Source organism: Callithrix jacchus, chromosome 1 (genome assembly GCF_049354715.1).
Source record: "Callithrix jacchus isolate 240 chromosome 1, calJac240_pri, whole genome shotgun sequence".
NCBI classification, from domain to species: Eukaryota; Metazoa; Chordata; class Mammalia; order Primates; family Cebidae; genus Callithrix; species Callithrix jacchus.
In genome coordinates, this window is record NC_133502.1 from 163,449,848 (window position 1) to 163,521,936 (window position 72,089).

General features: G+C 40.0%; 1 long non-coding RNA gene across 1 annotated transcript; it reads left to right on the top strand.

Annotated features, from left to right (window-relative positions):
• Positions 1–12,071: 12,071 nt before the first annotated feature.
• Positions 12,072–53,795, top strand: LOC144578887 (uncharacterized). The gene is made up of 3 exons (XR_013525352.1): positions 12,072–12,197; positions 14,774–14,897; positions 53,326–53,795. It is a non-coding gene; the product is annotated as an uncharacterized LOC144578887 (long non-coding RNA).
• Positions 53,796–72,089: the final 18,294 nt, after the last annotated feature.

Genomic DNA, 72,089 nt, shown 5'->3' on the forward strand with positions numbered 1-72,089 from the left:
GAAGTTAAGCTTTTTATTGAGCTCACACACTTGTAAATACGTGTATTAAAGTATGTCCTCATGCAGAACAAAGGACATGGATTTTTCCAGCACCCTCTGTCCTGCAACTCACAGCCTCAACATCTGCAAATAATTAATGCATAGAGGAAGTTTACGGGTGCCCACCCAAATGCATCTCAAACATTAAATTTAAAAAACTAAAAGGATGAACCCAGAAAACTGCTATAAACTTCAAAGAATCTATTAAGGGCTTAGACATATGGTGTTAAGAGATAGGTCCAAGATTTACGGCACTGGGCCTACAAAAGAAAAATTGTGGATGGGCTACTGCTATGTGGAATGTCAGGAAAGGGAGAGCAGAGATGAACCCTGTGTCCCCTGTTGCCTGGACTGACCTTGAGAGGTGAAACAGTTAGCAGTAGACTTAGCTCAATTCTTGGCTCCTTCAGAGGCAAGCAAAACTTCAATGCTCAGGGCAGTGAGAATGTATTGGACAGAGAACCGCTAAAGATAGGAGAAGCTAGCTCAGATCTGTTTTGCATTTAGGTCTCTTTTACCTGGAACACAAGCAATGATAATTGTGGCAACTAACCTTATTGAGCAATTGCAATGTGTTAGATGGCTTTACGTTGAATTTGCTTTACACCTCATAACAAACTGTAAAGAATGGACTACCATTTTCTTCTTTTACAGGGGAAGAAACTGAGGCTCAACAAGTTGAAGAAACTTGCTGGGAGACATACAGCACACCAATGTAAACCTAGAATTTAAATACAGATCCATTTCATGCTGGACTACTTTTGTGGAACTGTTAAAGGGAACAGGTAATGTCTGAAATGAGTGGTTTAGCCATTGATCTGCTTGAGAGCTGAGCAGTAGATCAAATGGCCTCTTGGACACCCAAGATTTTGGGAGTTTGAGACTCTGCTTTTCTGAATTGAATACCTTATGTATCTACATGAGTCCTTCTAAATAAGTTGCTCAGCATCCCTGGTCTATGGATCCTTTATAACTATTGCCTTCTCTCAAAAGCACAACATTGATTTTATCCACTTGGAGGTTATTGTCTGCCTGCTTTTAGATAGAGAGCAAATTTCTTCTTTGAACAAATTCATATGAAACTCTCAGTATAGTCAAGACCCAGGATATGTTTTAAAATTGATTAGAAGTGTTCCTTCAGCTTTTATTCTTCTGTTTGTGGAGGAAGGAACAGAAATATTTCCAACTTACCTTACACATTAATGACTGCTACAGGTGTGATCTCAGACCCAAGTTTGGAGATGGAATATTCTGCCTTTGATCTTGGTTTGTACTGGTCTCTAAGATGTGGCATCCTCTTCTACACTCCTGCCACCCAGCATCCATCTGTCATGTTTCAAACCGCCAATGTGTGTCACCAAAAATATTGGTAGACCTAGTTGTTCTCCCTGCCTAGAGCCTTGTCTTCTCTAATTCACTTCATTTAAAAAGACATATTTTTATGTCATAAAAGAATTCAAGCATATGGAAAAGTACCTAATAATATAATAAATAACTGTATTTCTTACTGTTAGCAACTTTTAAATTACATATAGATGCATCCATAAAGGCAATATTTAATATTGTCTTAAACACATTTCAACCTGGTTTAAATTTTATCACATTACACAAACCATTATGTAAGGTGCTCTTTAAAAATTCAACATCATGTTTTAAGAATTAGCTCTGTTGATATATGTAGATGATTTTGTTCATTTGTAACTGCTGTATGGAGTGCCTTTGTATGAATATTCCACAATTTAATTAATCCACTCTCCTACTGGTATACATTTAGGTTGGTTTCAATTATTGGTTGTTATAAATGACACTGCAGTAAGCATCCTTGTATACATTTCTTTGTGCATAGTGGCATAAGTAACTGTGGAGTACATACCTAGGTATGGTATTTCCAGACACATAATACTGTCATATTTATATTTACTAAGTCATATCAAATTTACTTTCTCAACAGCATTGTGTAAGTTTCCATTGACCTACATTCTTACCAATAATGGGTATTGTCTGATATTTGACAACCGTACGGGTTTGAGGAAGTGTTTCATTTCCTGAATTTGTGTTTGTTAGTAAGGAAAATTAATTTACATTTATTAGATTTTAATTTGCATTTATTAGTAAGAATAATTATCTTTTATATGCATATTGGCTGCTGGGATTTTCTCTCTCATGATTTGCCTGCTTGTGTCTTTGTGATTTTATGTCTTGAATTTTTAATATTTAATTTGTTGGTTTGTAGATATGTTTATCCCTGCACGGTATGCAAACTAATTTTGACACAAAACTTGCAAATGACTTCTTAATAAGTTTGTGGCTTATTGTTTACATCTCGTTGTGGTATATTTATCATTTATAAGATTTTTAGTTTTACCATAATCAAGTTTATCAAACTTTTAACATTTTTATGGTTTGAGCTTTGATGTCTGATTCAACAAATATTTGCATCTGAAATCAAAAAGTTATTTTTCATTTATTTTATCTATTCTTTTATAAAAGTTTTAAAGTTTTACTTTTTGTATTGCGATCCTCAATGCATCTGTAATTTATTTTGATCTAAGGCAGTCTTCTAATTTTGTTTTGTTTCCATATGGAAAGCCAATTGCCCTTTACCAACTATGGAATAGTCTATCATTTCTCTATTTATTTATAGCAGCATCTCTGATAATGCCAACTTTCCGTGGATCTGTTTCAAGGTGCTTGATTTTATTATATTGATCTGTTTGTCTCTTTTTTATATAAATAACATATTGTGTTACATACTACTATTAGCATAAGGCTTATATATGGTTTTGCATGCTTTATTCCCTTCCTTCAATGCTTTCTTATTTCTTTATTCTTTCTTATGAAGAGTATAAATATTGACTGGTCCATTTTGATGAAAACCTTATTGATAATTAACTAAAATCACAACAAATATGTAGATTATTTTGGTGACAGAACAGGAAAATCTTACAGGTTTAAGGAAGTGTTTCATTTCCTAAATTTGTGTTTGTTAGTGAGGAAAATTAATTCACATTTATTTAATAATAAGCCTTCTGTTCCATAAATATTTATTCAGGCTTCTTTTATGTCTTTAAAGAAATTCTTAAATTTTTTTTCTAAAAGTTTATTTACATTTTTGCTAGAATTATTCATAAGAACCTGAAGTTTTTCTTGCTATTGTGAAAGTATCCTCAATTTCCATTACATTTTATAATTGTTATGGCTGATTTCTAGAATAAAAATAAATTCGTGTTGATCTAATAACTTGCTAAATTCCATTATCTTTTGTAATATTTTATCTGTATTTTTTTGATTTTCTAGTCATATTTTTTGCAAGTGAATGTCATTGTATCTCTTTTTATCTATTTAAAAAGTACTGTGTTTATTTTTCTTATTGCGTTGGCCAGGACTTATGTATAATTTTGAATAGTAGGAGTGATAGCAGGCATTATTGGCTTTTTCCAGATTTTAAAGAAAAATATTTCTAAAGTTCCATCATTACAGAGGCCACATAGCATAGTGGTTAAAAATGCAAGATAAAGTAGGTTTGGATTTAGGTTCTATCACTTAAAAATTGTGTAATTTGGGCCAGATAACCTCTCTGTGTCCATGTTTTTCCATTAGTAAAATGAAAATAAACAATAGTAACAACAATAATAATACTTATATCAAAAGACTGTTGTAAGGATTTATAAAATATATATATACACACACACATATATTAATATATGTATGTGAATATGCATATATATGTGTGTATGTGTGCAGAGCATTTAGAACAGTGCCTAGTACAAATTTAATGCTCAGTAAGTAATAATGATAAAAAGTGATGTTCACTGCATATTTTTTATAAAGATTCTTTATATGCTTGAAGAAATTTCTTTATATTCCTACTTTTCCTAAATTTTTCTTTATAGTTGAGGGTTAAATTGTATCAAGTGCTGCTGCTTCTTTTGTTAGTATTCTAAAATGATGGTTACTTTTAATAGGCTTTCTGCCTCTGAACTATCTTGGATTCTTGGGCTAGCATTTATTGTTACTGTTGATGTTATTGGTATGCTATATATTTGTAATTATTATTTTGCATTCCCACTTATAAGTGAGATTGGGCTTTTTTTGTTTATTCTTGAACTGCCTTTTTACATTTTGAGCAAGAAAAGAATTATTTGGTCTTTGCTGATTGGTAAAATGTGACTGTGTTAAGTCACCTGGATATTGTTCCTTTTTGGTATGAAAACTGCCTATCAATTAAACTTATCTAATATCTAATTTTGTATAAGATTTTTGTTTGTATTTATGTCAATATTGATAGTTTCTAAGGTTTTCAAAAGTATTTTATTTCTGCTACATTTTCAAATTTGCATATTTGGTGTCAGGACTCCATGTACAAGCTGGGACCCAGAAAGTCTGAAGTCCTACCTGTCTCAGCTGATTACCACGGCCCCCCTGCATTAGCCATCATCCCTGATCGCCCAGCGAGCTTCCCCCCTACTTAGGCCTCTCTTCCCACCCTGCCATCTTAACTACTCATACGCCTTACCTCACCCGCCATTGTAACTGAACTTATGGTATTGTATACTCCTTGCCCCTACCCCCACCACTGTAACTGATCTTACTCTGTAACTTTCCACTGCCCACCCCAAACCTATAAAACCAACTCCTATCCCACCGCCCTTTGCTGACGCCCTTTTTGGCCTCAGCCCACCTGGACCCAGGTGAAAAAACAACCACGTTGCTCACACAAATCCTGTTTGGCGGGGGCTGGGGGGGTCTCTTCATTCAAAGCACGAGTTTTAACATTTGGAAAAGCTATGAAATCTACAAATTGAAAAATCTACAAAAATATAGCATGAAACTTGGTTTTATTTATCATGACTTTAAAAATTCTCTACTGTAGCCCTAATTGTGTCCTCCTGACTTTGTTACTATATTTTAATTTGCGATCTTTTTTTTTTATTTTGTTTAATTTCTGTTTTGCTTCTTTGTTTTCTTTTTTATTAATACCAGTTGTTTATCTGTTTCTATCAGAGGCATTTGAACCAGAATGACTCCATCTAGAGTAGGGGCTGGTAAAAGAAGGCTGAGACCTGCTGGGCTGCATTCCCAGTAAATTAGGCATTCTGAGTTACAGAATGTGATAGGAGGTCAGCGCAAGATACAGGTCCTAAAGACCTTGCTGATAAAACAGGTTGCAGTAAAGAAGCTGGGCAAAACTGCCAAAACCGCCAAAACCAAGATGGTGTTTGGATGTTGGGCTTTCTTTTTCAGGATAGCTCTTCCACATGTTTCATAATTTTGTTTTGTAGAATTATTTTATATAGAAGGAATGTTGTTTTGTACTGATACATTTTCTCTTTCTTTAGAACATATGTGATGTTTTTGTCCAATGGCCCCTGGTTATGCTGCTATCCAGAATTGTGTTTTATGTCAACTGTTTGTGATTCCTGCTCCATAAACATAATGAGGCTATTTTGATACCGTTACTTAAGGGAGCATATAGCTTGGTGCAGCTTGACTCCCGACTGCAAGGCTGCCTTTGCATATACTGCCTTTTTAGTTAAGTGATTGTAGCCCTAGACAGCGGAAGATTAATTTTCAGTCTCTTTTTATTAACAGGGGATCTCAATATCCCTCTTAATCCTCAGCAGGGAGCCTGAGTCCAGTCTGTAGCTTCAGCTTCATGTTGGGTGAGCTTTTTCTCTGTTCTTCCCATAGAAGTAGAAAACCTGAATGCCTCGTCCTGAGTGGACTAGGAGCCCAGAAGGCTGTGGCTTCAGCCCATTTTACCTTTTTCTTATTCTATTTCTTATCCACAGAGATGTTGTATATTTAAAGCCAGCTATGCACTTGAATGTTCTCTTTGCAACTGTTATCCATTATCATTGTGAGTTTGGAGCAATGCCACTTGCCTGGATTTCTTCCTTCGTTTCCTACCTGGCAAGCCTAATGGTATTCCCTAAACTCCAAATCTCTGCACATCATTTCCCTGTTTATAACATTTCATTCTATCCCCATTGAACTTAGAACAAGTGTAAATGCATTACCAGACCTTTGAAGACCTTTAATCACAGGGCCTCTGCTCCTATTTACATAAAGCTGTTTTCCATTCCCCAATGCGAATGCATTGTTCTTCTTCCAACCACAAGGCCTTCACCCGGGCTCCTTCTCCATTTGATACACTCTCAGTTCTCTGTCTTGTTTGTACTTAATCTTCCTGATCTTTCTCATCTCCATTTAAAGTCACTTACTCTCCTATTCATCAATCCTGGACTTTCCTTCCTCCACTCCCACTTCCCACATAACACTTGTCCCATTTCCTTATAACTACATTTTAATCAATCTTGCCTCCTTGACTGAAGCTTTTTGTGAATAGAGAGCATGTTTTGCTCATTCAATCCTTAATCACTGCACCTAGCATACCTTAGACACCCAGTAAATATTAGAGAATAAATAAATGAATGAAGAGGCAATTTACTCCTTCATCTTATTTCTTCCTTGCTGTCCAGACATAGTCCTGACTTGCATGTGACATGGAAACAAACTGTTCTATCTGTATCATAGGTTAACTAAGTAGTCCTTCAGGCTCAGTTATGAATTCCATCAGGAAAATTCTGAGCTTTTTGGAGTAACGGAGGGAGAGGGGATGGGATTCTGTTGTGGAACAGAGAGTCCAATGGAAGTGAGTCAGAATGCCCAGTGTTCAGCAACAAAGATCCCTTCACCACCACTTTGTGCTGTGGACAAGCAGCACACAGACTCTCCAGGTCTGGGGGGGCTTGTGGCCCATGGTGGTTATTACATGCACCTCTACATACTGAATTTGTTGATCATTGCAGACTAGCAGTGCAAGAGCTGATCTGAACTCAGGGGCCCCAGGGAAGCAAAGCCACTCCCCTCCATTCTGAAGCAGCGGTGGTTCCTTGCATTTGGACACAGGCCTGAGACCTTGGCTACAGTGAGCTAGTGCTAGAGAATCTACTTATGGATCGCCAGAGCAGCTGCTTAGCCTGGCTTTCAGGAGCATTCCTCACGGGGAGCTCTCACTGTGCCAAAATCTCTCATTCCTTTACTTCCACCATTTTAATAAGCAATTTAGTTAAAATGCTTGCCTTTCATGTGTGGGCTAACATGGTGACTTCATAAAGGCCAGGAAATGGGGAAGCAAGAACTTCCTTGAAATATTCAAAATACATTATTTTAAGTAATAATAAATGACAAATTGGGAGATTTTAGACAAAGAGTCCTGGTAGTTGAATGGGCTGAAATCTGTGATATTTGGGGATTGTTAACAATCTTTTTCCAAGATTTGAACAGTTTTGTACTTGCATTTTCTCAATGTACTATTCTTTATTTGCGATCCTTACTTTAGAATGGAGAAACTTTTGTAAACTTTTAAGTTTTCTTTTCCCTTGAGGTAGTGATTTGGAGTTGAGCTATACATTTCCTCTTTCCTGATATCCCGTTTCTGCTATTTGATGTGTGATGGCTCTTGAGGTTAAAAGTGCAGTGAGGCAAAGAGAGTCACATTCGCTGAGCTATCCAGAATACCCTCTGGTTATTTTGAAGCTTATTTGTAAAATAAGCAGGGAAGTGTTTGGGGAAGAGTATTAACTTGGGTAGGAAATAAACTGTCTTTGGTGTTTGCCTTGCTGTTTACCAGCCACGCAGCCTTGGGCAAGTCATTCAAGAAATGTAAGCTTACCAACTGTCAAAGCATCAGTTCCTTTTACTCGTAATGGCTTGCAGAGAATAAGGGAATTTAAGAAAGTAGAGAAGTCGCAGGGACCATAGAGAACAAATCATGTGTAGCTAAACATAACTCCAGAGGATGATTACTGTACAGCAAAAGCAGATCAGGCATTGCCAGCACATCTGATTATTTCAAGGGAACCCCAGATCTGGATGTTTTTGTGAAATATTCTAATTTTATATATAATTAGCAACTCATTCAAAAAGACAAAAAAACAAGAAATGTCCTGCTTAGGGCAAAGGAGACATATCTGTGGCCTCAACACAGCCTGTGGACAATCTGTTTTCAACCTTGGGGGTAGATGACCTCTGACACCAGAGGTCAACCCTATGCCTTCAAAATGGACTAACTTCGCTGGACCCAGTCCCAGGTGGAGAGTATGAGAGCCTAGAAATTGGCTGCAGCAGCACCAACTTCCTTCCTTTTGGAAGCTGGCGAGGCAAAGTCTTGCCCTGAGAAAGGGCTAGATCTCTTAAAACTTTGAAAGGCCAAAGGCAGTGTCAGCATGTGCAATATGGCAGAATAACACTGTGCCATGCATAGGGCTCTCTGAATCTTCATCTTGGCTGCATGAAAAACCTAGCCTGGACTTGATTACATTACTTCCTTTCTCCAGTGCTCTCTTGGTAGATTTATAATTTTAGATGAAATCAGTATTTCTCGAACTTCAGTGATTGGTGTGCTACAGTGTGGTAGCCAGTCTCTGAGATGATCCTTATTTCCTTGTCTTTGCTTCCTTGTGAAATTCCCTCCCATATGGAACAGGAGTGATTTATGTGACTAATTAGAGATTGTGGAAGTGAGTGTGTGACTTCTCAGGACATGTGATAAGAGACATTGTCATTTTCACCTTGATCTCTCAGATCACTTGCTCTGGAAGTACTCGAGCTGGTATGTCATGAAGACACTTAAGCAGCACTGTGGAGAGGACAACATGGTAAGGAACAGCCGGCACCAACTCACTGGTGAATGAGCCACCTTGGAAGCAGAGCCACCAGCCCCAGTCAATCCTTTAGATGACTACTGTTCTAACTCACATTTTGACTGCAACCTCATGGGGACTTTGAGCCAGAATCACCCCCAATTCCTAACCTACAAAAACTGAAAGATAAAAACATTTATTACTGATTAAGCAACCAAGTTTTGCATTGTTTTATTATGCGACAATAGATAACGAATACGAAGTCATGATTATTGCTCTATTGGCCTACCATTGATACCATTACATATTAATACATGCCAACCATTTAAATGGTTTATTCTTTCAATTTAAATAAGTTTATTTTAAGAGGAAAATTATTATGTTGTAAATAAAAAATAGGCATCACTAGCCACAGATGAAATTAACTCAGAATTTAATTTTCTTTTCTTCTAACTCATTTTTTGTTTTCATCTTTAAATATAAATTTTATTGTGTTTATTTAAGGTATACAACACGACATTACGGAATACATATAGACAGCAAAAAGGTGACATAGTAAGGCAAATGAACATATCTATCATCTTACATAGTTATCTTTTTTGTTTTTGTGTCAAAAGCAGCTAAAGTCTACAAATTTAACATGAATTCCAAATATAGTATAATTTTATTACCTATAGTCCTCATGGTGTACATTAAATCTCTAAAGTCATTTATCCTACATATTTGCTACTTTTTCTACTTTGAACTACAGTTTCCTACTTCTTCCTTTTCTATCTTCTCCTTTGGCCCTGGTAACCACTGTTTTGTTCTCTCGCTCTGTATATTTGATTGTTTTTAAAAGATTCCACATATAGATGAGATCATGCAATAATTTTGTTTATTTCTCTTTCTATTTCGGGCTTATTTCACTAAGCTTAATGTCCTCCAGACACATTCATGTTGTGGTAAATGGTAAGATGTTGTTCTTTTTTAGGCTGAATAATATTCCCTTGTGTGTGTGTGTGTGTGTGTGTAAAGATTTTCTGTACAAATATCTTTATTTTCACACTTAAGAAGAATCACATACTCATTCTAACAGCTTTACCAGGCGTGGCCAACCCAATAAGTTACACACTCACTCAGGTATGTGGAAGGTATACACCACATGTTTGTATCCATGCATTTATCAATGAACACTTAGGTTGTTTCTATATCTTGGCAATTGTAAATAATGCTGCAATGAACATAGGAGTGCAGAGATCTTTATGAGGTGTTGATTTCATTTCCTTTGGTATATGCCCAGAAGAAAGATTGCTGGGTCATATGACAGTTCTATTTTTAATTCCTTTAGAAATACCCATACTGTTTTTCCTAATGGCTATCCCAATCTTTCCCATTCTAAATTCCATTTAGATAAAGTTGCCTGCAGAAGACTTTGAGCCTAAGGCATCTCATGCCTTTGGAACAAAACTGGGACTTTATCCTTGAATTAAACAAAGTGACTGATAAGCAACTGAGCAGGGAATAACTTTCTCACAGTGAAATTTGATGTGAAAATACCCACTCTCTCTATACCCCAAAACTGTCTTACGGTCTTCCAAAAAAAGTTGGTATTTTTTTCATTTCCCCCTTTTGGGAAAAGTAGCTAAGATTTATGTGTTTCGTCACATTCGAAAACATTCTAAGATAGCACATAATCTCTGTGTCAAGTAAGATTGCCTATAATAAAGTCCTGTGAAATAGCTCACCTCCCTTTTTTTCAGTATTGTACTAATATAATGCCTTGTGGTTATTTAAAGATGCACTATTTCTAAAACCTAGCAACGAAGACACTAGGTCTGCCTGGGGATTATCATCCTTAAAAGTATAGATTAGGAAGTTGAAGCCTGGAAAAGCAAAATAATGCACTTAAGATACTTCATCTAGTAATTAGTAGGGCTGGGATTAGAACCTGGGTCCTCTGGGCCCGCCATCACTCTGTGTGACCTGCACAGAATCTAGTCTATGGACTCTTTATATGTGGGACTCTAGCTGCACATATGGGGACTCCCAAGCAGGTATAGTATACCAGAGCTTGAAGGAAGGCTGGGATCGCAGGGTATGGGGCAGTTTAGGGGCCTGGTGCATGGTTATCAGAGGAGGATCTTTAAGGAATCTGAGAAGCTGAGAAGACAGCCATGTCAAGCTCAGCAAGCAGCTGTCATGGCAAGTGAGATTACAGAAGCAGTCTTCCCCGCATCCCAGAGGCTGTCACAGCTCAGAGTTTAAATTTACAGCATCAGAAAGGAAAACAGACACACACCTGTACACATGAACACACACACACACACACACTCTCTCTCTCTCTCATGTGCATGTGATATCAAATGTAGCCTTGACAATGCTTCAGCCCCCAGAGAGATGCTAGTTTCTCCAACTCCTCGTTCAGTTCCCTGAACCCCATCTCCCCACATGGCTGTAGGATGTTTTTCAGTTTCTACTGAAAAATATTTCTGAGTCTTTGTACATCTTAAATTTGTCCAGGACTAAAGAAAGAAAAGTATATTTTCATGTATAGGAATGCATGGAGCCTTGTGGTTCTTACTCAAATGGAGTGGTATTATTATGTATATTGGGTGACAAAACATTTAGATTACATGGAAACTAAATGTGTCAAAGCATTTTGGGGAAATAATTTGGTAGCTATTTCCAGATGCAAAAATACTTCTGTTTCTCCGTCATGTTCTTTGTCCTATTCAACACAGACCACTAGAGGTAGTAATTAATTGTCTTTTCTTCGGATATTTTATAGGTCCTGGAACACAAGACTGTAGCCCTGGAAAGTTCAGATTTTCTCATTTTACCAGAGGAGAGACTGAGGCACAAGAGGAGACCAAGGCATAGCTCCAGGGATGCCAGTGAGTCACCTGCAGACAAGATTATTCAACTGGATAAATGAAATCATCTTTTGCCTGCAACAAAAGAAAGCACAGATCACTAGTTTTGATTTCTTTCTCTTCTTTTATTAGTTTTAAACAGCTAAATGGATCACCTCCCTGCCATTCCCCCATTCTATCTCCTTTCAATTTGGAAACCAATTACATTCCACGGAGGTAGCGATCTGGTGATAGGACTCGTTTTGGGTTTCAGACTTGAATACATTTTTTACGACTTGCTTATAAAATTCTGAAAGCTGGTCTCCTAGTAGAAAGGCAGATGCTGTCAAGTGCTAAATGTTAGAGGCACATTCAGACCTCCTCTCTAGCCCTTCTTCTTTTTCTGGCACCCAAAGCACAGACCTTTCCTGTCAGCTGTGCAGCCTCCTTATTACTTTCTGGGATCAACACATGAATCTGCTCTGCTGGGTGTCAGACCCAGTGAGTCAGCAAAGCAAAGCAGCTGGGCTGAAACAGTGGACAGCCACCCAGAGCAGAGGCAGGGCCCATGCACCAGCCGCCGGGAGACGAGCTGTACAGAATCCACATCAGAGACAGAACCAGGGGCATCATTCTATAGAGGGCTTCCACTTTTGATATTCTTCTTTGTTGTCTGGTATGATATTTAATCAGTTGAAGGTTTAAAGGGAGGGTATAGGGGTGAGTCTATTTATTCCTTGTAGTATTTTTCCACCAATTTGAAATAGAAGAATTAGTTCAGACTATGACATTTTGGCTGATGCAACCTTATTTTATTACCTATTTTATTATAGATCAGAGTAAAGGGTCAAGTCATTAAATTCAGGTCAAATTCTAAAAGAAGGATATTACTCAACTCATAAACTATATTATCTTTATCAAGAAAAATGGCTTTTATCAACAGTAATCAAACTCCCTTATCCAAAAATAGTGAAACCTTGAGACTTCCAATCTGAATGTAATATTTTCCATTTCAAATATGAATAATTATTTGTGCTAAGTAGCTAAATATAACTGGAGACATTAATGGACCAATGATAATAACACAAATAATATGTTTATAACAGTTAGCATTTTTAAGCACATTATTTACCATATTATAGCCACATTACAGAGAAATTTATTTCTCCTGGCTGCTACCTCGGTAGCTCCACTAATTCTGAAAAGATTTTGTTTAATCTTTTTAGCAACTCTAATTAGTTATTATCATCTTCATATACATTTATGAATTCAGCAGATATTCATTGCAAATTATATGCCAGACATGATTTTAGGTCCTCGGGATTCAAAAAGGTTGGTTAAGATGTACGTTCCTCCAGCCCTAATACTTACAATACAGTGAGGTTGGAAACATTGACAGTTGTATGATTCTGTTAGAAATTAAAACAGTGATGAGAAAGACTAATCTCAGGGGAATGGAGATCTTCAGGCAGGATATGAAGGGAAGGCCTCTCTTTCTAGATGATAAATTTCCAGGTGTAAAGAGATGTGAAGACCATCACAGGTGGGCAAGGTGACCAGCTCTAGAAGGTGAAAGAAGGCCCATGTGACCGATGATGGTGGGGAGAAGGATGGGAAGGAGGTAGGTGAGGTCAGCAGGGGCCAGGTTATGTAAAGCCATGTGGGTTGCGGTAGGGAATTGAGTTGAGAAAACAGAGACATTGAACAGCATTAAGTCTTCTTTCCAAGGCCACAAAGCTAGCTGGGAATGATGGCGGGCCTCTGTAATAACAGCTACTCAGGAGGCTGAGGCAGGAGAACTGCTTGAACCTAGGAGGCGGAGGTTGCAATGAGTCAAGATCACGCCATTGCACTCCAGCCTGGGTGACAAGAGCAGAACTCCATCTCAAAACAAAACAAACAAAACAGAACTGAAGCACAGCTGAGCCGGGTGAGAATTTAACTCTCTCTCTATGTGTATCTCTCTGTCTTATGTATATTTCCTCTATCTCTATTTCTACATTTGTATATTATCTATCTATCATCTATCTATCTATCTATCTATCTATCTATCTATCTATCTATCTATCTATCTATATCTATCGTCTATCAGCTACTATCTATTATCTATCTATCTATCTATCTATCTATCTATCTATCATCTATCATCTATCATCTATCAGCTACTATGTGCCAGGAATTGTAGGCTGAGGAGAGGTGGCAATAAACACAATTGCTAGAGTTTCTACTCTCATGGATTTTTAGTAAGTGCAATAAAGCAAACTAAACTAGGGAAAAGGGATGTAGAGCAAAAGCGTGCTTTTGTGGATAAGGTACTTCAAAGAGAGAGTATCTTTGAGCGGAGGCAGGAATCAAGTGTGGAGGCAGACATCAGCTCTGTGTCTGCAGTTAAGACAGCTTTGTAATTAGCATTTTCTAAATACAGGAAAGTATGCTTTCTTTATTTGGTAGTGTGAAACGTGCCATGACTATCTTGAGTGTGTGTGTGTGTGTGTGAGTGTGTGTGTTGATCAAATCCTTTCCCAGACCAGAGACAGCAAGAAAAGGTCAACCTAACTTGTATGAACAAGGAGGATTTGGAGGCTTCAGGTTAATATAGTTTTGCCGGTTTTAGAGAGCCATAAAGTTGGTGTTCATGTAAATAGAGAATACAACCAGACAGAAGTTTGTGTGTGTTTGAGACACACCAAAAGTCAGTTATACCTGGAGAAACCATTATGACATTTTCAACAGAAAAGTATTTAGGTTTGGTTAAGATTTGACCCCCACAAAAGACTGAGGAAAAATGGGTGAGTTCAGCAGCAGCCAATAAAAAATCATGGGAAGATGGAATGCTGGAGTTTAGTTACCTTTGGGGCTGAGCAACTGCATTATATCCCCATAAAAGACTGAAGATTAAGCCATATTTCTCTCTCTCTGCATTGTATTCTTTCTTTTTCCTTCTTTTACCCAGCAGCATTTTTGTTGCTTGAAAAGAATTAACAGAGAGCAGAATTTTGAATATGGTTAGGATTAGCTGTTATAGAATAAGGTAAGTGAGAAAAAAACTCCTTGTCATGTTGAGTTTTTGGAATGTCTAGACATGAATGAAAAATAAAAGGTATCATTGATTGTTTTTGTTTTAATAAGTATAAAGTGAATTGGGCAATTCACAGGCCAATTCCAACCATTGTGGGCTTCCTGATGACTAGGTCCACGATATTTCAAAGAGTACAAGGTGATTTATTGGGTCTTATGCAATTATTATTCCAGGGAGCAAGATGTCGTGTCCTTGGCTTATGGGTCTGGAACCTACTCATGCATCTGTCTACTCAGGCTTCTGTCTACACCTCCAAGAGGATTTTATGGAACTCTGAATGACACAAAGATGAATCAGGTATGCTGTCTGTTCCCAAAAAGCTCACAGCACAGCCACAGATGAGAAAATCAAGAATTATTATTATTAATTATTATTATTATTATGAGACAGAGTCTAGCTCTGTCATCAGGCTCAAGTGCAGTGGTGCGATCTCGGCTCACTGCACCCTCTGCCACCCGAGTTTTAGCGATTCTCCTGCCTCAGCCTCACGAGTAGCTGGGATTACAGGCACATGCTGCCAAAAACGCATGAAAAAATAATTTTTGTATTTTTATTAGAGATAGGGTTTCACCATGTTGGTCAGGCTGGTCTTGATCTCCTGACCTCATGATCTGCTCACCGTGGCCTCCCAAAGTGCTGGGATTATAGGTATGAACCACTGTGCCTGGCTGAGAATTATTTTTTAAAAATAGGGTAAGTGAAGGATGGTGGCAAGGGTTAGATGTTTTGGGATTGGAGGAAATGATCCCAAATTGGATTAGAGTGCTTAGTAACAGTTTCTCAAAAATGCTAATGATTATGCCCATCGTAGAGAAGAAGAGTGTGTGGAAGTTATGCAGGCACAGAAGGAAGAGATTTTCTAAGAAGAGGGATTAGTACAAGTCTGGGAAGAGGCACAAAGGTTTGGAAGAGTAAGACTCACTCAGGGAATTGCAGAAAGTTGGCACAACTGGAGTCCAGACTGCATGTTAGATCAGGTGATGGGGTAGGAATGGAGAAAGAAAGAATGGCAAAGAGTGAGACTCAGAAGTATTTGGGACAAAGTTATAAGAGACCTGGGGGACACTATAATGAACTTGGATTTGATGCTAGTAGCTCTGAGGAACCACGTATGTAATTTAAATTGAAGGTGTCTCACTAAGATCATGGAAGTTGCATTGGGCTCCTGTGGGATGAGTGGAATTACATGGCAATTTTTTGCAATAATTATGGCAGGAGAATGAGGCCCACAGTAAATTATTTGGAGTGTGAAAAGCCACCTAATTCTTTGTATGTTGGTCTTTAAGGTATAAGCAGCCCTTTCATGGACCTTTTGTAGATCCAGTGAATGACCTCAACATGAAACCTTAGAGATAATTTTGAAAGAAAAGGAAAAAAAAACTTCTTCAAAGATGAAAAGATTTCCATTATATTTCCAAGCTATGTGTAATTTTTTATTATATATCAGTTACTCTGGAAACATGGCCATTGTGTGACATTGTTTCTCATTCATGAAGGGAACGCTTCTGTTTTGAATCCCCAACAGTGCCTGGTATGGTACCTGAGACAGAGGAGATGCTTAGTAAATGTGCAAGGCATTGGTTTGCTAATGGTCCAAACCAAGCTGTGTTTGAACCCATTGGAACATTTACTGAACCATGTTGTTAAATATAAGGAATGCCAGTAACAACAACAGAGTAAGTCAGTAAAGACAATAGAGCAGTGGCTTAATAGCTATCAACTACTGAAGACCTGCTCCACACTAGGCAGTCGCAGGCTCTTTATACATCACTTCACTAAATCCTTACCATCCCCTCGCTCTGTCTGTTTCATTATTCCCCTTTACAGTTAGGTTAACTGTATTTACTCAGTACTCTCAAGGTCACACAGATGCAGAGTAGAAAAGCAGGAAGTGAACCTAGGACTAAAGGCAGAGAAATTCTATGCCTTTTCTCTCCTATTGCTCTTTCCACATATCAGCAGGTACTTCCTGTGAAAGGAGAAGCACATTTGATCTCCTGGTTCCAGAGAAGAGAAAGTAAACTGGAGACTCTCCTCTGAGGGGAAGAGGAGAACTTTGGTAGGACTTTTTGACCATCAGGGAGAACAGAACTAACTTTTCTGTAAGGCTGTGGCCACCTATCCCTGAAAATGAGATGCTGGTGTAGAAAATGGACAGCCATCTCTTAGAGGATCTGCAACCTAATTTCTATTCTGGCTGGAAAACTTAAATACATTCGCTTAATCTTTATGATCTTGAGATATTCTTTGGATAGTAACAACAGCTCCTGACATCTGGATATTATTTCATTTCAGACAAAACACTTGCGTGGAGCATCTTATGTGATCCCAAGTGGCATTCTTTTTGGGATAAGGTAGCTGTTGCTCAGAGAAGCAGCGTGACTTGTCCAAAGATACACAGGGTGAATGAAAGACTTGGCAGTGGGACCTGGTCCAATAATTTCAAGACCAATGCATCTTGTCTACTGGAATGAAGCAAAAATATGGGTCTATAGGGCAGCATTACATAGAATGAGTAGTTTCTTTCCATTATTAGTGTGAACCATACACTGAAGCTATTTCTGAGGCAGGCATGGTTCTCTAAGTGGGTCAATGTTCCTGAGGCACGGACTTCCTTCTGGGAACAAAGTATCCTTTAGGATCTTCCTTAATCATCCTCATCAGTGTAATATGTTGCTTCCTGTCCAACTCTGCCCCATTTCCACAGGCGATTTATCTGTATCCAGAGACACCAGAGATCTGCTTCTTACTTCAAATATTTCATACGTAGGTCATTCTTCCTGACGTGTGAGCCAGGGCACAAGTCTAAGGCTCCCACTTACACAGCCCAGAGGGCCTGAGCCCTGCTTTCCATAGTCAGGTCAGGAGCACACTGACTCCTGACTGTGGAAAGTTTGCCTGTGTGCTAAGTGTAAGCAGATGTCCCCAGCTGCTGGATCCTGTGACCATATGAAACCAATCACCCACTCTACACAAATATGCATCATCAGGCTAAAAGCTGAAGGTGCAATGAACTCATCCTGCTTCCCATAGGACAGTGGGTGAGGAGAGGCTGTGGGGAGTCTGGTCAGAGCCGTCCATCTAAGGGCAAAATTTACGTGGTTTAAGGAGATGAAAGTGGTGAGGTGGGACCAAAGGAAGTGCAGCTCAGAGTTAGGATAGATACTGGTTCAACATCATCTGAGCACTTTCAACCCTGTACACGTGGGGGAACTAATTTTGGGGTGGAAGTGATTTCCTCATGATATCATAGCAATCTAGTGATCCCCTCCGGGTTTTATCAAAGATCAAAATGCCCAGGCCAGGACTCATTCATTCCATGATGTAAGGTTGCCCATGTCACTGGCTTTCTGTGGAGCCCTTGCATCTCTTGTGTTATAAATCCTGGCAGTTTTGGAGTGACTCTTCTAAGTCATGTAAACTTTTCTAGAGAATAAAAATGATAATGCCATTGATTGGGGGTTATTCTTAGGTTAGCCTAGATGCTCTATGTACTTAATTATATTAATAGCTCTAACATACCATGAAGTAGGTCTTCTATTTTAAAGAATAAGAAGCTGATACTCGGAAATGGAAAGAGGGTTACCTAAGGACACTGCTTTTAGATGGCACAGCCTAAGTTCACATCAACACAGGCTCCAAAGACATAGTTTAAAGAATCAGTGAAGTTATACTGAGGCACCTGATTAACAACACAAGATGACTGAGTGAATAATATTATTTGTTCACTTAAATGAATTTACTGAGCATTTATTATGTGTATGGCAGTATATGTGGTTTCAAAGTTGAGCATAACACTATTCAATTTTTTTTAAGAAAATAGCATATTGGTGGAGGCAGAAATACAAACAAGTCCCTTATTTATGTTGAAGCAATTGTTAAATGGATGATTGATCAGGTGTAATTGGAATAGAGTAAAAGGAGTATATCCGTTTCTCCAAAGGGTAAGAAAAGGTTTATCAGAAGAGGTATCCTTAGGGTAACCCTCTTTCCATTTCTGGTTGTCTGTTTTCTATCAAACGGGTGCGGGTGGAATTCAAAGCAGAAGCTGACAGTACTTTTAGCACCGTGAAAACAGAACAAATTATGGAATTGTGGAATACTTAGGGAAATACAGATAATTAGGTATTATTAATCTGTTAAAATATAAGCAGGGGAGGTGAAAAGATGATATTAAATAAAGTGGTTATGAGGACCTTAAAGGTTTTACTAAGGGAATTAGAATTGTTCTCTGAGGGCAATTGGGAACCATGCATGGGTTTTAAACAAAAAAATGTATGACTGACGTATTGTTTAGGATTGCGTTTGATTGCTAGTAATGTAAAACTCTGAATCAATACTGGCCTAACAACAGTAGGAGTTTGTTTTTCATGTAAAAGTCTAGTGTTACATGTTCGAAGATGAATATGGTGACTCTGTTTAGGAATTCAAGAATTGTTCAACCATCCCTGTATGTGACCTTCAAATTCACATTCATAATCATGGCAACTAGGTGGCAACAATGGTAAATAAGAAGACAGTCACATAGACACCAGTGTTCTTTTAAGGAAGGTCCTCAGAAGCTTGCACAAGATACTTCTGTTTTTATCTTATACATCAGAACTTAGTTACATGTCCATACTCAGCTGCATTAAAGGTTGGGAAATACAGTCTTTACTCTGTTATGATCAAGAACCCATATGAAAGTCGGGATTTGTGGTTTTCTGCTAGGACTGAAGAATGAATATTGAGGCAAGTTATCAGTAAATATTTTCATATCAAAGAGATCACTTTCATAGCTCTGTGGGAGACAGACAAAGATACAGGGAAGATTCTGAAGATATAAGACTGAGGCTGGTGATAACCATGAGGCTGGGGAATGCTTTCCCTTTCAAATTACCTAGGCTTTGCCCGATTAAGGAAATCGCTCTCTAAGAGTTATTTCTTTCCTACTGAGTCAGAGGTAGATATATGTCTCCTTCAGCAAATGAGTCATACCTAAGGTTGGGTAAACTTGTTTAGATATGCAGAATGAACCACAATATGAACCTGGTTTGGGCTGTATCCTTCACTGACTTAAAACTATGCTCATGAAATAGCCATATCAGATTTTTTATACTGATCGTCTGTAGAGCTAAGATATGTAAGAGTAAGTTTCTATCCATTTCATTCTGGTTAGCAGAGTTAACATGTTTTGCCTGTTAAATATTCTTGGAGTTAGGATAAGAACATGAGTTTTAGGACCAAGAGAAATGTGAATGAAAAAGTCAGCTACGGTACTAATCCCTGGTTGTCTGGTTTCTGAGTTAGCGCTGTTCATCACCATGTCATATGACATCCTCTGGCTCTTGGTTTACTTCTGACTCTTCCTTAAACTGCTCATTTTAAAAACATGGGGAAGGTTGCATCAGTATTATTGAATATCCCTAAGAAGTAGAGGGAGAAGAGTGGACTTGAAGATAGAAGAATTTATTCTTGCACACTAAGTGTGCTCAGCTGGCTATGTCTACCTCCATACCTCCTTTTTAAGATTCGTCTCCTGGCCCCACAAGTATGTCCAGGGCCCTGTAAAGGAAATAATCCAGCATATGTCCAATGTTGGCTTACACAGTCCTCATCAGCTTCGAGCCATCTGTGCTCACTTTAGATCTCACTTTTTCTTCCAATATCCCTGTATCCCCTCTTTTTCAGGGTCCTTACTCCTCTATTTTACCCAGTTTCTCTTGATTCTATTACATGGCTTCATTCTTGTCTACAGTGTTTATAGGAATATGAAAGAGCAGGGATTTTGTCTGAAAACTGCAAGACTCCAAGGTTGAGATATAACATACTGTTCAATAACAGAGATGCTGAAATCAAACTGCTATGAATTTACATCTTTCTCTCACTACTGTTCATTCTGGACCTTAAGTGAATCGTGTAACTTTTTCAGTTTCCTTATCTGTAAGAAGGGGGATAAAAATAATTCCTGTTTTGTATGTGACTGTCAGAATTTAATGCGTTAATACAGATGTATATAATATATATTATACATACATAAACATTTTGGTATAGTGTTTGGCATATAGTTAAATGCAAAATAAATATTAGCTATTGATACTAATTTTGGGGTTGGAGGTCAAGAAATAAGGTTGGAAAGTGGGGAGACTCCATTGTGAAGACTGACTTAATGATTAAGAAGCTGGATTTTGGGCAAAAAAAAAAAAAAGAGGGGCTTTGGACAGGAGAGTGAGTTCATTTTCTTTTCTTTTTTTTTATTTGAGACAGAGTCATGCTTTGTCACCCAGGTTGGAGTGCAATGGTACAATCTCGAACACACTGCAACCTCTGCCTCCTAGGTTCAAGCAATTCTCCTGCCTTGGCCTCCCAAGTAGCTGGGATTACAGGCGCATGCCACCATCCTTGGCCAATTTTTGTACGTTTTTAAATTAGAGTCCATGTTGGCCAGGTTGGTCTTGAACCCTTGACCTTGTGGTCCACCCACCTCTGCCTCCCAAAGTGTTGAGATTACAGGCATGAGCCACTGCATCCTGTTTGGGTTCATTTTCTGTTGCTGCCATACAACATGAAACTTAGTGGTTTGAAACAAAACAGACTCACAGGTCTGTAGATCAGAAGTGTAACATGGGTAGGCAGACTGCATTCTCTCGCTTTTGGGAAGCCAGGTAATCTTTCTCGGCTTTTAGAGGCTCTTCCTATTCCCTGGCCAGTGGCCAAGCATACTCCGAATTCTGCTTCCATTGCCACATCTTTGTGTCTGCCTCTGACTCTACTGCTTCTCTCTTGTAAGAACCTTTGTCCCAGATAGTCCAGGACAATCTCTCCATCTCAAGATCCTCAATTCAATTACATTGGCAAAGTCCCTTTTGCCATGTAAAGTAACGTATTTGCAGGTTCTGGGGATTAGAATTTGGACTTTGCGGGGTTGGGTGGGGGGGTTTGGAGTATTATTCAGCCTACCATAGGGAATAACATGGCTGTCTGGGGATTTTCCAGGACTGCTTGTGAGATTAGAGTTAGGAAGGCCAGTTAAGATGCTGCTGTGAGATTAGGGGTGGTGGCCAATGTGAATGTAAGCATTAGGGGGAATCAGGACACTGGGGAGGAATGGCTGCTGAGGAACTAAAATTACCATGATTTGGCTAATGAGAGTAGGATAAGGGCTTCTTTCCAGATTTCTAGCTGCAGGGACTTACAGGTGGGGGATGGTGGTGTCAGCAGGCGCTGGCAAATGCCGGGGGAGGTGACCGACACTCTGACTAAGGCTTTCTGAGAAACCCTGCTTCCTGCAGCCTGCAGCCATTTGTTATAAAATAGAGAGGGCAGTCTGGCCCAGAACAGTTCCCCACACGTCACTCATTCTTAACTTTTTCCAAATCTGTGTTTTTAATATTTCAATTTCTGGCTATTTTTCTTTAAGTAGACTCCAGTAAAAGTACCTTCATCCTAAGCAATTAGTTTCACAAAATCACAACTCTGATATGCCTGGATATTTTGATACATATGCAATTCATACATACTCATTAAAATGGAAATATATTTTTCCATGCACCAGCCGAAATTATTTCTTAAACATCAGTGCTAAGCATACCGCATATATGCAAATGTTGCAGTAACAGCAAGAGCACAGACTGAGAGATTCAAACCTAGACTTGAGTGTGTCACTTTGAGTCCCTGGACTTTTATTTCCTCATATGTGAAATAAAGGTAATCCCTTCCTTATTATAATAACTTAGATAATTAGTGTAAGAAAAATGCCAAGTATCATATCTTATTACAGGAACCCAGCCTATTATATGCATTTATATTGTTGAATCTTGTGATGGTTTTCCCTTATACATTTTAAGTAAGTCAGTCTTTTCATAAGACCTGCCAGTTAATTTTGATAAATGGCTTAGGGAATTTATGATCTGTGTAGTCTAGGTGGCAAAGCAATTTTACTTAATGTTTTCTATTACCTCATGAGTCTTCTTTACTTCCAGGACACTTAGGGTCAAGTGACAGAAGGGCTTAGGGAAATCATTGATCCCTGTTAACTGTGTTAGGAGAACCCTGGTCAGGAGATGCTGGACTCCTGGGATAGAAAACCTAGTTCTTTGCAAAGATTTAAAGTAAAGGTTTGAGTTGGAAAGCCCCACTATTTTCTGGACTATATTAGAATCATTCCTCTTCTCATGGATCTGGGTCATATTGCTTATAAAATACCAAGGGCCATTCCTGTCCCTTCATTCCTAAAATGTACACTGGCTGACATGAAGTTCATCTTTGTTCTATTCAATATTCCATCTTTCATCTGAACCTCCCTCACATTCCTACCCCAACGCAATACATGTTTTTTTTTTTTCCTTTTCCAACATCCCAGAAGATTCCAGCATGATTTGTTTAGCCTTCAGATAAGCCTTGACAGAAGGACAATCTGTCACAATCTATAATGACTCATTTGAGGACATCACTGAAGGTCCACAAGACAGGACCAAACGGTTTTTAAAAAATACGCCAGAATCTCTCCCTACTGAATCCCTACCCAGTCTAACAGAATTAGACTCAAAGCAGCATTTTCAGAAGATAGCCCTATTTGCATGAGCTTTCCATTGATACATCTGGTTTTCTTTTTGAAAAAGGCCCTCAAACCTCATAAAACTGAAGTCTTTTGAATCAAACCACAAATTCCTTATAGCTAACCTCAGCAAAACTCCCTAGGCACTCTATGTACTTAGTCCCTGTAACGCTTATTCCTCTTTACTCTTCTATCTTCATTAAGTTAGTGGGAACCAAGCTTACAAGTATAAATCTGATCGTTTTGTTCAATTCACTTCATATTAATAAAAATTATGGGCCATTTTTCTGCCTTAGACCTTTGACTTAGAATAGCTACTATTTACTAAACTCTAACTGTGGCCAAGTACATTACACACTATGCCATCTAAACTTACAACAGTCTTACAAAGTAGGTGGTATTTTTCTAGCCTTTCCAATGAAGAAAGAGAAACAAACAAATTAACAAAAGTTATTGTTTCATTGTCTTACCGTAGCTAGATCATAGATCTAGCAATTCAAATCCAGTCTGCATAACTCCAGTGCCCGCCCTTCTCATGTTTGTCTCTCTATATAATAGATTCCTAAGAGTTAATTTTCAAATATGATTTGATATTTTAACAGCTCCTCATTTACCTCAGGCAATTGTTATCCTGATTACTGACTTCTTGGTGATGACAATTATTGCTACTATTCTCTAAGTGTTATACTGAGCATTTTATATACCTTGAATACAATAACCTCTTGAGGCAAGTATTATTATCTCCATTTTATAAATTTGTGAACTGAGATGTAAAAAGGTTTGTTCACATTGCCATGATCACACAGCACTCAATTAATGAGAACTGCAAATACTAGCGAAAAGCAAAACTTTGTACATGCCAGAACTTTTGAAATCTATTTTACATGGTTAACTCATCCAATCCCCACAACAATTAATGAGAACCGTAAATACTAACAAAAAGCAAAACTTTATGCATGCCAGAAATTTTGAAATCTATTTTACATGGTTAATTCATTCAATCCCCACAACAACCCTGTAAAGTAGGTAGTATTATCATCTGCCTTGCACAAGTGAGGTAACTGAGGCACAGAGAAATGAAATGATTACTTAAGGCCACACAGTCAGTGTAAGAGCTAGAGTGAATCAGTATGGCCCTGGGTCTGACTCGAGCTTGTTACCGCAGCGACATGCTGCCTAACTATCTGGCTGCAAAGCCTCTTTGCTCCAGGCAGGTATCTATATGAGAGAACTTGAAATTCTATTACTCGATTCAATTCTTTTATTCACTGTGATCTCACTTTGTTGAAAAGACAGGATTTGATGCATTCCATGTCAGTGGTGATCGCTGTTATTGAGATAGATTTGCACTGATGTCTGGGAGTTTGGACTGAATGTGAATAACATACAAAGGTGACCTGCGAGAAATATGCAGCTCTGTCAGAAAGCTAGAGCTCTGCTTGGCAGAGAGAGTCATCATAGATTGTGACAGATTCTCCTTCTGTCAAGGCTTATCTGAAGGCTAAACAAATCATGTTGGAATCTTCTGGGATGTTGGAAAAGGGGAAAAAACATGTATTGGGTTGGGGTAAGAATGTGAAGGAGGCTCAGATGGAAGATGGAATACTGAATAGAACAAAGGTGAACTTCATGTCAACCAGAGTTCTTTTTTGAAATGAAGAGCCAGGGATCAAAGCTAAAAAAGAGAAACATTTTCTTTAATTGCAGACATGGAAATACAGAAATCAACATCTGAAGAAATTCTAACTGACACATTAGGCTCTAGATTGATATTACTCTATGTTTGAGTCTCAGTTTTCGTTGTTTTCTTTTTTTTTTATTTTTGGTCTAATGTCTCTGCAACTATAAAGACACACCTACAGTACAGCATGAGGTGAACTCCTTCACAATGAAAATTTGACACTTTTATTAACTGATAACTGAGAGATGTAAATTCACATTTAGATTTGCTTCAATATAAAATATTCACTTAAATTGCTATGTAGTTACATTTCTTAACTTTCCCAAATTTTCAAGTATAAATGATGCCTGACATTTGGCATTAGTTTTGAGGATTCACAAGAGCAATTTTCTATATCAACATTTAATAAGCATCTCCATACTGCAGATTTATAGGGAGATAGCCTCCAGCAATACAGAGACTATGTGAACAGCAGTGTGAAGGTGACAGTTATTTGTCACCTATGTTATGTTAGGCAGTGTGGTTATATATGTACCATCTCATTTAATAATTACCACTGATATGCAGAGTTCTTATTATTAATCCCCATTTTATAGACAAACACATCCAGGACTATGAGCTATATTGCACAAGGCTCCTGTATGTTCTAATCACGAATTCGAAAACCAGTCTGTCCGACTTCAAAACTTGTGTTCTTTTACCAGACCACCATACAATGCCTCTCAGAGTAAAGTAGAGACAAATCAGTCTTCAAGGGGGAGACTCCCTACCCTTGAAGAGAAATATCAAACTAAAACAAAACCATGAAGTTCAGTGTTCTAATTTAGAACACCAACCTTTGAAGTCCCATATTCTGGCCTTTGCTGGATATAGAATACAAGTCCTCTTATGCTCTAAGATGATCGATTACCTTTATCTCTTTCTTCCAGGTGAGAAAGTTAGCTATTTCTGAAGTAAGCATTAATCTTAGTGAGAAAATAAAGCATACATTATAATTCATTACATCATGCAGTTGATCATTCATTCAGAAAATGTCTTGTGGTAGATTGACTGAAAAACGTAGCTCTGTTTTTTTACTCCTCCCATGCCCATGGCAATGTGACATTGCAGATTTTTTATCAAGAGGTAGTCTATTTCACCATGATTTTAATATGAGCTCTCCTTGTGTCTTGTTTTGTCCAAAAGAAGGTGGCAGAAGTGACAAGGTGCCACTTTTGAGTCTAGTTTGTGAGGGGCTTTGCATGCCTCTGTTTCTCTCCCCTGCTCTTGCTTCCTGGTCATGCTGTGGGAACAAAATCAGGCCACAGTACAGGAGGTAAAGAGGGACACATGTGGACAGCTACACACAGAAGCAGAGCTGCCTGACTGAATGCAGCTACCCTCATTCTCATGAGGGAACCCAGCAGAAACCAGAAGAGCTAAGCCTGCTTTAAGTTGCTGACCCACCAAATTGTGAGCTAAATACATGGTTGTGGCTTCAGCCACTAAGTTTTGGGCTGGTTTGTTCTGCAGCACCAGATAACTGATATCTATTTGCTAAAATACAATGGGTGCCAACATTGTGGCATACTATGGGGACATAGAGGGGAATAAGTTATGGTCCCTGTTCTGAAAGAGGAATAGGAAGTCAGACACGTAAACAAATAATGACAACATGGCAAGTTACAGGATTAATCAAAGTAAGTTGTGAACTCCGTTAAGTGGGAAAGTTCTATTTCCTCTGTAAAGAAACCACTATGATAGGGAATACAGTACCAGTTGGTTCCAATAATTCTTGTGATAGTGTCGTCCAAACCTCAGACTGCTCAGTGGTCACTCAACAAGGAGCCTTGAAGATTACCCAATGCTATTTATATCTATTATATGATCCTCATTAAGAAACCTCAAAGGGGAGCCAGGAGCTTGGAGCCAGAGCTTTTTGGAAGAATTTCTTTAAAGGGGTAGGATTCTATGATTAAATTTGAAATAGTTACATACTTGAGAGTACTGGTAAAAAATTTTAGGCTTTTGGACCTTTAATGACTGAAAAAATTAATAGAGCTGTAGGCTCCAGAAATCAAGAACTTGCTGAGTCTCTCTGTTTTTTTTTCAGAGAGGAAACGATGGCAGCTGGCAGATAGATTAGTGTAAAGAAGCTACACTTGGGGTTGAATCCCAGCTGAGGCACTCAGATATTTGATCTTTTGCTGGTTCCTGAATCTCCATACAATTTGTGGTGCTTATCTTTAAACAGGGATAAAGATATCTACTTTATATGGTTATGATGAAGACTAAATGTACCTGGCATATAATTAATGTTAATAGTTTCCCCATTTCCTTCATGTTTAATTTTCCTTTGCTTTCTGTTGCCATTTTCCACTTTTTTCAAAAGACTCAATTGGAGCCCCAGTACATTAGCCTTCATGAAATTGCGTCCTGACCATCCGTGAAATGGATGAGTTTGAAGACTTCCCCAGCGCCTGTCTGGAAAAGCACATTTTGAAAGTGACTTTGAAGGACTGGTTGAATAATAAGATCTATTCATGATCACAGAGAGCCGAGACAAAAGGCTGAGACAAGTCTGTTTCTAGCAAACTCAGCGTGGAATGTCAATGCACATATCAGGACCCAGCCTGTCACTTTGGTTCACAGAGAGAATGGTGGTTTTATGACATTCTTGGCACCACAATCTGACAACTCACAAATGGCTGGGGCATTAAACATGACCAAGGATAGAGCTGGATAGACGACCCTAGATTTTCTTTTTCTTCAAAGGGAGCACATGTAATGTTCTCATGCAAATCAGAGAGGAAGTGAGAATTCTTTCTTCTTCCTTTTCTCTGCTATTAACCTCAATCACATAACTCTTGAGTTAATTTTCCTTCTATAACAAGAACACCAAACAGAAAGCACATGTGAGAATTAAACACAGAGTAGAATGCAGGCTGAATCTATGGAATTTATCAGGGCTTGTTTACAGAGAAGGCAAATCAGGAGCTTGTTGGAGGCATAGTTTTCTCACCTGTATGATAAAAAGAATCACTCTTGGAATATGTATGAGGTTTTAGGGATGCTTCTAGAAAGCCTCTCTACTAGAATGGTTTCTAGTCTCAGGACCTTTACACATACAAGGCTGTCTGTCTAGTGATCCCTTCCTTGCCCAGATGTTTTTTGGTTAATTCCTCAAATTTATTCTGGCCTTTTCCCAAATGTCATCTTCTCACTGGAAAATTCCTTAACTTAATTGTCTTATCCAAAATTGTCATCCTGTTAACTGTCTACCTCCTCAACCTGGTTGACTTTTACGTGGTAACATCTATCCGACATTGTGTCACATATTTACATGCTGCTTTGTTAATTTTTCATCTTCTACAGTCAAATGACAGTCTCGTAAGGTGGGGACTTTAACTGCTTTGTTCAATTCTGTGTCCCCAACACATATAATGGCAGCTTCTATAAAGGAAACACTCAAACATTTGCTAAATGAATGAATAAGTAAATAAACATGCAAGATTGTTTTGACACCAAAAATTAAAGCATATAGTAGGCATTCTATAACTGTTTGCAGAATTAATGAGTGTGCATATCCATCTGTGAACAGAATTAGGGAATCACTGCTCTCCAGCAAGCCAGTGTCTCTCTCACTTCACACCCCTGCAGATTGCATAAGGAATGTCCAGACACTTTCTGTTTCCAGAATGACGTAATGTGGAAGGAGAAGACCTGCAGAACATGCTGCTCACAGACGAGACAGATGATCTCATCCCCTTCCTAGGCATTCCCAGGCTTTGATATTAAAAAAATAGAATAAACGCTGCAATGTTCAATTCACAGGTGGTTGTTTAGTCCTCAGCCGTTTATTGGCAAAATACTTTAACTCATCTCTTAGCTCCCTGGTGGCTGGGAGGAGGAGAGGAAAGTCATGTCAGATATCATCTGGCCTATTTCTTCAGCCAAATGGAATAGATTTACCCTAAGAAACTAGGACATAAAAAGGGAGAAATGCATTTTAACATCAGCCACAGGGGACAAGCTGTGAGCAAGCGGGGATGGGGGAGCTTAAAAAACAAAGTAAGCAAAGTGTTTCACTGACACCTGAGAGCTGAGGTTGTTTTTGGGTTTATTTCAAAAGACTAGGGCCTGAAGAAATGATGTACCCGATATCTCTCACGTGGCTCATTTTTATCTAAAAAATCTTTTAGTTTTGATGTCTGTATATAAATTAAGTTGATCAGACTATTGATGTATAGGTATTTACTACTCTACAGTTTATAACACGTTTCAATACACAGATCTTCCCAAAAGTCCTGAAAGTAAAGGGTATAGAATGATACCCCTTTATAGTTGAGGAAGTTGAATTTCAGAGTGGGGAGGTAAATTAATCAAGATTACACACCTAGAAAACAACAGGGTTGCCATTAGAACTCAGATCTAGTCATTTTTAAGTGTAAATCTCCAACCAAATCTTCAATTCAAGACTTAAAAGGTGACCTGCTTGTCAACCACGTTGTCTGTATGCCTCAAAGATTTCCTATGTCTCTTTTTTCTGTGGTTAGCTACTAGACACCTTATTTCAGATCTGGGGCAGGTCTGGGATGACAAGTCTGTGCACAAATCAAGCTGAAGTCCAGTTGGATGTCTCATGAAATATTACTTTTGCACCTATTTAGTAATAAGCCAAATAGGACTGTCGGCTCTATTCCAAACTTGCCCCTCGTCTCTTTTCTATCCCCTTTCCACTAAGCTTTTTTTTTTCTTTCCAGAAACTGGTGTTAGCAGCTGGTCAAGTTCTAAATATAAAAGTCATCATTTCCACAACCACATTTTCCATCCAATCCAAGATAAAATTATCCAATTTTCATTGCCAAAATGCATCTTGGCTCTGTCCCTTTTTCTCCATATTTATAGCCACCACCTTAGTTCAGGCCACCAATCCTGAGCCCTAGATTATTATAACAGCCTCACAGCTGCCGACTCTCCTTCCACTCTTGCTTCTCCCATTGATCATCTGCAATGAACGCAAGAGCAGGTGTCTTTGCATACACCATTTTTTGTGTGTGTGCTTAACCTTTCAAGGCATTTTTATGCATTTACAAAATCCCAAAGCCTCAAAGGGACCATAGGCTCAGGTTGATCTAGCCCTTGGCATTCTTGAAAACCCTGTTTGTGCCCATTTCACACTTGCTTATTTTATTCTATTCCAGAAGTTGCGGTGTATAGAGAAAACTTCATTTTCTTTTTTTTCTTCTTTTTTTTTTTGAGATGGAGTCTTATTCTGTCATACTGGCTTGGAGCAGTGCAGTGGCACAGTCTTGGCTCACTGCAATCTCCGACTCCTGGGTTAAAGTGATTCTCCTGCTTAAGCCTCCCAAGTAGCTGGGATTACAGGCACACTCCACCATGCCCGGCTAATTTTTGTATTTTTAGTAGAGATGAGCTTTTGCCATGTTTCAGCCAGGCTGGTCTTGAACTCCTGATCTCAGGTCACCCGCCTTCCTTGGCCTCCCAAAGTGCTGGAATTACAGGCATGAGCCACCACATGTAGCCAAGAGAGGAAGTTTCTTGAGAGTAAACACACCGAGAAGAAAGCAGAGCTTGGATGCTACGAGAGATTGAACACTGGCAATATTGTTTGAGGCCCTGAGTTCATTTATACCTTAAGTGCTGCTTTGAGTTATTGATCCAATAGATTTTTCCATTTTCTTTAATCAAAATCAAATTGATTTGAGTTTATTATCATTTGCAACAAAATATTTCTGGATTTCCACAAACTCACAATCAGATGGGGAAAAGCCGTGAACAGGCAAATACTCTGAAAATAGATGATTTATATGATACAGGTGGACAAGAGGGCCTTTAAAAAATGGATGTATGCAAAGACACCTGCTCTTGCATTCATTGTGGGGGTTGGGGTGGGGGAAAGTGTCTGCTTCCCTGCAGGAGACAACATCTGGAAGCATACTTAGCAGCTGACAGGATGTATATACCAACCAGAGGATGGCAGAGAGACATTCCAGGGAGAAGAGAAAGCACGAGTCAAGGCATGGCATGAAATTGGATGACAGTTTCTGGGAACCCCAAGTTGCTCATCCTAACTTTAATGCCTGGATGGCAAAGGCAAAGGGAGAGATGCTACAGAGAGAGGCAGAAGTCATACTACGAAGTGGCCAATAGCATGTCCTGACAAGATAATGTTATCCTGGGAATTTTGAGAGAGCATTGAGAAATTAATTTTTCCACTTTAAAAATGGACATTCTAATTCCTCCCCAGCGCATGTATCATAAAACATGATGGTGACGATCTCTTAGTAAAATGGTTATGAAAATGCTTTGAACTAGGTATAAATTGGCTAATTATATGAGGGAAAAAAGAAACTGCAATATGTTTGACATCTTCTAGGTTCCAGACCCTGGAAAGGAGAGAGACTCTGATACAATTTGGCTGTGTCCCCACCCAAATCTCATTTTGAATTGTGACTCCTACAAATTCCCATGTCATGGGAGGGATCTGGTGAGAGGTAATTGATTCATGTGGGTGGGTCTTTCCCATGCTGTTCTTGTGTTAGTGAATAAGTCTCATGAGATCTGATGGTTTTATAAAGGGGAGTTTCCCTGCACAACTTCTCTTCTCTTGTCTGCTGCCATGTGAGATGTGCCTTTTACATTCTACCATGATTGTGAGTCCTCCCCAGCCACATGGAACTGTGAGTCTATTAAACCTCTTTCTTTTGTAAATTGCCCAGTCTCGGGTATCTCTTTATCAGCAGCTTGAAACCAGACTAATACAGAATTAATACAGGAAGGAGAAGCTGAGATGATGTGTAGGTGGGTTTGGTGAGTCCCATGAGATTTCAGTTCCTGGCAGTGAAGACCTCAATGGTAGGGCACCCTTGGAAGTTGGGCAATATCCTTGTAGTGAGAGGAGAAAACACTGCTTGTGCACTTAGCCTATTCACAACTGGCTGGAGCAAGACCTGTTCCCTACCCTTCTGTGCCTCCCCCTTGCATCCCAATAACATGATCCCAGAATAGTGTTTCTGATGCTTAAAGTCAAACAACTTCAGTGGTCAAGAGCTTTGTTCCCAGGAACTGTTTCCCCAAATCCCTTCTTGTATTACTTTCTATGTATGTTAACATTCTCCCCACCCCAAGCCTCAGTCATCACATAGTTGAACAAAACCAAGAAAATGCCACAGTGGCAGGGGCAGGCTCTCACATAGGGAGCCCCAGCTTCAGTGTGGGGACATGATTGAATTCTTTGGGCTTTGTAGACTGGAAAGCAGGGTTGTAATTGACAGTGCACCAGGACTAGGGTCTGTTCTCTTAGGGGGGTCTCCCATCCATGAGATCAAGAATTCTAAAGCCACATTCTTGGCATCAGCCTTCCTGGAGCAGTTGGTATGACCACTAAGTGTTAGATTTACTCTGGGCTGATAGTTTCCGCTGTTTAGTGACCTGAGACAATAAACCTGAGATGTTGCAATATGGGTCTGCCAAAATAAAACCACTAAGATTGTCACAGGAAACAAAATAATGTGCCTCTTTAGTTTAAGGGGCAACTTGGCTACATCTGAAATTCTAAATTTTTCTCTTTTCCATTTCTCAGTCGAGGGTAGAACGTGTGTTAAAGTAAATATGAGATGCCTTGGTTAAGTATTCGATTATCTCATTCATTTATTCAACAGTTATTAAGAACCTGTTCTGTGTCAGATGTAGTGCTAGGACTGAGAGAAGCTGAATAAGACACTGCCCTGCCCTCCTGAAACTTGCAGTCTATCAGTGGTGTTGAGCAGTGGTGTTAACTCTCAACCAGCAGATGAAGGATTCCATTTCCTTTCCAGCTCTGCCACAGTGCTGGGAATACTTGACTGTAAGGTGAGGGCTTTTGTTTACAAACATTCTATTTCAGCAAATGGGAGTATCTCATAATCAAGGCATTATAAGTCTTGCAGATTTAAATTTAATCTCTCAATTGTTTATTTTTAACGCCAAAAATATTCACAAAGAACACATGAACCCATTAAAAATCAGTGCAAGGTCTGGATATATAAAGAGGCCACCTTGCCAGGTGTGGTGGCTCATGCCTGTAATTTCATCACTTTGAGAGGCCGAAGTGGGTGGATCATGAGGTCAGGAGTTTGAGACCAGCCTGGCCAACATGGTGAAACCCGTCTCTACTAAAGACACAAAAAATTAGCCGAGCTTGGTGGTAGGCACTTGTAATCTCAGATGCTTGAGGGGCTGAGGAGAATTGCTTAAACCTGGAAGGCAGAGGCTGCAGTGAGCTGAGATTGCACCATTGCACTCCATTACACTGGGTGACAGGATAAGACTCTGTATCAAAAAAAAAAAAAAAAGGGGGGTCACTTGACCAAATGTTAAGGAGGAGGCAAAGATATTTATTAAAATTTGTAATTATTCCTAATAGATTGCATCACAGAATTCAAGAATATATATGTCTACAAAATGAATTGAGTGTGCACACAGGCATACACACACGCACACACAATGTTCCATTGTTAGGCAAATTGGTATTTGTGGCTTGCAGATTAACAAAGAACTAGACCTCAAACAAATCAGATGTATGCAAAATGCTGGAGCTCTGCAAAGCAGGTAGATGACTTATAATGGCTGGAATTTGATATTAGAAGTTTGTATAAAATAAATTCATGAAAATCGAGTGTTGGAAGAAAATGAAATTATATTGCATTAATTGAAAATTCAATTAATATTTCTAATTTTATTACTTTATGTGGTCACAATAGTTTTATCAAATATCATAAGAGACATTTTATTATTTCATCCACATTTCTAATGTTTAACTATATAGGTTAAAAAAAGAGGCTTGTTGCCTTGTGCTCGGGCACCTGTGGTAGGTTGCTGATATAGCAGGTTGGTTTTCACAAACGTAATTCCATCTCTGAACCTTGGTCCCTTCATCTGGGAAATGAAAGTGATGGTGTGCCTGCTTCCTCTCTCATTTTCAATCGTGCTGTTCAAGGGAGTAGGCTATAGAAAATTGTACATCTACACATTGGCTTTGAGTTTATTCAATAGCATAAATATTATTCAGAGAAAGTACACAAAACCATTAAAAATCAATTTTAGGTCTGGATCTATAAAGAGGCATGTTTCCCCCATTGTATTCCTGGCTAATTGAGTTGGAAACCATCCTTAAACAGACCTCCAGAACTCAGAAAGGCCTGCCCCTGCTTCCAGATTCTAAATGTGAAAAATGAAGAACATTTTTTTTCTCCTATTTGTTATATAGATTTATAATTTATAAGACATCTCTGGAGATAGGAAATGATGGCTGACTTTCTGATAACATTACCTCCTAACTGATGTTTTGTTTTTGCCCTTGTTCAGATGGAACACAGTAGTAAGTGTGTGAGGAATGCAATTATATTTAAGGAAGGAGTTACCAGAAGCTATTGTAGTTTTGAAACACGTAAAGGTTTGTAAACTGCCTTTTCTCTGAGTCGAGTTGATCTGCCACATTAGCCATCCCTTTGGATTGGATCATCCCATGTGGTCCATGAAATCTCCCAAGATATTTCCTGTCAAATGGCCTCTGCCACTGCTGTATTTATTTACCTTCTTCTAGGAGACTAAAAACACAGTTCAGCTATTGAGGTGGGCTCTGGCTAGCTATTACAATCTTCATATAACATGAGTAGATACATCTGTGGAAAGGAACCCCCGGTGAGAAAATGTTTTATTTTCTCTAATTAATGTATAGTCTTTAGAACAGAACTTTGGGTGTTCTGAATTTTTGTTTGGCCCATAGCTGCTGCTTTTCACTGGAGCAGGAAAATAATGTTTAAAAGCTTTGTTGAAAGGTTTTTTCTTGTTCCAGACTTGTTGCTGTAAAGTCTAGCTCAATCTGTGTGTATTTAAGAAAACAGGGGAAACAGGCTGGGAGCAAAATTGTGTTCTGGTCTCTACCCAAAACACCCCCTATTTTTTTTTTGCAAACCATGAAAGCCTTTTAAAAGCAGCTTTGATTAGCTTCCGCATCACTCCCTGCAACATAGAGTGAGATGCTGGTTTGTGGCCCAGGATGAGAGAAAGGGTAGCCGGGACTCTCACGGGACAGCTTGGCCACTTGAGTCTCCCAAACCCAATAGGCTTTACTTAAATCGGAGATGTAGTGGAAGGAGACCAGGGGTCTTTTGAGCTCTTTACCCATCACTAATTCTGGCTCCAGCTGGACTCCAACTCGGGTGATGAAAGAGACTGAAAGCAGCGGGCCTCAGCAAGCATTCTGGACTGAATCTATTCAGGCTGCATTTACTCACTCTGCATTATGGGGTTTCCAGGGCAACAGGCACATGTTTCAGTGTGTTACATGTAAAGGGATACCTGACAGTCTTCCTGGTCAGGAAAATTTGATCATGCGCCACTTCCTTCCTGGTTGTCTAAATGGGCTCTTCCAGGAGTCAGTCTCCCCTCTTTCCATGTGATACCCACAGAGAAAGAGGCTGGAAGCCAGCATCCAAGATCCTGAAACCACCACGGATCCCAGTGGAGACATCTGAGAATAGTCTGCTCCAAAGACAGCTGGCATGGTTGCAGTACATCAGAAACTGAGGCTGAGGCTCCTTCCCTGCTCTTACTTGGCTCCTGGCCTTGGCTGGGCTTTGAGGGCCATGAAATGAAAAGATTATCTGGACATTGGCCACCGTGATTCTGTTCCAAGGACTGTGATTCGAGAGGTGGTCGGTACCAAAGAAAACTCCATGCATGAGACTGGGACATTTGTCCCCTGTGATGTCTGTCTATTGCTCATATGACCAACTTGAGAGTTGAGTGCAGTTTATAGGATCATGGAGTCGTATTCAAAGGCAATCTAGTTTAATATTATGAGTATGAGAAAATATCCTCTCTCTTTTTCTTCCATCCCCATTGACTCTAGTCCATAAAATAGAATGCTTCATCATCTGAGAAGTTTCAGGAATAAAGCATTGGTTCTCCTTTCCAGCCTTCTCATCTCCACAGGAGAAACTGAGACTTGTCTGATGGTGACAAGAGTCTGATTTTCATTTGTCCTCATCCTCGTTTCTTTGAGGGTTGGAGAGAATATGCTGAAGATTGTGTGACATGTGACTCTCTTGACTTTGTGTGTGTCTTTGTGCCTTTCACACTAGACTGTACTGTTCATTTCTATGTTTATGTAGTTCCGGAATTTTATTTATGAATATTATAATAATTGAGAGTTTAAAAGCCAGTAGCCCCGAAAACAGATGTGATCCAATGATGCATTTCTGTCTCACTCATAGAGTGATTATGAAGTTTTGCTTTGAACATTTTTTGTTTGTTTGTTTTTGAGACTGAGTCTTGCTCTGTAGCCCAGGCTGGAGTGCAGCAGCACAATCTTGGCTCACTGCAGCCTCTACTTCCCAGGTTCCGGTTCAAGCAATTCTCTGCCTCAGCCTCCCAAGCAGCTGGGATTACAGGCACCCACTACCATGCCAAGCTAATTTTTGTACTTTTAGTAGAGATGGGGTTTCACCATGTTGGCCAGGCTGGTCTTGAACTTCTGACCTCGTGATCCACCTGCCTCAGCCTCCTAAAGTACTGGAATTACAGCTGTGAGCCACCGTGCCCAGCTTTGAATATTAAACTTTAAGTATTGAGAAATTTTATAATAAAATACTGAATTTTTAATTTGTCTTGGAAGATCTGGCAGCATGAGGTCTGCAATAACTAGCAGGAGGTGAGAGCAGGCTGCCTCCCTGGATGAGGCTGGACTCTGGTTTGCTACACTGCCCTCCATGCCCACATCGTACATCTACCATCCTGGCCACTCCAGTGCACGCTCAAGTGTGTGATTCCAAGAATAAGAGGACATGTGGATGATATTAAGAAAGATAATTCCTGATTCCCTGTAGAGAGAGGTTTGTATGTTAAGTGTGATGTATAACCTGTCCTTTAGGGTGTTTCTTGTAGGGTGTTTAGGAAGCCAGGATGCCCATATAGCTGGCTAGGGTAATGCATATGCTACAAAACGAACTTCCCCAAGTCAAGATGCTGAGGTCTCATTATAATACCAGATGTCTAGGCACTATGGAGATGGAAGACAGGAGGGAAAGGGCAGCTTCACCCAGGAAGAACAGAGAGAACGGCACAGAGTTGGGTGCTGGAGGATGAATGAGATTTCAGCAGGTGCAGACGGAGGAGAGGAAGCTTTCAGAGCAGAAGGATCAAGAGGTGAAAAAAAGGCAACTACGAAGCACATGAAACTTAAAAGACTATAAATGCTTTGGTATGCTTAAAATGTAGGATGTGTGATAGGGACCTGAGAGAGATGAGGCAGGAAACAAAAAGTCCTTTACTGTCAATGGAAATCTACTGAAGGTTAATTTTTAATCACTTAGTAATTACATCAGTGATGCACAATTACATTCTCTTTGGACGGTCTAAAACATTATAGATAAACTTCTTCTTGACATCTACCTCCTAATCCTTATCACCTTTTTGTCAACCTAGAGTATCTCAGCACCAGTACTATTGGCATTTGGGGATGGGTAGTTCTTTGCTGGAGGTGGCTCTCCTGTGCATTACAGGCTGTTTAGCAGCATCCCTGGCCTACGTCCACTAAATGCAGGTAGTACCACCCACGCCCATCATCCACACACAGTTTCAATAGCCAACAATGTTTTTAGATATGGGCAGATTTCCGGGGAGGCAAAATTTTCCCCTGTTGAGAACCACTGACCTAGCAGGAACCAGTGTTATCCATTTGCTGTATAAGCCCATGGGACCTGTTTTTACATTTACCTGTAGATATATTTACCAAGGAAAGTGTTCCCTTTTCTTGTTCACACAGGTACTGTTATTCTATGTGAATCTTTTAACTTGTTTATTTACATGCCCATGTGTTTGGGATAGCTATACATGCTAGTACATAGGAAGCTCTCGGGTTTGTTTTGTTTTATTTTTGAAATGTGGCATAGTATTTGGTGCAGGTATATATAACCATTTATTTATATATGTCTATGTTATTGGACCTTTAGCTTGTTTTCTTTTTTGTATTTCAAATAATTTTGCAATTAATGTCTTAACACATCTTTTCTTATGTTATGCATATGGAAGTTTGCATCAGGAATATGGGGCAGGCTTGCTGTTATTCATCTTCAAAATGACTAAACCATTAGCTAGATTCTTTGTGCTTCTCAGAGAAATGCTTCTTTCCTATTGAAAACAACCCTAAAGAAAAAGGGAAAGTGGGGGTTGGGGGGAATAGAAGGGCAAAGGAGAGAGTGGGAGCAAAGAAAACAAAAAGAGGTTCACCAGCCACTCCACTGATTCAAACTACAGTGTTGCTGAGCATTGGTTCAGAAAAAGAAGTTGAATAGCACAACAGGGTATTTCAGATGTCAAAGGAGACATCCTGGCACAACAGGAGGGAGAGAGAAGGATGCAGCTTCCAAATTTGTTTCCCAAAGCTTCTCAAGACATTGCCCCCAACCCTCAGATTTGACCCAAAGCCAAAACCAACTGCCTTCAATATTCTTTAATCCAAAGAAATGTGTCCCTATAATTCTCTCTTAAGCTACTTATGTCAGATAAGTGTTCTGACGTAAGTGTTTTTATGTTCTAAAAAAAATCATATACTTTCTATGGACCCCCTAGTTCCTGGGCTGATAGATTGGCACAGGTCTCAACTCTTTCATGAGAAATTAATAAATTACATTGTCCTTGTTCACCTCACTGCATTAGCAGGTGTTTGCATCTGACAACCTTCCCCATGGTCTATCCATGAGTTTTTGGGATTAATCAGCTCTGATCTGGAAGAATATGAAACTGAAGGGTCCTGTTATGGTTGGGGTCAACAGGCCTTCTGCCACCCAACCTGCAAGATCTGGCTTCTCCTGGGAAGCCTTTTAATCTCCTTGCTCCCCCGATTGTCTTCCCTGCTGCTTCATCTCCTATATACCTGACTGTCCCTCAGGCCAGGACTGCAATGCCTTAATGATGATGCCTAAAGCAGCCCCATGTTCCTGACTCTGTGCTTGTTGCATTCTATTGACGTAAGTCAGTCACAAAGTCGGTCCAAACTCAAAAGATAGAAGTCAAATAGCAAAGGAGCCTGGATATAGGGAGGAAATTATGGCAGTTATTTTTATAAACTATCTACCTGAGGCAATTTATGAAGTTTATAAATGCATATACTCTGTGACCAGCAATTTCAGATTTTTTTTTCTGAGAAATAAAGACAAGGACATATGTGTTAAGACGTTCATTGCAATTTTATTTACAGATCCAAAACAACAACTGCAAATGAACTAGAGCCAACAATAGCATAGAGTTACATAAACAGAATATATCTGAACTACAAAATACTATACCATATGTTTTTAAAAATGGCAACTTCCTATACATTAGCATGTTTAGACATCCTATGTGAAGTAAGAAAATTACAAATTGATACATATAACTAAGTATGGAAAAAAGGGGAAAAAAAGAACATGTTCTATTGCTAAATTTATGAACCAGTAACTACATAGAAATGGGTGCATGAGCATCTATAGCAAATGGATAACAATGGTTATCACTAACTCTGTGATTCTCTACTGGGAGTGATTTTGCCACCAAGGGACGTTGGCAATGTTCAAAGACATTTTTGGTTATGACATTCTGGGGGAGGGAATGGTGTGACTGGCATTTAACGGGTGGAGGCCAGGGATGTTGCCAAACCTTTTACAATGTGCAGAGAAGTTCCCCACAGCTAACAATGATCCAGTCCAAATTGTTAATCTTGCTGAGGTTGAGAATGGCTGTCTTATATTCACAAGACGTGCTGAGCTCCAGACAACTGGAGTATCCATTGTACATTTCCAGTTGGAATCTCAATGAGTAAGACAAACTTAACCTGTATAAAACACCGCTTTAATGTCTGCACCATGAATTTGCCCCTCCTCCACCCTTCCATTCACCTGCCTCAGTTCCCACATCCACTCTGTCAAAGGACCTGTCAGCTCTACCTTCAAACCATAACCCGATTATTTCTTACTCCCTTCAGTTACTTTCCTATCACCCAAGTCAGGCCACCTTTATATGTTCCCTAAGCCACAGAAAGGGGATAGGGATGATGAGGAAGCCTGGCGCCACGTGGCCAGGAAAACTGCTATATAGAGAACGAACTGATCTCAGGAATGTGTAGTCTCTGGGTGAGTGTTGGTGAGAACCGGAATATGGAAATCTGCCCGTTTTTGGTAATAAAAAAAATGCTAAATTAGAAGGGGAAAAGAAAGCTTCACTCATGAAAACAGCCTACTGATTTTCAGGGAGGCTGTCCAAGCTGGGTTTGCATGTGGTAATCAGACATTGTGAGTGGGATTTAGTCAGAGGGCACAGTAGCCCTTTGTCAGGGTGGCTACATGGCCCACAGTTTGCCATGGCAACAGGAGACTGCCCAGCGTTCTTAGGGAAAAGAAGAGCAAAAATGGTGCTTTTGGGAGAGTAGAATGGGGAGCTTGTCAGATTTGGGACTGGTAGTTGCAATCTCAGCCATTTGTGGAATCAAAGTGAATAACTGATCAAGTTTGATAAGCCATGGAGTTTGAATGAGAGAGACCAGTTGCAACCCATACTAACGGTCTAACCTTATTAAAGATTTGAGGGTCTCAGTTTTTTTATCTGTAAAATGGTTTTAACAACCCTGGCTGTCAGGGCTCTTGTTAAGACCAGTGCTTTCTTCCTGCCATCACACTGTCCTGTGCGGTCTGTTAAGAAGGGTTCTTGAACTCACATGCACTTGGCAGGACTGGGGATCAGGCACTGCCACAGTGGGATTGAAAGGGCAGCAGAATTTCGTGTTCTCTTTGTAATAACAAGGTCTCTATTCACTGCCTTAGCGACCCTCTTAACATCATCATGGCAAGTAACCTAAGGTACCAGTCCCAAAAGGGTGGCTAATATTAGAATTACCCACCTTTACACAAAAGATCAGGAAATCAATCCCTCCAACCTTACATTCCCATTTTAATCCATTGCTACAATAAAGAATATCAGCCGTTTGTTATCACCCATATTCATCCCTAGGTGGCTCTGTATAGCTCCTAAATTGAATTAGTTTCCATTTTTTCCTCATCTCTCCCATTTTCCTACTCTGTCCTCTCAAACTCATCATCTCTCATTTATGTCCCCAAACTCCACCCTTTGATGCTTCTCTTTATCTTTCCTTTCCAAAGTGAAAAATGGTAGACCAGAGGTTCTAAGGCATACTGCAGCCCTCTCAAATGCTGGGTTTTCTTTCCATATCCCTGGTTCCCTTAAGGTAAGTATTTTCTTCACCACTTCCTAACAATCCTCTCCTTTCTCAAAAATTAATAGCTGCATTGAAAAGTATACCATCAGGCTGCTCTTCCCGTGACCCACTCCTGTTTCGGTCATCAGCCATCTCCCAAGTTCCTTCTCCAGATGGACTGAACGGTTCAGCTCCTACATTATTGCCTTTCTTTTCAAGACTACTTCTGTCATCATAGTGACCTTTGAAACATCTACTCACATAGTTAAACCTTGAATTTTGTCATTACTGGTCACGGTGCGTTTTCAAGACTTTTATTTGCAGATTTCTACCTCTGATCGTCTCCTTTTGGTACACGGGAATTTTGTTTTCTTAGGAACATTATAGGATAAAAACACAATGTTCCTGAAGGTCTCACTTTAAATATAAGACAGACATCTGAAGCGTACCCTCAGCATCTTCAGGCATCTTCTCTACATTTCCCCAAGTAATCCCTGCTCCAATTTTCTGGAATGACTTTGTCACATTTTTCCCTCTGTTTTCAAACTCCCATACCCTTATCCCACCTCTCACTCTTATAGGTGACCTCTACAGTGACAAATTAATGATCTTTTTTTTTTTTTTTAGATTGTTGCAATTGTTTCTTTTTTTTCTTTTTTTTTTTTTTAATTTTTTATTGGATTATAGGTTTTGGGGTACATGAGCAGAGCATGCAAGACAGTTGCGTAGGTACACACATGGCAGTGTGCTTTCTTTTCTTCTCCCCTTCACCCACATTTGGCATTTCTCCCCAGGCTATCCCTCCCCACCTCCCCCTCCCACTGGCCCTCCCCTTTTCCCCCCAATAGACCCCAGTGTTTAGTACTCCCCTTTCTGTGTCCATGTGTTCTCATTTTTCATCACCCACCTATGAGTGAGAATATGCGGTGTTTCATTTTCTGTTCTTGTGTCAGTTTGCTGAGGATGATGTTCTCCAGATTCATCCATGTCCCTACAAACGACACAAACTCATCATTTCTGATTGCTGCATAATATTCCATGGTGTATATGTGCCACATTTTTCCAATCCAGTCTATTATCAATGGACATTTGGGTTGATTCCAGGTCTTTGCTATTGTAAACAGTGCTGCAATGAACATTCGTGTACATGTGTCCTTATAGTAGAACGATTTATAGTCTTTTGGATATATACCCAGTAATGGGATTGCTGGGTCAAATGGAATTTCTATTTCTAAGGCCTTGAGGAATCGCCACACCGTCTTCCACAATGGTTGAACTAATTTACACTCCCACCAACAGTGTAAAAGTGTTCCTATTTCTCCACATCCTCTCCAGCATCTGTTGTCTCCAGATTTTTTAATGATCGCCATTCTAACTGGCGTGAGATGGTATCTCAATGTGGTTTTGATTTGCATCTCTCTGATGATCAGTGACGATGAGCGTTTTTTCATATGATTGTTGGCCTCATATATGTCTTCTTTCGTAAAGTATCTGTTCATATCCTTTGCCCACTTTTGAATGGGCTTGTTTGTTTTTTTCCTGTAAATCTGTTTTAGTTCTTTGTAAATTCTGGATATCAGCCCTTTGTCAGATGGGTAAACTGCAAAAATTTTTTCCCATTCTGTTGGTTGCCGATCCACTCTAGTGACTGTTTCTTTTGCCATGCAGAAGCTGTGGAGTTTCATTAGGTCCCATTTGTCTATTTTGGCTTTTGTTGCCAATGCTTTTGGTGTTTTGTTCATGAAGTCCTTGCCTACTCCTATGTCCTGGATATTTTTGCCTAGATTTTCTTCTAGGGTTTTTCTGGTGCCAGGTCTTATGTTTAAGTCTTTAATCCATCTGGAGTTAATTTTAGTGTAAGGTGTCAGGAAGGGGTCCAGTTTCTGCTTTCTGCACATGGCTAGCCAGTTTTCCCAACACCATTTGTTAAACATGGAATCCTTTCCCCATTGCTTGTTTTTGTCATGTTTATCAAAGATTGTATAGTTGTATGTATGTTGTGTTGCCTCCGGTGCCTCTGTTTTGTTCCATTGGTCTATATCTCTGTTTTGGTACCAGTACCATGCTGTTTTGATTACTGTAGCCTTGTAGTATAGTTTGAAATCCGGTAGTGTGATGCCCCCCGCTGTGTTCTTTTTGCTTAGAATTGACTTGGCTATGCGGGCTCTCTTTTGGTTCCATATGAAGTTCATGGTGTTTTTTTCCAGTTCTGTGAAGAAAGTCGATGGTAGCTTGATGGGGATAGCATTGATTCTGTAGATTACTTTGGGCAGTATAGCCATTTTCACGATATTAATTCTTCCTAACCATGAACATGGAATGTTTCTCCATTTGTTTGTGTCCTCTCTGATTTCGTTGAGCAGTGGTTTGTAGTTCTCCTTGAAGAGGTCTCTTACGTTCCTTGTGAGTTGTATTCCAAGGTATTTTATTCTTTTTGTAGCAATTGCGAATGGCAGTTCGCTCTTGATTTGGCTTTCTTTAAGTCTGTTATTGGTGTAGACGAATGCTTGTGATTTTTGCACATTGATTTTATATCCTGAGACTTTGCTGAAGTTGCTTATCAGTTTCAGGAGTGTTTGGGCTGAGGCAATGGGGTCTTCTAGGTATACTATCATGTCGTCTGCAAATAGAGACAATTTGGCTTCCACCTTTCCTATTTGAATACCCTTTATTTCTTTTTCTTGCCTGATTGCTCTGGCTAGAACTTCCAGTACTATATTGAATAGGAGTGGTGAAAGAGGGCATCCTTGTCTAGTGCCAGATTTCAAAGGGAATGCTTCCAGTTTTTGCCCATTCAGTATGATATTGGCTGTTGGTTTGTCATAAATAGCTTTTATTACTTTGAGATACGTTCCATCGATACCGAGTTTATTGAGGGTTTTTAGCATAAAGGGCTGTTGAATTTTGTCAAATGCCTTCTCTGCGTCAATTGAGATAATCATGTGGTTTTTGTTTTTGGTTCTGTTTATGTGGTGAATTACATTGATAGACTTGCGTATGTTGAACCAGCCTTGCATCCCCGGGATGAATCCTACTTGATCATGATGAATAAGTTTTTTGATTTGCTCTTGCAATCGGCTTGCCAATATTTTATTGAAGATTTTTGCATCTATGTTCATCATGGATATTGGCCTGAAGTTTTCTTTTCTCGTTGGGTCTCTGCCGGGTTTTGGTATCAGGATGATGTTGGTCTCATAAAATGATTTGGGAAGGATTCCCTCTTTTTGGATTGTTTGAAATAGTTTTAGAAGAAATGGTACCAGCTCTTCCTTGTGTGTCTGGTAGAATTCGGCTGTGAACCCGTCTGGACCTGGGCTTTTTTTGTGTGGTAGGCTCTTAATTGCTGCCTCAACTTCAGACCTTGTTATTGGTCTATTCATAGTTTCAGCTTCCTGCTGGTTTAGGCTTGGGAGGACACAGGAATCCATGAATTTGTCCATTTCTTCCAGGTTTACTAGTTTATGCGCATAGAGTTGTTTGTAATATTCTCTGATGATGGTTTGAATTTCTGTGGAATCTGTGGTGATTTCCCCTTTATCATTTTTTATTGCATCTATTTGGTTGTTCTCTCTTTTATTTTTAATCAATCTGGCTAGTGGTCTGTCTATTTTGTTGATCTTTTCAAAAAACCAGCTCTTGGATTTATTGATTTTTTGAAGGGTTTTTCGTGTCTCAATCTCCTTCAGCTCAGCTCTGATCTTAGTTATTTCTTGTCTTCTGCTGGGTTTTGAGTTTTTTTGATCTTGCTCCTCTAGCTCTTTCAATTTTGACGATAGGGTGTCAATTTTGGATCTCTCCATTCTCCTCATATGGGCACTTATTGCTATATACTTTCCTCTAGAGACTGCTTTAAATGTGTCCCAGAAGTTCTGGCACATTGTGTCTTCGTTCTCATTGGTTTCGAAGAACTTCTTTATTTCTGACTTCATTTCGTTGTTTACCCAGTCAACATTCAAGAGCCAGTTGTTCAGTTTCCATGAAGCTGTGCGGTTCTGGGTCTGCTTCTGAATTCTGAGTTCTATCTTGATTGCACTATGGTCTGAGAGGCTGTTTGTTATGATTTCAGTTGTTTTGCATTTGTTGAGCAGTGCTTTACTTCCAATTATGTGGTCAATTTTAGAGTAGGTGTGATGTGGTGCTGAGAAGAATGTGTATTCTGTGGATTTGGGATGGAGAGTCCTGTAAATGTCTATCAGGTTTGCTTGCTCCAGGTCTGAGTTCAAGCCCTGGATATCCTTGTTGATTTTTTGTCTGGTAGATCTGTCTAGTATTGACAGTGGAGTGTTAAAGTCTCCCACTATTATTGTGTGGGAGTCTAAGTCCTTTTGTAAGTCCTTAAGAACTTGCCTTATGTATCTGGGTGCTCCTGCATTGGGTCCATATATGTTTAGGATCGTTAGCTCTTCTTGTTGTATCGATCCTTTTACCATTATGTAATGGCCTTCTTTGTCTCTTTTGATCTTTGTTGCTTTAAAGTCTATTTTATCAGAGATGAGAATTGCAACTCCTGCTTTTTTTTGCTTTCCATTTGCTTGGTAAATCTTCCTCCATCCCTTTATTTTGAGCCTTTGTGTATCCTTGCATGTGAGATGGGTTTCCTGGATACAGCACACTGATGGGTTTTGGCTTTTTATCCAATTTGCCAGTCTGTGTCTTTTGATTGGTGCATTTAGTCCATTTACATTTAGGGTTAATATTGTTATGTGTGAATTTGATACTGCCATTTTGATGCTAAGTGGCTGTTTTGCCTGTTAGTTGTTGTAGATTCTTCATTATGTTGATGCTCTTTAGCATTCAGTGTGATTTTGGAATGGCTGGTACTGGTTGATCCTTTCTATGTCTAGTGCCTCTTTTAGGAGCTCTTGTAAAGCAGGCCTGGTGGTGACAAAATCTCTGAGCACTTGCTTGTTCGCAAAGGATTTTATTTTTCCTTCACTTCTGAAGCTCAGTTTGGCTGGATATGAAATTCTGGGTTGAAAGTTCTTTTCTTTAAGAATGTTGAATATTGGCCCCCACTCTCTTCTGGCTTGTAGTGTTTCTGCCGAGAGATCTGCTGTGAGTCTGATGGGTTTCCCTTTGTGGGTGACCCGACCTTTCTCTCTGGCTGCCCTTAGTATTCTCTCCTTTATTTCAACCCTATTGAATCTGACGACTATGTGCCTTGGGGTTGCTCTTCTTGCGGAATATCTTTGTGGTGTTCTCTGAATTTCCTGCAATTGAGTGTTGGCCTGGCTTGCTAGGTGGGGGAAATTTTCCTGGATGATGTCCTGAAGAGTATTTTCCAGCTTGGATTCATTCTCTTCGTCCCCTTCTGGTACACCTATCAAACGTAGGTTAGGTCTTTTCACATAGTCCCACATTTCTTGGAGACTTTGTTCATTCCTTTTTGCGTTTTTTTCTCTAATCTTGGTTTCTCGTTTTATTTCATTGAGTTGGTCTTCGACTTCAGATATTCTTTCTTCTGCTTGGTCAATTCGGCTATTGAAACTTGTGCATGCTTCGCAAAGTTCTCGTATTGTGTTTCTCAGCTCCTTTAATTCATTCATATTCCTCTCTAAGTTATCCATTCTTGTTATCATTTCCTCAAATCTTTTTTCAAATCTTTTTTCAAGGTTCTTAGTTTCTTTGCATTGATTTAATACATGATCTTTTAGCTCACCAAAGTTTCTCATTATCCATCTTCTGAAGTCTAATTCCGTCATTTCGTCACAGTCATTCTCCGTCCAGCTTTGTTCCCTTGCTGGTGAGGAGTTTTGGTCCTTTCTAGGAGGCGAGGTGTTCTGGTTTTCCTCCTTTCTGCGCTGGTTTCTTCCCATCTTTGTGGATTTGTCCGCTGGTCGTCTGTGTAGTTGCTGACTTTTCGATTGGGTCTCTGAGTGGACACCCTGAATGTTGATGATGAAGTATTTCTGTTGCTTGGTTTTCCTTCTACCAGTCTAGCCCCTTCGCTGTACGAGTGCTGAGGTCCACTCCAGACTCTGCTTGTCTGGGGTGCACCTCTAGCAGCTGTGGCACAGCGAGGGATGCTACCAGTTTCTTTTTCTGCTATCTTTGTCCCAGGATGGTGCCTGCCTAATGTCAGTCTTTTGGATATAGAGGGGTCAGGGAGCTGCTTGAGGAGACAGTTTGTACTTTATAGGGGTTTAATTTCTGAGCTGTGAGCTGTGTTGTTCATTCAGGGCTGTTAGGCTGCTATGTTTGATTCTGCTGCAACAGAGCTCATTAAAAAAAACCCTTTTTTTTTTCTCAAATGCTCTGTGTTGAGGGGTTTGGGCTTTATTTTTGGATGTCCGTTGAGGTCCTGCCCAGCTAGGATGCAGACTAGCCACTGTTTGCCTGCCGAGGCTCCGCCCTGCTGTTGTGAGGCTCACCCTGGCTCAGCTGTTCTGTTGTTCTCTGCCACGCCCTGCGGTGGAGTCTCTCTGTTGTAGCAGGTTGCCTCAGCGACGGCAGGCTGCGTCAGCAGTGGGCGTGTATCTCAGTAGGGACGGGTTGCCTCGGCAATGGCTGGCTGCGTCAGCAATGGGCGTGTATCTCAGTTGGGGCGGGTTGCCTCGGTAATGGTGGCCGCCCCTCCCCCTCAGAGTGTCTCGGGCCGTCTGCAAGGGGCTTGTTTGAAATCGCGGTTTTGTTCGTCCCACTGGGCCAATCCTAACGCTCTGTTCCTGCAATCCCCTGGGCTGGCCCACTGTCCAAGTCTAGCTCAGTCTCAAGTCCAGCCCTCTCACGTCTCCGGTTGCCGGTTCAACGGGGCACCCGGACAAGTGCGCCCTGTGGGGAGCACTGGGTAGGGCCGGCCGCCGCCCCGGCTGCCGGATTCGCCAGGCGGAATATCTGCCTGGCGTCCCGCGTCTCCTCTTCACTTGGGAATTTCCCCGTTCCATGGGCAACAAAGATCAGTCTGGAAATGCAGCTCAGACTCACCTCTCCGCCAACACAACGAGAACTCCAATCCTGGGTTGTTCTCACAGCGCCATCTTGAGTCCTCTCCCAATGATCATTTTTTTTCTCTTCACTTATTCAACCTCTAAGGGCCATTTGGTCATATTAACCATAGATTTCTTTTTGAAATACTTTCTTAATTTTGTTTTAGAGACACAACTCCTTCCTTATTGTCTCCTGGCATATTAGTCAGGATTCTCTGGAGGGACAGAACTGATAGAATATATGTATGTATGAAAAGGAGTTCATTAGGAGAATTAACTCATAGAATCATAAGGTAAAGTCCCATGATAGGGTGTCTGCAAGTTGAGGAGCAAGGAAGCCAATGGTGGGTCAGTTCCAAGACCTCAAAAGTAGGGAAGCCAATGTGCAGCCTTCAGTCTGTGGTCACAGGCCTGAGAGCCCTTGGAAAACCACTGGTATAAGTCCAAGAGCCCAAAAGCTAAATAACTTGGAGCCTGATGTTTGAGTACAGGAAGCATCCAGCATGGGAGAAAGATGAAGGCTGGACGACTCAGTGAGTCTGGTCTTCCATCATCTCCTGCCTGCTTTATTCTAGCCACACTGGCAGCTGATTAGATGGTGCCCACCCAGATTGAGGGTAGGTCTTCCTCTCCCAGTCCACTGACTCAAGTGTAAATCTCCTTTGGCAACACCCTCATAGACATACCCAGGAACAATATCTTGCATCCTTCAATCCAATCAAGTTGACAGTATGGACCATCACACCTGCTATTCCAATGTTTCCTTCTAAATCTCCTTTCCTGGTTTTCTGTCTCCTGTTTGAGCACTGAATCACAGAGTTTCCAAGGGTTTGATCCTCCTTTCCCATTCTTTTCTATTCCTTTCCCTCTTCTCTATTCTCTTCTCTCTGGTTTCTTAGGTATTTCCATCCAGTCCCATGGCTTTAAGTATTACCTATGTGTTGCTGAGTTCCAAATCTATTCTCTAGCATGTGTGTCTTCTCTGAGCTCCATACCTGTATCTGTATCTCTTCGTCATCTCACTTGGATGTCTGTAAGAGGTTGACCTACATAAAACAAACCTTCTCATTTCTACCAACCCAAACTTACTTCTTCCCTAGTTTTTCCCTCAATAGGACATGGTGGTTCCACTGATAATCTGGTTGCTCACTTTCTCCACTTTGCGTATCCACTTTATGGATAAGACCCATCAGCTCTCCCTTCGCACCCTATCCAGAACTGTCTCCTTTCACTTTCCTATCACCCAAAGTCAAGCCATTTTTGTATAATTCTTAAACCACAGACATTTTATCCCAACTGATATCTTCTTCTTACTTCCCTGTGGTCTTCTCCCCAGTGTCCTAAGAGTAATCCTTTGAAAACGTGAAGCAAGTCATAATACCACTCTCAGCCCTTTAATGGAATTCCTTCAAAAGTAGGATGGAATCCCAAGCCATGATCACATCTTTTAAGCCCCCAAACAGCAACTGACCTGGTCTCTCTTTCTGAGCTTACCTTCTGCCACTCTCTCTTTGCTTTCTCTGCTCTAGAGGTGGAGACTTCCTTGCTGTTACTCAAATATGCCAAACTCACCCCCATCCCTGAACTTTATCATTCTTTCTGTTGGAACATTCATATTACAGACCTTCACATGGCTAATTCCCTTGTTTCATTAAAGTCTTTGCCCCTATATTAATCCTCAGAGATGATTTCCTTGACCAACTCATAAAACATAAGACTTCTCACCTCCCCAGGCTTCTTCACCTTGTGAGCCCTGATTCGATTCCATTTTCTTCATTACACCCTCAGTCTGTCACCTCTTCCTTAGTAGAATAGAGGCTCCATTAGGGCAGAGACCTTGGTTTATGTTGAGTGAGATACCCAGTGCCTAGATCAGTGCCTGACACATCAGTTGTCCCTTATAACCCCAATAATTGCTGAAGAATGAATGAATGAGTGTTATTGTGAAGATTACATGAGATAAAATAAATCATTCATTTAGAACCATATAAAGCACATAAACACATAATAGGCTGTCAATGAGATGAAAGTTGAATTTATAGCACAATAGCATCCCACAGCTTTTCTACCATGACACTTACGTTTTAAAGATTGTAACATGTTTTTGCTGCGATACAATTCACACACTGTCTTCTTTTTAAAGCATACAATTCAATGATTTTTAGTATATTCACAAAGCTATTCAATCATCACTGCCATCTAAGTCTAGAATAGTTGTTACCCCAAAAGAAAATTTAATACCTATTAGCACTCACTCCCATAGTACCTCTTCTTAGCCCTTGACAAGCTAATAAGCCACTTTCTGTCTCTATGAGTTTTGCCTTTTCTGGATATTTTGTATTAGTATAATGGAATCACAGAATATGTATTCATTTGTATCTGGCTTCTTTCACTTACCATGATGTTTTAAAAGTTCATTCATGTTACAGAATGGTCAGTATTTTGGATATTTTTTATAGCTGAGTAATATTACATTATATAAAAACATTTGTTCACACGTAAACCTGTATATAAATGTTTGTCACATAGCATTACCCATAATAGCCAAAATGTGAAACAAGCCAATGTTTATCAATGAATGAATGAATTTTTTGTTTATGAAGCTGGGAGCTCCCTAATGGCAGGAATTGTGTCTTATTCACAGTTTTGTCCATAAAAGATGTTAGGGGAATGTTTATGTAGTAAGTAAATAATTGCATAGCACTACTACTATAATAATATACTGTAATTAACTATTATATTAACAATAATGATAGTAACGATATTCAGAATGATGGAAATTACTGCTTGATTAAGCTTGTTAGGTTTTTGATTCTTTGGACTTCCGTCCCTTTATTAATAAAAGTGGGCTTATAGTGATGGCTAACGTGAGAGCAGGGTTATAATCACTATTCCTGTGCATAAGCTTAACTTCCCATTGCAGTCGCCTTTGTCAGATCTGTCATATATGACATAACAACGGCAATCACTGAGCATTTAAGATGTGTACTAATAACCAAAAGTAAAGTTTCCACTGCTTGAGAATTCTGTGTATCAAAGTTGCAGATCTTTAGGAGCCAAAAGTATAGTTACTCTCTCAGATAGTATAAAGTTAGTTACAAAATGTTATGACTCTCTGAGGAAAAGTTGAGGTAATACTCATGTATTTTAGAATTTTAATGTTTGTTCTATGTTTTTCTAATTTCGCTAAAATTACTAAATCACAAGATTCCTATTGGAGGCTATATCTTTATTGTCATGACTTTAGTGACAAGCAGAGTGGTTAGCACTTTGTAGGTACGCTTTTAATGTTCTACAGATGACAAAGGGACAGTATTTGATAGAAAAAGGTGTGAACACAATGCTCCACAGATTTTATTCAAATAAATACCAGCGGCAGTGAATCGAGCTAGAGCCATTGAAGGAAATTGCATCTCTGGGACATGAGGTTTTTCCAAGCTGGACTTCTTCTTGAAAAAGGATGTGACCTCACGCACGCAGGCAGACCCCCCTCCACTGCACCATGGTGAGGCAGGCAGAGACCCATCCCCCCAGGCTCTGGGTGACCAGCTTGCTGCAGGAGCAAGCCCTACCATGGGACATCAGTTACAGAAGCCACAGCATTTCAGACTGAGGGACAAAAGCAGATTATTTGTGGTGTGGAGAGAGACAGTCATTTTAAGCAGTATCTCTGGACTTTAATGAAAAGCCAGTCATTGCGGCTGAGCCTTGGAGAAACTAACCTCAGAGCCATATGGCTGATGGGAATGGGAAGACTAATTTCATCTGTAAAATGATAGGCCTGGATGAGATAATAATCACTCTGGTCTCTCTCAGCCCTGAACACTCTGTGGCTTCTCCAAGAAACCCTATTGAGGGGAATGTAGAATCCCAGAACACCCATGGCCTTAGGAGAGCCTTGAGAGATCTATATACTGCTCCCAGGGAACTGCTGAGGATTTTTTTTTTAACTTTTCTGTAGCAGTGTACATCCAGTTTCCCTCTCTTTTGAGTGCAGAGCCCCTCCTCTGCTCACCTCTGTGTATACACATGTTACTTATACAACAGAGCTGTGGCCCCGAGGGAGAAAGGTTTTCAGTCACACTCTAGTTTCTGGAGCTATCTCTGTCACTGGTGTGCTTCTAAAGCAGAACTCTAACTTCCCTCTGTAAAATCTTCAATAGCATCCATTGCCATTGGGTGGAAGTCGAAAACCTTGTCACTGTACCCAAGTCCCTTCAGGCAGAGGGCAGTCAACATCTTCAGGATCTTCCTTCCTTCTTTCTTTCTTTCCTTCTTCCTTCTTTCCTCCTTTCTTCCCTTCTTCTTTTCTGCCCTTCCTCTCCCAACCCCTTCCCTCCCCTCCCCTCACTTCTTACCTTCTCTCTTTTCCTTTCCTTTCTCCATCCCTTCTTTCTTTTCTTTTTTCTTTATTTCTTCCATCCTTCCTAGCTACCTTCCTTCCCTCCCTTTCTCTTCACATAGATTATGTCCTCTCTCATCTGGAGCCTTTGCAAATATTGCTTGTTTTATGCTTTCACAAGAACATGAGTGATTTTTAAATATGTAAATCTTCTACAACCTTTCCCTGCTAAACCTCTAATGGCTCCACATCATAGAATAAAATTCAAACAACTCACCCTCCCTACATGGCCTTATGGAAGCTGGCCCTGCCTGCCTTCTTCCCACAGTTTTATGTACTCCGTGGCCTCCTTTTAACAGCCATAGTCACCTCCTTTTTGTGCCAAGAATCTGCCACACCTGCCCTGAATGTCGGAACTTCACGCTAACACTTCTCTCTGCCTGCAGGCTATTGGTTCCCACCACTGCCTGGCTGGCTTGTTTTCCTTTCAGGTTTCAACTGAAATGGAATTTCCTTAGAGAAGTCTTCTTTGGCCACAGAATCTCAGGTAGCTTCTTTCCCCGGAAGTCTGCTTTATTTTCTTCATGGCACAAATAACTTGTTGATATTTTGTTAATCATTTATTTTTGATTAACTATCTGAAAGTTGACCCTATAAGGTCAAAGATCTTGCTGGTCTCATTCAAAACTTTACCCCCAGTGTCCCAAATGGCTCCTAGAACATACTAGGTACTTAGAATTTGTTTGTTGAATGAATCAATGAATTAATGTTTGAACATCTGCTACTCAGCTTTTCCTTTCTTTCAAATAGGTAACTTACATGTATCTTTTAGCTGCCATTTAAACATCACTTCCTCCATGGAGCCTTAACTGACCGTGGAGGATGAGCTAGATGATCCTCACCTGTGTTCCCTTAGCAGCCATATGGATAATGGGGATGGGGAGACTCATTTCACCTGTAAAATAATAGGCCTGAAGGAGATAATAATCACTCTTGTCTCTCCCAGCCCTGAACACTTTGTGGCTTCTCTGAGAAACCCTATCGAGGGGATATGGAATCCTAGAGCTACTCTTGCTGTCAACTCGCTGCATGACCTTGGGAAAATTATTTCACCCTTCAACATTGATTTACTGAGCCATTGAAAGCCTTACTTTCCAGATATAGGTAAGACTGATAATGCTGAAGTCTTATTTCCTCTCAACTTCTCCTTCTTCCCCTTGAGGGTGTTCTTTTTAGGAGCAAAAACTTTAACCTGTATGTTGTTACATTCCTGATGCTTAGCTCAGTTGTGAGCATTTCAGCAACTTTAGAAACTCTGAATAAATTATTCTCTTGCTAAAAATATGACATGCTTTCTAGGTAGTCACTGTGCTGGCCTCTGTGTTAATTCTCTCAAGGAGGAGAATGGAGAACTATTAATCAAGTGCCTACTAACAGTTGGTGTTTTATGCAAATATTCTTCTCATATTCTCACAAAAGCCCTTAATAGAAGTAAATGCTGACTCTGTTTTATAGATGTAGGAATTGAGGCTCAGAGAGGATAATTATCTGGTCGAGCTGGAAAATAGGAATAGTGCCCTAACTCTACAATTTCTGCTCTTTCCACTATACCACGCTGTACTCCGCATTGGGGGGAATGAACAGAAGGACTCCCCTAAGAATTTTATTAGCCCTTCTCAAATTAATAGCTCCCCTTCTGGCCCCTCAGAAAAGGAGCTACATTTAGCAGTCTAGCCTCACAAGTAAGAACAACCTGATACTCTGGTTCCAGGTATCCACTAAGAAGTGGCTGATTGAAGCCAGCGTCACCCCTGGCCAGGCCCCAATTTGACTGCCCCTTTTAGAAGGTCACTCACATCTGACCCCAGCAGTGTTTTCTGTCTATATAGATAAGGGAAACAGAGGGGCATTCATAGTTGGCTGGTGATGATTTGTTGAAAGAAAGGGTATTGGATGCATTTCTGAGTGTACTGGTGCCAGGTTCTTTCCTCCCTGGCATTTAGGTAACTGCCAGGGCTTGTGTCTGATCTTCATATTCTCCAGTCTCAGCAGGAACCAGCTGGGTCAGGTAGTTCCCTTCACTTCTTGACACCCTGCTTGACCTCTGCTGACTCACCTACCACCCTCTCTTAGCATGCTCCTAAGTTGCTCATAGATTTCAGGAAGAGGAACAGTAGTCAGAAGTATGTGGGCAAATGAAAGTCCTGCATTTATTTTAAAGACAAGTTAAAGCTGAACTGTTCCAGATAAACCAGCAGCTTTGTCTTCCTGTCAGTCCTCTAAATACTTAGTGTGAAAACTGTTGCCTTAGTGAGCACTCTTCCTCACACTGGAAGGGGCGTGCTCACCTTCCACGGTGTCTTGCCCTTGGATAGTTACATGTAGTCATGCTTTCTTTTCCATTGTTGATGGGAAAAGATGTCAGAGAACTCAGGGAGAATTCAGGACACCTGACTGGAGGACTTACTCTGTGACCAACTCACAGCATAAACTTGGGAAAGTCATTTCACCTCTTTCAACACTGATTTACTGAGCCATTGAGTGGTTCAAATATGTAGTGATATGCACTGTAATTTTAAGACCTTTCTGACTCTCTCTCTCTCTCCCTCTCTCCCTTTCTCTCTCTCTCTCCCTCTCTCCCTTTCTCTCTTTCTCTCTCTCTCTCTCTCCCCCTCTCTCCCTTTCTCTCTCTCTCTCTCAATTTATTATTTTTTCTTGAGACTCTTGCTCTGTCACCCAGGCTGGAGTGCAGTGGCATGACCATGGCTCACTGTAACCTTCACTTTCCCTGCTTTTGAACTCCTGGGCTCAAGTGATCCTTCCACCTTGAACTCCCAAAGTGCTTGGATTACAAGTGTAAGCCACTGGGCCCAGCTGACTTTTTAATCTTGCTATTTGAAAGCTATATGAAAAGACAGAGAAATGTGTCCACAGTATAGTAAGTAGGAAAAGCAAGTTACAGTTTCGTAATGAAAATATCTTACATTAGTTCAAATATATATGTCTTTATGTCATGTCTTGTTTTCATAATTTAAAATAACTACAAATACATTATAAGTAACCTTTAGTTTATCATTTGACTGGTTAATCAATTTATTCCAAAGCCTTTACCATCTATTTAATATTAGACACTTGAGACACAGAAAAGAAAAAAAACCTCATCATCCTAGAAAAGTCCAAAGTTGATAGAATTTTGAAGACTTATGTTTTATTTTTAAAAGACTTTGGGAAAGTTTTCTGTTGAGGTTGGGCTGCCTCTGTGTCTGACAAACAGAACACCAATAGCTCCTTTTCTACAAGGCGTGTACTGTTCCCGTTCTCTTCAGTGGGGCATCCTCACTTTAGTGCTTCCACTGAACCTGCACTTCCTGAACTCTTACATAACCTTAGTTTGTGCCAGTAATGTAGTACTTAACAATACAGCATCTTCTCCCTTTAGCCCACCTCTTGCCATCCTTTCTTTCCCTGGCCCACCCCAATCAGGCTCTATCTGCTCCATTCAACTGATAATATTCTTGTTAAGGTTACAATGCTGAAGATGTTTTGCTCAAAAAAAGGCCAAAATGCATACTTGCAACAATTCCAAGAGGCTGGTGGACTGCTGAGGATGCTGCCTTGTATCTTGCAGATGTCAAGTGCCTGTGACCTTTCATTCTCTGGTCCCTGCTTACCCTTGCAGTCTCACCTCCACTTTGCAGCTTTATGGTGTCTTTCTCACCACCAAACCTTCATTCATGCTGCTCTCTTCCTGCCTGAAATGCCCAGCCCCTTCATCTCCAATTAGAAAATTCTCGGCCGAGCACGGTGGCTCAAGCCTGTAATCCCAGGACTTTGGGAGGCCAAGGCGGGTGGATCACAAGGTCAAGAGATCGAGACCATCCTGGTCAACATGGTGAAACCCCTTCTCTACTAAAAATACAAAAAATTAGCTGGGCACGGTGGTGCATGCCTGTAATCCCAGCTACTCAAGAGACTGAGGGAGGAGAATTGCCTGAACCCAGGAGGCGAAGGTTGCGGTGAGCCAAGATCGCGCCATTGCACTCCAGCCTGGGTAACAAGAGCGAAACTCTGTCTCAAAAGAAAAAAAAAAAAAAAAAAAAAAAGAAAATTCTCACTCACTTTTGCAGTCATTGCCTTTCTGTTTTATTTCTCCCAAGCCTGTTAGCATGTTCTGTGCACCCCCTCGCCTGCCCCTTTAGGTATCATCTATTCCTTCTTTCCAGAGAACCCGAATTTCTCTTTGGGGAATTTTGTGTCTCCCATTGTTGGGAGGGATACCCTGCTGATCCTTCATGTAACCCATTTGGTATAGTCATAGAATGGACATTGACCTACACTAGGCCAAATGGGCTTTTTCACAGGAGAATGCATAAAATGTATGGATTCATTCATTGCAGCAGGCTGTCTGGGTCCAGATATCAGGCCGTTTTTGCCTCCAACACCCTCTAGTGTTACGTCTTTTGCATCTATTTCAAGTCTCTTTCTTTGATACTCTCTCCTAATCCTCAGAGCTTGTTTATAAGCTCCCAACATATGCCTTTATTTCTCCAAGTTATCCAAAGTTGGTTTCTGCTCCTTGTAGTTGAACAACAACAACAACAAGAAGAACAACAAAAAGACTGATACATTCTTCTGGACTTAGATAAGGGAATACCTTCTCTGCAACTTTTGCAGGCTTCCTCCTTTGTCCCTTTTTTGGCCTTTGGTTGCTCTAATAGATTCCTCCACCATGGCATTATCACTGACCTCTTCTCCCATAATTATAGTCTCCCTTGCGCAGGGGGTAGAGGTCATATCTCATTCCAAGTTTTGTCCCTAGAGCTTAAGACATCATCTTGCTGGGGCCCAGCTCGTGTTCATTCATCAGTGAATGAAGAATCAGAACTTCTGTGCCTGTGGAGTTAGTATATTCTCTCTTGTTGTTGATGGAGATAACAACTTAATAGGATAGTTTTCTTTTTTTAGGAGCTAAAGTATTATTTCTGTGTAATTATCCTTGTAAGAGATTCGACAAGACTGCACTAAAGGTATGAATGCCCTGTTCCAGCAGGTTCTAGTCAGAAACAAGGAAAGCAAATCAGAAATTTTCAAATAGAGGGGATTTAATATAGGGAATAGATCACATGTATTTTAGAAAGTTGATGTAGCCAACAGGGGATGCTGAGGTAACCCAGACATTAGTAACTGCAGGAAGTGGCTACTTCTGTGAGGCAGGGAGAACAAGGAGAGATTGATGGTATTATGAGAACTTATACAAGGGCGAAGGAGGAACCCTGCATGGCTGAGCCTCACACTTCCGGAGTGGGGGCACCCTGTGGCCAGGCTTAGACATCATAAAGAATGCCCAAAGGCTGGAACTCAGGCCTCAAGGAGGGTACACTCTTGCCAGTGCTCAGAACTGTGAGATGGGAACTGAACAGTTGAGCTCAGACCTGGGGGCCAGTTCATGTTGGTCCCTAATGAGGAATCCTGTAGCAGTTGCTGGGAGTGCGGAAGGAAGCTAGAGAGTGGAACCACTGCTGTCTTTTCCTCTGGAAGCATCTAACAGGATCTGAAACAGGAAGAGAGTCCTCTTCATCCTGCCAGCTTCTAGTTTCCCATCAGTGTCCCCTGTTGCAGGGCTCGAATGGGAAGTGGGCTGCCAGGGAGTCTGGGAAGTGTAGTTTTCAGAATCTCAGCTTCAGAGTCACTGACTTTGGATGGGGATGGGGAACTTTGAAGCTGAGAGACTCAGTGGGTAAATAACAGACATATGCTCTTCCAGAAAAAAAAATTAAGTAGACTTGGCCTCCAAGGCAATGTGGTAAAATACAGTCTCCTTGTTTTGTAACCTATTTCCAACATAATTCCCAATTTCTCTCGAGTAAGAAATTACAGCTTGGGATATAACTTCTGTGGAAAAACCCTGGTGCCAGTGTAAAAAATGCCTCCAAAGTCAAAGCATTCCTGTGAGTCCCAACACATGGGGCCCATGATTTATTGTAATTTTTACTTACTTCTGTCTCCTCCTGTAGGCCCTGGTTCCAAGAACGTCTTTTGGGCCCGGTGCCCCCATGGCTCAGATACTTGGGAACAGCAATTTGCTATGAAGCTCGCTGTTCCTTCAGGCCTCCCTGCCAACCCCCTGGCTGTGTGCAGCCACACCCAATTCCTCCAGATTGCATTGCTTCATGTGGTTTCTTCCTTGGGAAGAGAACACCATGTCAATATATCCCATCACCGGACTCAATTCCTTTTTTTTTTTTTCATTTTTCACTGCTTTTGCTCATCCCTTAATTCTGATGCTTGGTGTATGCCCCTGGATTTTTTTTTTTTTTTTAAAGACAAAAATCTCACTCTGTTGTCAGGTTGGAGTGCATGATCTCAGCTCAATGCAACTTCTGCCTCCCAGGTTCAAGCGATTCTTCTGCCTCTGCCTCCCGAGTAGCTGGGACTACAGGTCCACACCATCATGCCAAGCTAATTTTTGTGTTTTTAGTAGAGACGGAGTTTCACCATGTTGTCCTGATCTCTTGACCTTGTGATCCACCCACCTCGGCCTCCCAAAGTTCTGGGATTACAGGGATGAGCCACTGTGCCTGGCCTTCTGGATTTTTTTTAAATAATGATAATGTTCTTTTCCTAGAATCCTACTATATATATAAAGAGCACTTGTAATAATAGTGACAGTGAAATTTTGGGGCTACATGAAGCTTTAGATTATTCAAGAGCTTTTAAATATCTACAGCTTCATTGATTCAATATTGGGGGAAATAGGTTTTGGGGATTCAATTAATCATATTTAAATCCTGATTCTAATTTAATTTGACAATGTTTATCAACTTAGTTCCTCTGATCCTTAGTTACCTCTACTTTAATAGAGGACTAATATCTACCTCTGAAGACTGTTAGGAGGATTACATAACATAAGCTCTGTGCTACATCTGGCACACAGTGGGACAGAAGAATCTTAGTTCTCTTTCTTCAAGTGAGAGAGGGTGTGTGCTCTTAAAATGGAGAAAAGAGGCCATATAAATCCACCCTGAGCCGTATAATGGATTTCACAATAAGAACAATGAGAAACATCTGAGCAATGCTATTTGGAGGATAATTTTTTTCTCTGTTCCTATAGAAAGGCAGGAGTGATAGTATCATCAGATGAATTTCAACTAGGGACTGACTTCCCCACTTTAGCTTTACCCCTGTACTTATCTATTATTTTTGTATGTCTGAGAGAGAAAATGAGAAAATTAGGAACAAAAGCACCAGGCTGGAATAAGGCAGGGGTGTTCCTAGGGAGAGGGTGGTGGATTATAAGACTGGAAAGTTAGTCTTGCATTAGACTATGCAGATTCCTGAATGCCTGACTAAGTAGTTTCCATTTTATTTCAGAGACAATAGAAAGTTGAAACCAGAAAGGGTAAAAAAATAAAGGACCTTGTAAAATGAATTTGACATTTTATATATAATAGCTCTTCGTTGAGGAATGGCAGGTAACAAGATTCAAAAAAATGTAAGATCCAAGGAGATTCATCTTTGGCAAGCCTTTTTTCTCTTTAAAGGACTTTAGGAAAGGCATACTTAAAGTAAGTGCTAGTAAATGACGTGTTCCTTTTATTTTATTTTTCATTTTTCATTCACATAGATCATGACTTGTCATAGTTTGCTTCAAACACAGGAGAGATTTTACCTGGGGTTTATTCTGTTAGAATCTGTCTGTTTGTTGTAGAGGAGGATCATTGCTGCCTTTGCTAACATTCTGGTTGAGGAGATAGATGCATAAAGAGATCAGGGTAACCAACATGGTAAACTTAGACAACCACAGGCAGGTATTAGACCCTCAAGGAGGGGATTTTAGGGCTTCGGGAAAAGCTTTCAGGAAACACAAAAACAACAACAGGAAAAGATGAGCAAGCTGAGTCTTAGGGAATGAGGAGGAGTCATCCATGTGGAGGAAGAGCAGAGGATTCTGCAATCCAAATGGAAGAACAACCTGAGCAAGCCACAGAGATGAGACACACCCCAGTATCTGAGGACACTACAAGCAATTTGTGATTCTGGAGGGTAGCAAAGTGGAGAGAGTGAGAAGAGAGATGCTGAGGAGGTGAGGCAGGACTAGAAGGAAGAGGGTCTCATGTGTTTAGCCAAGAAGCTTATACTTTATCCTGCCGGTGGTGTGGAGACATTAAAGGGCTCACAGAAAGTGAGTGCCACTGTAGAATTTGTTTTATTCTGTTCTGGAATGGAAGGAAAAAGATGATAGGAGAGAGACAAGATTGGAGGCATTGACAATAATCTAGGTAGGCATGGAAGGCCAGGACTACTGGAGGTCACCACAGAGTATGGAACTAGGGTCTGTGGAAGATGATAACTGAGTGAAACAGGGAGGTAAGACATTGGATGATGGTGAGTGTAGCCGTGATGACTGGTGTACGAGATTGCCAACAGCAAAACAAGGAACGCGAAAGGAGGTTCCATTTTGGGGGAAAGTTACTGTTAGGCTTTAGAAAGGATAGGTTTGAGGTGCCTTGAGAATGTAGAAAACTATCCTCCCAAATCTACCAAGTACTCCCTGTTGACCTTGGGTAACCCATTTTATCCTCTGAGCCTCAGTGGACTCATCTCTTTTTAGAGGGACAAAATAATATCTAGTTTTCAGGGAAAGATCAATTTGCCCAATGAACTCAAGGGGTTGCTTTATTCAAGCTCTTTTCATTAGCATTATTTTTACATTAATTTATAAAGAAACAAACAAGGAAACTTCTCTTTCTAAAATTGATCATTTCTCCCTTCTGAGGCAAAGATGCTCTGTTAGTCACCTTGAGCTTCAGAAATTTTTCTACCCTTTAGGACTGGCCTTTGAGCTTTATATGTGTCTATGTGTAATATTCTTTCTGTTCAGTCTTCTTCTCAAGGTAACAGGTTACAGTGTGAAGGTCCTGGGGTGGATATATCCTTCTTGAGAATACACATCAACAAATTCAAAAGTCTGGAGGAGTAAAGGTGATTCAGAAAGAATTTTGAAATTTGTGAAAGCTTTTCAAATAATCTATTTATTTATCCCATATCATATTTTGAAAGGTTGTAAAATGAATTTTACTGTTAAATATTTTGTCCTTCTTTTCCAAAATAATGATAAATCATGTTTTCATCTCTGTAAAAGCCATCTATTTTGGACTCAAAGCTTCCTTGGACTCAAAGCTTCCTTTTTATTTATTTTTTCAGTGGCAGGACATGAAGGGGACAGAGCAAAAACACTCAGCCCACATTTGCTACTAGTAAGCCATGAAATAAACAAGTCCTGACCATCCTTACCACATGTGTTCTTGGAACAAAAGGGATTTGGGTATGACAGATCCAACTTTTGCTATGAACTGTGAACTAGCATATTTTTAACTTGGCTTCTGAGGTTGGCAGAGGAAACTTGTCCTTCCCAAATAAAATGCAGATGGTCTTGTTCCAAAGTTCCTAAATCCCCAAAGTCTGAATCTCATCTTCTTCAAGGATAAGAATAGATTTGTAATTCAATGAGTCTCAATGGGTATCATCACCATTCTTCCTTCCAGAGAGCTTTTCAAAGTGCTTGACATATAATAAGTATTCACTAAATATGTGAGTATATAAGAAGACATTGCTGAGCATGATGGCTCACACCTGTAATCTCAGCATTTAGGAAGCCAAGGCGAGTGGATCATGAGGTCAGGAGTTCAAGACCAGCATGGCCAACATAGTGAAACCCCGTCTCTACTAAAGCTGCAAAAAATTAGCCGGGCATAGTGGCAGGTGCCTGAAATCTCAGATACTCAGAAGGCTGAGGCATGAGAATCGATTGAACCCAGGAGGCAGAAGTTGTGCCACTGCACTCCAGCCTGGGTGTCAGCGCGAGACTCTGTCTCAAAAAAAAAATGACTTTATTACTAAGCTTAGAGTATGAAGATCTTGGTGTAAATCCTGGCATTGCATCCCATTATCAAGAATAGGAGAAATTACTGGGTACCATATTAAAAGAAAGACCTTTAAGTCAGTTAGGTGAGGATTAGGATCATGGTTTTACCTGTCCTAGGCACATGTAGGGAGGAGTTGGGTTAAATTACATACCTGCTCTGAGCTTCAACATGGTGCAGTGGTTAAGCATCATGGCTTTTAATTTGAATCCTGGTTCTGTCATTAGTTATCTGGAGGACCTTGGCCATTTGCTCGAATGCCTTTGTTTCTTGACCTGTTAAATGGAGAGAATGATTGTACCTATTGTATAACAATAGGTTTGTTGTGAGGATGTATGAGTTAGTATACACAAAGCGCTTTTGTAGAGCATGGAGCACAGTAAGGACTCTGAATGAGTTAACTATTATTCTGTTATTTTTATTCTACTACCTCTTACTACTATAAAGTGCTACTCTGTAAGAACGTATACTTCTTTTCCTCTGGACAGGTTCCATAGGACAGTTTTCAACATCATGATAGCAGTGTTGAGACGGTCATTTAACCTCAGCCACTACAGGTTTTAGTTTTCATACATGCCAATGAGACAATGTTTCCTATCCCTGCTGGATAGATAAAACGTAGGCTTTTTGTGAGGCGCAAATAAGATCACAAATGTGAAAACACTTAGCTAACTCTCAAATGCTCTATAAATGTGAGTTTATTAGTTGGAAGTCTTTTTACTGCAAGTGACAAAAATCCAACTCAAATCAGCGTATGCCAAATCAAGAATCTATTGGCTCTTGCAGCTTGATTCCAGAGTAGCTCACAGACTTGAAGGAAGAACTTTAAGAACTAGGACATTGGGAACTCAAACTAATGGTCTTTTAACTGGAACACACAGCTTATACCCGTCTGTTATCTCTAGTGGCTGCATTCTCTGCATGGCTCTTTATTCATGTGGTGAGGAAGATGGCACCAGAGACCCTGCTTCATATTACTTTAAGATTCCAAGCCAGCAAATATACAAATATGCGTATATACATATATATACATATACATACATATACGTATATGTGCGTATATACACACACATATTCCAAGCCAGCAAATATATGTGTATATATATATATATGTGTGTGTGTGTGTGTGTGTATATATATATGTGTGTGTTCATGTATGTATATATGACTTATTTAATCTCCTTTCTAACCTTGGATTGATTGTTAAGTACATATTAAATGGAAAGTGTTGTACCCCAACTTATTAAGGCCTTGGTCATAACCCTTTCCATTTAATATGCAACAGAGGAATATATTAACAGGAGAAGAAATAAAGAAAAAAAAAGGCACTGGCAAGATTGTTTTTAAAAAATTATTCTTAGATGATCTCTAACATTGTCTTTTTTTAACTTCTGTAGAGATGACTGCAATGAACCTCTCTGTGTAACCGAAAGCCTAGATTAATTATACTCCAAACCCTTGAGTGTTTTCCAGTTTCTGGCAGAGACAGGTTATCAAAATATTGATCCCATTGGAAGTTGTCTTTGTAAAAGAGAAACCCTACCTGTACAGTGGTCTTAACCTTTGAATTATTGACATTTTGGGCTGGAAAATTCTTTGTTGTGGAGGACTGTCTTGAACCTCAGGATGTTTACAGCATTCCTGGCATCTACCCACTAGATACCAGTAGCAACTCCCCCCTCCTTGTGACAATCCAAATTTTTCTTTTTTTGAAATGGAGTTTCGCTCTTGTTACCCAGGCTGGAGTGGTGCAATGGCACGATCTCGGCTCACCGCAACCTCCGCCTCCTGGGTTCAGGCAATTCTCCTGCCTCAGCCTCCTGAGTAGCTGGGATTACAGGCACGCGCCACCATGCCCAGCTAATTTTTTTGTATTTTTAGTAGAGACAGGGTTTCACCTTGTTGACCAGGATGATCTTGATCTCTTGACCTCATGATCCACCCTACCCCTGCCTTTGAGAATAATTGTTACTAGTGGAACACAGCTGAGCAGTAATTCAAAATTCTCTGTTCTCCACTCTTATTCCGCAAGGATGGGTATAATGCTGGCCAGCTAGACTGGTTTTAAAACTTTGCAACCTTCCTTTGTTCCCTCTCTACAGATTTCATTACATTGAACTACCCCACCATGAACATTTCAAAGGTCATTTTGTAGAAAAAGACTTCAGGGTACATGATTCAGGATATTTTGGATACTAGTCCTTCCTCTGCCACTGATTTGGAGTGTGCAGCTGGGCATCTCTTTCCTCTCCGGGCCTTGGTTTTCCATGTTGGCAAAACTGAAAGATATCCTGTAAATTTCGTGTTACTCTGGCATTTTATGATACAAATGGATGAGATTTGAACTACACAATGGGAAATCACCCTATAGAATTTGTTACTTTAATAGTTTGTGATTAAGAGCTTAATTTTCCCATAAGCATCTCTTTTGTTTCTTGGAAGTTAAGATCACACCTAGTTGCTTGGGATGTACAGGGAGTCTAGGCAAAAGCAAGGGTGGGTGTATTGGTTTGTTATCAAGCTGCTAATAATGACATACCTGAGACTGGGTAATTTATGAAGGAAAGGAGGTTTAATTGACTTACAGTTCAGCATGGGTAGAGAAGCCTCAGGAAACTTACAATCATGGCTGAAGGGGAAGCAAACATGTCCTTCTTCACATGGTGGCAGAAAGAGAAGTGAGTAAAAGAGGAAAAAGAACCCTAAAAAACCATCAGATCCCATGAGAACTCACTCACTATCACAAGAACAGCATGGAGGGTAACCATCCCCATGATAAATTTGCCTTCCACCAATTCCTTCCACAATATGTGGAGATTATGGGAACTACAATCAAGGTGAGATTTGGGTGGGGGACACAGCCAAACCATATCAATGGGCCTATAGCAAGGTCTTTGCTGTTACTTTATGTTTTGTCTCTGAAGATTCCATCTCTGGCTAGAAAAACAGTATTAAGTGGAAAACCATTCACTGATACTGAAACATAATGTGCAAGGGGCTGAAATAGTAAGAAATAAAGTATGAGATTGTACAGGGCCTTGGATTCCAGAGTCATGGACACAATACTGTTACCCAAGGAGGGGGATATGGTAGAATACATAACAGAACAAATGTCCATGAAACTGGGTGAATTACTTCTCATCTTTATGTTTAAAGTTTAGAAAGATGGTAGAGTAGAACTAGCCAGATCATTTGGGAGTAGATAATAGTTTGCTGCCTCTTTATTTTTCCCATCAAAATTACATGGCTTCCAATACTCATATTATTGAGAAATCTGAGGCTCAAAAAGGAGGGGTTAACAACTCCACAGTGATCACATTCTGAGTTAGCCACAGAGTGGAGACAGCCAGCCAGGGTTCAAAACACCCTCCTCTTGCCTTATGTAGTTCAGTGAAAGGAGGCATGTTGATGCTGGTTTTTCCCTCTTGCTTTCCTATACCTCCCCATTCTTGGGAGGGGTTTTCACTAAGATTTCGATATTATTCTTGCCATTTACTCCTAGATAGAGGCATCAGAACTAATAAGGTCCAGGACAGAGTTCATAGAGCAAATGCCCCCTTTCTACCTGGCTGAAAAACAAGAAGCAAAAGGAAAAGAGTGAAGATGTCAGTTGTGTTTTCAGAATGAACTTTCGAGAAGAAGATGGGAACTTACATATATTTTTATAACACTATATTCTAGTTTCTAGTTCCTGTCTTAGTTTCCAGTGGCCACCGTAACAAATTTCTACAAATTTCATGTCTTAAAACAAGAGAAATTTATTATCTCAGGTCCTGGAGGCCAAAAGTGTGAAATCAAGGTGTTGGCAGGACCACACTTCCTCCAGAAGCTGTAGGGGAGATTCTGTTCCCTGCCTCTTCCAGCTTCCAGTGGCTTCCAGGTGTTCCTTAGCTTTCGCCAGCTCATTCCAATCTGTGCCTTTGTGGTTATCTTTCCTCCTTTTTTCTCTGTGTGTCTTTTATAAAGACATTTGTTACTATATTGAGAGCCCACTCAGATAATCTAGAACAATCTCTTCATCTTGACAGCTTTAATTTAATTACATCTGCAAAGACCCTTTACCAAAGTAGGTAAGAATCACAGATTTTGAGTATTAGGATATAGATATATGTTTCTGGACACCATCATTTAATCCACTACATGTAGGAACTGTGCATACAATGTCTCATCAGCTCTTCACAAGTCTGAGTTATGGATGAACATTGACTTTGGTTGTTAAATCCATTTTAGCATGAGGACTTGCAGAATAAAAGAACTTTTTTGTTTGTTTGTTTGTTTTTAAGACAGAGTTTTCCTCTGTCACCCAGGCTAGAGTGCAATGGCTTAATTTCAGCTCACTGCAACCTCCACCTCCCTGGATCAAGTGATTCTCATGACTCAGCCTCTCAAGTAGATGAAATTATAGGCACCCACCACCACACCCAGCTAATTTTTGTCTTTTTAGTAGAGATGTCATTTCACCATGTTGACCAGGCTGGCCTTGAACTTCTGGCCTAGGCGGCCCCATAGAGGACATAAATACAGATATACTATGTTGAATAGGGGATTCCCACTGGGGTGTTGAGTTAGACCCAATTATTATTCTCTTAATGGTTTAAAGGAAGCTTGGTTCAACTCTGACCCTGTCTCTATTTAGCTGTGAATAATTTTTAATGACTCTGTTTGCCTCTTGCTCCTCAGATTTTCCAACTGTGAAATGAGCAATCTGAACTATGAGCTCTCACTTAGTTTATGAGTCAAAACTTACATCAAAATCAATCCTCAAGACCAAGGTTTTGAAGGAAAAATGCCATCTTTACAAGTGTAACTTTTGCTGAATATATTCAAACTCTTCCAACTACAACTCAAGTGGTGATACAAAATCCAAATGCTAGAAAGCTTTAGAATTCACCCTGCTGAGGACCATCTTCCCTGAAATACTCTTTCCTCCTAGGCTATACTTCTTATTTCACTTTCAAAACCCATCTCAAATATTCCTCCTCCCTGATCTTTCTAGGCAAAAGTCACTAATCTCACCACCCCTTTTCCTCCCCTCAATACTTTATGTTGTGCACACTTGAATAGTGACACTTACCTTTACGTATAATTATTCTTTTTGCTTACCTCACTCTTCTAGAGTATGAGTAAATGCGTGAGGTACTCTTAACCTTTTTGAGAAGATGTCAAGATGAGGAACCTACATTCTCACTTTTTTTCTTGGTATTTGACTGGAAGAGTGCCGGAGCTGTTAGAGGGAGAAAGTCTGAGTTCATGAGATACAGAAGACATTTTTAAAAAGAAGTATAGTGCTGTTTTTCCTTTGTGAAATAATGTGTTCCTTTATTTATTTCTCTCTTGTCTTTGCTTTCCCTCATCCTTTTCTGTTTTTTACCAGTTATTTTTATCCTGTATCAAATATGCACCCTGAGCTCTAACTAATTTGCAGTTACTCGTAGGCCTAAGGATAAAGAGATAAGTAAGTCACTGTCCTGCCATCAAATAGCTCATAGTCTCACGGCCAAGATAGTTCAGGAAATAAAGAATTATAGCACATCATACTGCATCACATCATTTCATATATAACATATACTAGTTAACATAGTACAATTATTGTATTACATATTTTCACATATTATTTTAATTTACAATATGTACCATCTTATATACTACAAGGAAGATGTACCAACGCTTCAGTAGTCCTTCTTCTGGCTTTAGGAGAAGTCATATAGAAAATGTGTTAGAAAATGAATGTCTTCATTGACAAAAGAAAGAAGATTTAGAATGACACATACTCAAAATCTCAGAAGTTGTTAGCTTGTAAAGCAAATCCAGGCAGACATATGATAATCAAAGAAAATTTTCTGTGTCTACTTTTTTCATGGAAGAGCTGTGTTTTTAGGCTTACCTGGGTGTTCCAGTTCCCACTGTAGAGATTGTATCTCCACTAGCTTTGCATGACAGCAGGCTGTGCCAGCATCATCATCTGCCCACTATTCAGCTCTCCATCCAAATCAGACTGCAGGCCACTAGCAAGCAGAGGCTGAGCGTGTCACCCTTCTTTCTGGATGCTCAGCCTAGTTCGCATTAGTCTCTTTCTCCACTACTTTGACTCCACATAAACCATGAGTCTTTCCATTACAAAATTAATTTGCAAAGCATTGAATAAACTTCTAATTTTATTTTATTTTCGTGGGATCTCATGTTGCAAATAAAAGCAAATTATAAAACTGGGGCAATTAATGAATGGGCTAAGTTATTGATTACTGTGTTATTTTAATATTGCCAATAAATAGCTATTAATTATCAGGTCATAAAAGTACAAACTATAAGCTGGTTTATTTTAATATCCCTGTATCTCTAATTGTGCTTGGCATGAATTAGGTAATCGGTAAATGAGAATTAAATTCAATCGAGCAAGATTGAAGGATTAAATAAAACAGGCATTATGCATTGTCTTTATATATCAGAAATGGATCAGAATTTAACCATGAAGGGAGCTGACATTCTCCTTGTGGTGTGCTGGTCAGTCCAGGAGCTATTGCTTATGGTATGAAACATACATACTCTTCTGTTGTTTTTTACTGTGGCTGACTTGATAGAGGTCTGTGTGCATGGCCTTTCCTTTTCAGCCCTCCTCTCCTGCATTCCATGTTACTTCATGCTACCGCCTGTAAGATTTTTCTGAAATGCAGATTAGATCACCTGTCCAAGATTCTGTTTACTTTCATACATTTTGTGATGGTTAATGGTGAGTGTCAACTTGATTGAAGGATGCAAACTTTTGATTCTGGGTATGTCTGTGAGGGTGTTGCCAAAGCAGATTAACTTTTGAGTCAGTGGGTTGGGAAAGGCAGACCCATACCTAATCTGGGTGAGTACCATCTAATAAGCTGCCAGCACGGCTAAAATATAAAGCAGGCAGAAAAATGTGAAAAGGCTGGCCTGGCCTAGCCTCCCAACCTGCATCTTTCTCCCGTGCTGGATGCTTCCTGTCCTTGAACATTGGACTTCAAGTTATTCAGCTTTGGGGCTCATACTGGCTTTCTTGCTCCTCAGCTTGCAGATGGCCTATGTTGGGACTATGTGATCATGTGAGTTAATGCTACTTAATAAATTCCCCTGTATATATGTTTCCTATTAGTTCTGTCCCTCTAGAAAACCCTAATACATGATTTAAGAAAATTGTAGTAAGAACACTTAACATGAGATCTACCCTTATAAGAAATCTTTAAGTGCACAGTACAGTTTTGTTAATTATAGGCATAATGTTTATAGCAGATATCTAGAATATTTGTCTTACATAACTGAAGCCCTATACTCATTGAACACAACTCCCCACTTCTCCTCTCTGGCCTCACAGCCACCATTTTGTTCTTTGTTTCTACGAGTTTTACTATTTTAGATATCTCAGAGAAGTGGAATCATGCAGTATTTGTCCATTTGTGACTGGTGTATACACACTCAGGCTATTTCTTAACTATTGAATAATGGCTTGAATAACATATTGGCTTGAATAAATGCTGCATGGATATAGAAGTGTATATATCTTTTTCAGATCTAGATTTTAATTCTGTTGGCTATATACCCAGAAGGGAGATTGCTAGGCCACATGGTAATTCCTTGTTTAATTTTTTGAGGAAACTTCACATTATTTTCCATAGCAACTGCACCATTTTACATTCCCAGCAGTGTACAAGGTTCCAATTTCTCTACATTCTTGCCAACATTTATCTTATTTTTTCTGATAATAGACATTCTAATAGTTGATATTTTATTGTAGTTCAGATTTCTCTGATGATTAATGATAGTGAACATGTTTTCATATACCCATTGGCCATTTGTATGTCATCTTTGGAGAAATGTCTACTCAACTCCTTTGTCCATTTTAAAATCATTATTTATTTATTTATTTTGCTATTGAGTTGAGTTTCTTATATATTTTGGATATAAACACCTTATCAGACCTTTGGTTTGCAAATATTTTCTCCCATTTTGTTTGTTGCCTTTTTGCTCTGTTGATTGTTTCTTTGCTGTGCAAAAGATTTTAGTTCAGACTCACTTATTTTATTTTGTCTTTGCTGCTTGTGCTTTTGGTGTCACATCCAAAAAATTATTGCCAAGTCCAAGGTCATGAAGCTTTTCCCCTTCATGTTTTCTTTTAGGCATTTTATGGCTTCAGATCTTACGTTTTGATCTTTAATCCATTTTCAGTTGATTTTATGGTCTCACTGCTGCCCAGGACTAAGCCCCACTCCTCAGACATATAAGCACACTCTACACCTGTGTGGCTGTGCAGCCCTCAGATATACCTTGGGTTTTCTCAATCCTCCATTGCTGCACATGCTGTACCATGTTCCAGGAAGATGTCTGTTCACCAATTCTTTATTTGTTTAAATTTTTTTTCTTTTACAAAGCTCAGCTCAGACCTGACCACTTCATGGAGGCTTTCTCTGAAAGCCCTTAGCTTGATTAGGGAATCACTCTTCCCTTTTGCATAGCCTGTGTTTTTTTATATTGTATTACTTACCACACTAGAGGGAATTGGTCATGTGTCTGCTGTTTTCTCAGTTCAATTCTGAGTTACATGAGGATAAAGATAATTTCCTTGTTCTTGGTTACATTCTCATTTCTAATCATAGGTCCTAGCATCTACTAGTTGCTTAATAAATAGGAAGGAAGGAAGGGAGGGAGGGAGGGAGGGAGGGAGGGAGGGAGAAAGAGAGAACATAGAGGGACAGTTATCAGCAAATGGCAGCAGAAGACCATTTGGTGATAAGACTATGATAGAGGAAAGAAAATGGGCAAAGGGACTGCGGCAGTCTGAATCTTTCTTTCCCCCTCAAAATCCTATGTTGAAACCTAATCCCCAATGTGATGGTATTTGGAAGTGGGGCTTCTGGGAGGCGATTAGATCATTAAGGTGGAGCCCTCATAAATGAGATTAATGTCTTCATTTATGGTCCCAAGTTCAGCGAGAATTATTTTATGCATAAGCTCTTCAGAAAGAATTTGCAACAGCTGCCCACTATCTGGCTTTGAGGGATCAAGGATGTGTGGCCACTCAGCTACTCCATAAACATTCTAGGGAGCTAAAGAAGAATTGTCTGTTCTCCCTGGAAGCCAGTGGGTTGCTTTTGTTTGTTGTGTCTCTGCTGCCATGACTCCCAGATGACACCCCATCTGCATAAATGCTGCTGCAAACAGAGAGCGAGCCACCGGGTGGATTTTTTCAACCCCAAGAATCTCAGCAAACCAGCAGCTGACAATGACCGAGAGTGGGCCCCAAACGCAGGGGAAGGAATGTGGATTTGTCTCGATCTGCCTCGTCTGAGGGGAAATGATAAGGAAGGAGTTACAACAGACTGGCAACAGCTCAAGTATTTGGCACCAAAGGCCTCTTCCAAAGACTCATTTTCAAAGATGGGTCTGTACCCCTGCAGAAGTGCTCATGTTCTCATAAAATGCTATGTTTGTCTTTTCTCTCTTTCTTTCTTTTTCTCTTTTAAAAAAATCCTGGCCTTTCAGCGAAAAGAATTCAGAGAAGGGCCAGGTCTCAGGCATTAGGTAAAGACGGAAAAACAAACAAACAAAAAAAACAAGGATGTGAAGCAAGCACCCCTCTGGAGAGACAGCAGGTCTGTCTGGAAGGGGTTCTTCTGCCCTCAGGGACCTTCTCTTTATGCCAGCAAGGCCAGGCCCACTGAGTTCTTCATGCTTACCATTGTGTTGACCTGACGCCTGAATTCCTCATCACTTTGTCCAAATGGCTTTCTGTCTCTTTTCTTCTCTTGCCTATGCTCTGGGGAAGAGACGCTTTTTGGGCTTTTTTTTTCTACTTTATAAGGTCATTACCTGCTGACAAAAGAGT